At 34.1% G+C, this 72,089-nt stretch overlaps 3 protein-coding genes across 8 annotated transcripts; 2 read left to right on the forward strand and 1 right to left on the reverse strand.

Annotated features, from left to right (window-relative positions):
- The first annotated feature begins 24,797 nt into the window (after positions 1 to 24,797).
- Positions 24,798 to 27,800, forward strand: LOC109184171 (uncharacterized protein At1g04910-like). Its single transcript, XM_019334217.1, has 8 exons — positions 24,798 to 25,143; positions 25,528 to 25,595; positions 25,705 to 25,793; positions 25,925 to 26,090; positions 26,171 to 26,460; positions 26,552 to 26,756; positions 26,855 to 27,012; positions 27,215 to 27,800. The coding sequence occupies exons 1-8, from the start codon at positions 24,798 to 24,800 to the stop codon at positions 27,456 to 27,458; spliced, it is 1,566 nt and encodes a 521-aa protein (XP_019189762.1). The 3' UTR covers positions 27,459 to 27,800.
- Positions 27,801 to 34,396: 6,596 nt separating this feature from the next.
- On the forward strand, positions 34,397 to 34,892 carry LOC109184094 (nuclear transcription factor Y subunit B-3-like). Its single transcript, XM_019334135.1, has one exon. The coding sequence runs from the start codon at positions 34,470 to 34,472 to the stop codon at positions 34,890 to 34,892; it is 423 nt and encodes a 140-aa protein (XP_019189680.1). The 5' UTR covers positions 34,397 to 34,469.
- Positions 34,893 to 41,476: 6,584 nt separating this feature from the next.
- On the reverse strand, positions 41,477 to 52,384 carry LOC109184170 (transcription factor BIM1-like). 6 transcript variants are annotated; one of them, XR_002054723.1, is made up of 13 exons: positions 52,084 to 52,384; positions 51,722 to 51,988; positions 51,522 to 51,590; positions 45,624 to 45,935; positions 44,684 to 44,789; positions 44,466 to 44,599; positions 44,268 to 44,376; positions 43,818 to 43,887; positions 43,617 to 43,712; positions 43,057 to 43,508; positions 42,423 to 42,555; positions 41,981 to 42,331; positions 41,477 to 41,911 (listed from the first exon to the last, which is right to left on the reverse strand). XR_002054723.1 is itself a non-coding variant. In XM_019334214.1 (13 exons), the coding sequence occupies exons 2-13, from the start codon at positions 51,756 to 51,758 to the stop codon at positions 42,224 to 42,226; spliced, it is 1,446 nt and encodes a 481-aa protein (XP_019189759.1). In that variant the 5' UTR covers positions 51,759 to 51,988; positions 52,084 to 52,384; the 3' UTR covers positions 41,477 to 42,223. The 6 variants fall into 6 exon arrangements, 5 of the variants coding, with proteins under 5 accessions (XP_019189759.1, XP_019189758.1, XP_019189757.1 ...); XM_019334214.1 differs by having other exon boundaries at positions 41,477 to 42,331; positions 43,057 to 43,319; positions 43,500 to 43,508; XM_019334213.1 differs by having other exon boundaries at positions 41,477 to 42,331; positions 43,057 to 43,127; positions 43,164 to 43,508.
- Positions 52,385 to 72,089: the final 19,705 nt, after the last annotated feature.

The following is a 72,089-nucleotide window of genomic DNA, read 5'->3' on the forward strand; positions in this document are numbered from 1 at the left end:
AATTCTGCGTTAAAATTCTATTCTAATATTATAAAATAGTGTAATACAATTTCTATTCTAATCAATCAATCAATCAATCTATACAATAATAATAATAATAATAATAATAATAATAATAATAATATATAATAACAAAATTCTGGAATTTTAATTTCCCGCCCAATTCCTAAAAAATCTCTCTTCCTAATAAAATATGTTGATTTCTACTTCTCCATTCGTACAATAATTCTGCGTTAAAATTCTATTCTAATATTATAAAATAGTGTAATACAATTCCTATTCTAATCAATCAATCTATACTATAATAACAAAATCCTGAAATTTTAACTTCCCACCCAATTCCTAAAAAATCTCTCTTTCTAATAAAATATGATGATTTCTACTTTCTCATTCGTACAATAATTCTGCATTAAAATTCTATTCTAATATTATAAAATAGTGTAATACAATTCCTATTATAATCAATCAATCAACCTATATTATATCTATACTATCTATAATATCTATACTATCTATATAATAACAAAATCCTGAAATTTTAATTTCCCGCCCAATTCCTAAAAAATCTCTCTTCCTAATAAAATATCTTGATTTCTACTTCCTCATTCGTACAATAATTCTGCGTTAAAATTATATTCTAATATTATAAAATAGTGTAATACAATTCCTATTCTAATCAATCAATCTATATCTATATCTATACTATATATAATAACAAAATCCTAAAGTTTTAACTTCCCGCCCAATTCCTAAAAAATCTCTCTTCCTAATAAAATATGTTGATTTCTACTTTCCCATTCGTACAATAATTCTGCGTTAAAATTCTATTCTAATATTATAAAATAGTGTAATACAATTCATATTCTAATCAATCAATCTATACTATATATAATAACAAAATCCGGAAATTTTAACTTCCGGCCCAATTCTTAAAAAATTTCTCTTCCTAATAAAATATGTTGATTTCTACTTTCCCATTCGTACAATAATTCTGCGTTAAAATTCTATTCTAATATTATAAAATAGTGTAATACAATTCCCATTCTAATCTATATCTATACTATATGTCAGTGTTGCAAAAATCGCGGCGATGAAGATCGGAATCGGCTTCTTCCACGGCCACCTCGCCGGGTGAACCGGCGATTAATTTTATTTTTTTTTTAAGTTGTAATGTGTCAAAACTTCGGTACGACATAACTTTTGACTCGGTTGTCCGTTTTGGACAAATGTTTTTTGAAATCGCGTATTTTTTGAGATCTATCCACTGCAAACTGTCGTAGGCGGTTTGGCCCACCAATTTCTAAAAAAAAAAATGCTTTATTAAATAGTTTCTAAGAAAAAACTATGAGAACATTATATTTTATTAATGAATTTTTAAAATTTTTTATTAAAAAATTGTCCCATGCATTATTTAATAATCTTTCTTTATAATTGGTCAAATTATTTAATTATGGTAAATTAGGAAATAATTAATGATGGTAATAGAAATTCTAGAAGAATATAGAATTAAAGAATATGTAATTATTGTTATATTATTATTGTGACTCACGGAATACAATACAAGAATATTTAATTATGGTTATATTATTATTGTGCCTCACGGCCACACGGCTACAAGAATATTTAATTATGGTTATATTTTTTCACGAGATGGACTTTTGAACACACGACTTTTTTTGAAAAATGAGAGTGCACGACCACTCATGCCAACAAAGCTGGTTTGATTTGGCTCACACGGGCTTAACTCACTGGTTCAGTAGGCAATATTTGAGAGAAGAGACCAAGGTTCGAACCTCGGCAGCGGAGGTGTGGGGATTATGCCCAAAGTGGGCAGATCCCTTGTGCGTACCGGCATTTGGCCCTGTTTGCTGAGCCATTGAGTCACCGTGATTTACATCCTAAGTGGACATATCCTCTGTGCGTACCGGCATTTGGCCTTGTTTGCTAAGCCATTGAGTCACCGTGATTTACATCATCCCAAATGCGGCAAATTTTACTATGGATCATGGTCCACACGGCATTGTGGACCATGGTCCAAAACGCTGTCGTTTCTTTTAATGAAGAAAAACGGCACTCATTCCGCGTAATTAGCTCTGCTTGTATACCATATTCAATTTTATTTTATATACATTGTAGTTTCATTTTAGTACAACTACAATTTCATTTTGTTACAACTATAGTTTTATTTGACATTATACATAGAATAGTCTTATTACAGTGAGACATGCTATTGAATTTCATTTTATACACACTGTAGTCTTATTACAACACCACTAAATTATAATTCTAATTCAAGTATGGTTTTATTGGACAATATACACTCAAATATGTGAAACTGTTATTCAGTTTCATTTTATATACATTGTAGTTTCATTACAACATAACTACAGTATTATTTCAATATAACTACAGTTTCATTTGACAATATACACTCAATATGTGAAACACGTTATTCAGTTTCTTTTTATACATACTGTAGTTTTCATTTCAGCAAAATTAAAATATCATTTCTATTCAACTATAGTTCTATTTGACAATATACACTTAATATGTGAGACATGTTATTCAGTTACATTTTATGCATACTGTAGTTCATTTAAACACAATAAAGTATCATTTCAATTCGATTACAATTCCATTTGATATATAAACACAATATGCGAGACAGTTTCATTTTAGATACAATGTAGTTTCATTTTGTTATGACCACACAAAAAATACAGGATTTGTTTAAATGTAACGGTTGTCGTTTCTTTACTTAAAGAAACGGCGCCGTTTTCGGACCATGGTCCATATTATAACAACCGTCCAAATACTCCGTCGGGCCGGGATGTGGAGCCCTTGAGGTTGGGGATTTAACCTTTTGGGAGAAGAAAAGTTGGTTTAATTTGATTATTAATTAACCACGGAGTATAATGTACTAGTTTGAGCAAACTTTTTGTCATCCAAGAGTTAATTCCATTTTTTGTCCTAGATTATAGATGATAGTCCATTTTTAGTCATTTTTTATCAGAACGTCCCCTTTTAGTTTTAGTATTATTGTGACATGACCAATTTTGATCCTCTATCAAAAAAATTGTTGAAATTTTGTTAAATAAAATGACATTTCACTTTTCAATTATGAATTTTTTCAAAAAAAAAACATAAAAAATATAACGGGTTAATTCACTTTGTATTAAAAAGATTAAAATATCATTTAATTTAACAAAATTTCAATAATTTTGTTGATAGAAGACTAAAATTAATCATGTCTCAATAATACTAGAATAAAAAAAATGTTCTAAAAAAAAAGACTTAAAGTAAACTACCACTTATAAATTTAAGACAAAAAAATAAAATTAACTCCATTCCAATAATATATTTTCCAATGGCGTCCTACGGTTTCTAGTACTTCCGTTAACTCGCCGTTAGAGCAAAGTACCGACAAAATCCTGTGGTACGGTCATTGACGTTTCTGTTGACAACTTCTCGTTATTGACAGTTTTAACTTTTAATTCATCGCATCCTAAAATTCCGAGATTCACATATACTTTCGTTAAAATTGGATATTTGCTTTAAAGAATCATAGGAAATGTAGAATTCATAGTATAAAGTGGGAATACATATGAATAAAAATTGTCTCATTATTATATGTTCACTTCTTTTTATACTGATTTATTGACGCACTTTTGTATAACAAATGTATCAATGTGAAATGGTACTAATAATGAAATTGTGTTAATTGATAACAAAAAACTATTATTTATTGGGAAAAATAAATTCTTTCATTTTTTTTTTCATAATTTTCAAATTCATTTTTGTGTTGAATAAAATTTTTAATCTAGTTTTAAATATAAAAATTTATTCAACAGAAATAAATTAAATATTGAGTAATATTACACACCCTTCCTTTTTTTTTTTGAATGCTACTAGCTCTATTACATTGTAGCATCTAAAAACACAAAGAACCAATAACATCTCCAACGTCTTTAATGAGGCTCGAACTCACAACCTTTCAAATAAAAGTCCAACCCAAATATCATTAAACCACATAGTCTTGATATATTACACACCCTTCCTAATTTTGTTTTCCTTATTTTATTTTCAAACATGACACTATCTATTTGGTTACTTTAGTGTTTAATTAAAATTTAAAAATAGAATTAATTCAAGAATATTCCTTGACTATTGTTATTTATCAATTTTTTGTTTTTTTTTTGACTTTCAATTGAACCATAAATGGTGTCTTAACTATTGATTTTTACCAATTTTCGTACTCCACTTTCAATATGACAATAAATGGTTCCTTGACGACCCGCATGGGCAGCTCAACTGGTCACAGAGGTGAAACTTTGGAAGAATGATCAGGGATCGAGTTTCACCAGCGGTAGTGTGGGAGCAACCTTTCAAAGTGAGGGAGGTTCCTTGTGCGCAGTGAGCACTGGTTTAGCCTCTGTGGTTCATGTTCAGTTGAGTTACCATGATTTACATCCTCCCAAATGGGTTTAGCCTCTGTGGTTCATGTTCAGTTGAGTTACCATGATTTACATCCTCCTAAATGCTCTGTCGGGTCGGAGTGTGGGGGGCCCTGGCCCACTTTGGAAGAATGATTAGGGATCGAGTCTCACCAGCGGCAGTGTGGGAGCAACCTTTCAAAGTAAGGGGGGTTCTTTGTGCGCAGTGAGCACTGATTTAGCTTCTGTGGTTCATGTTCAGTTTTGCTCTGTCGGGTCGAAGTGTGGGGGGCCCTGGCCCACTTTGGAAGAATGATCAAGGATCGAGTCTCACCAGCGGCAGTGTGGGAGCAACCTTTCAAAGTGAGGGGGTTCCTTGTGCGCAGTGAGCACTGGTTTAGCTTCTGTGATTCATGTTCAATTGAGTTAGCGGCAGTGTGGGAGCAACCTTCCAAATTGAGGGGGGGGGGGGGGGGGTTCCTTGTGCGCAGTGAGCACTGGTTTAGCTTCTGTGGTTCATGTTCAGTTGAGTTACCATGATTTACATCCTCCTAAATGCTCTGTCGGGTCGGAGTGTGGGGGGGCCCTGGCCCTTAGGGTTGGGGTTCAGCCTTTTGGAAGAATAAATGGTTCCTTGACTATTAATTTTATTACAAATTTGGTCCTTAGTTAAATATTCATTAAATAAACATTAAATTTAAGAATAATAATGTAAAAATTAGCTTGTTTTGAGATGGACAAATTGAGTTCATCATTGTGAAGAATTAAAATTTTTACATTATTATCCTTAAATTTAATATTTATTAAAATGATATTTAACTAAAGGATCAAATTTGAGGAAAAAATCAATAATTAAGGGACCACTTATGATTAAATTAAAAGTCGAGGATGAAAGTTGGTAAAGATCAATAGTCAATGGATCATTTATAATCCAACTGAAAGTCTAAGAATAAAAATTGGTAAATAACAATAGTTAAGGGACCATTTCTAAAACTAACTCTTAAAATTATCTGGGGTCATTCAATATTTTAATTTATGACACACAATGATTATAATGCATATTATTGAGGAAAATATTAGAAAGAAAATAACATTCTCGTTAAATATTAAGAGTTGAATTATAATGTCAAGCATCTTGTACTCAGATGGCATGTAGTACAACACCCACGACCCAACTAAAATTGGGGGTGAAAGTTAACAAAATAGTCCTATGCAATAAATGTTTTGGGTAACAAGAAAGTGAAATAGTGTCAAATAATTAGATTGTAACTTTGTACTCAATCATGATCTATTTTTTCATTGGTTGTGACTAAAGAAAAAAAAAAAATACTTTGAACGATATAAATAAGGGGTCCAAACAACCAGACAGATATATCTAGTTTGGCTTTTAAACTAGAATTTCACTTTAGTTTTAATACATCCCATACTCGTGAAAACTTAAAACTGAATAGTTTGTGTAGATGCAAGTAATATATTAATACCACATGGAAGCCCTTAGCAAGCAAAGTTATTTTCATCTTATTCAAATTTTCATTTGACTAATCATCCCTTGAACATCAACTGCTAATATCTAGCATCATTCATGAGTTCAAAACCACCATAACTTATATCATGAATTAATCAATGAACAATATATGTGTATAGAAAACTAAGATGCAATAAAATCACAAAATTAATTAATTGAACAGAAATAATGTTAATGAATTTTATTTTTCATTTTTCGAAAACAAAAAATTATTAAACCTTTTACAATAACATCTCTCGAATTATTAATCAAATAAAAAATACGGAGTATCTATCTTTGACACTAAGAGCACCCCCAGGATATATGGATATTTCTTTTTTTTTTTTTTTTTTTTTTTTTTTGGATTTTTATAGTTTTTGAATGGGTGGATGGGAGAGTGGAGAGAGTGTATGTTGCATTTGTTAGTGTTACTATTATTGTTATTATATTATTTGTAACATAGTTTGTAATTGTGTGGTCATAGAATTAGCCTTAGATAGTTAGTCTAATAGTTAGGAGTGTTTAGTGGGATGTTATGATATACTCTCTTGTACACTCTTTGATTGTAACTGAATGAAATTATCTCTCTAATATGGTATCAACCTTACCAATAGATCCTTCTGATCGCTTCCTCTATCGCAAAACAACCCAAACACCACCGCCAAACTGCCATGTCTTCCAATTCATCTGAGCGTACGACCTCGGCTGCCGGTGGTTCCTCCCCGACCGGCACAAACCCGCTCACTGGCGCTCACCACTTCATCTCTATGAAGTTAACGAGTAGGAACTTCCTTTTCTGGTGCACCCAGCTTATTCCATTCTTGCGCGGGCAAGACCTCATCGGATTCGTAGATGGCAGTACACCGTGCTCCTCCGACCATCGCTGCAACTCCCGCCGGCGACTCAAGCTTCGGTGCGACCACCACTGATCAGACCCTTAATCCGGCATACAAGGTGTGGGTTCAACAGGATCAGTCGATCCTATCCCTTCTCATCTCCTCAACATAGTTTATAATTGTGTGGTCATAGAATTAGTCTTAGATAGTTAGTCTAATAGTCAGGAGTGTTTAGTGGGATGTTATGATTTACTCTCCTGTAAATTCTTTGATTGTAACTGAATGAAATTATCTCTCTAATCGCATTAATTTGAGTTTTTATGGATGTCGTTAAATTACAAAAAAAAAAAAAAAAAATAGGCAAGCTGGTGTGCGTCAGAGTGGACACCAGTTGAGCACAAAATTGGAAATGCAAGCTTTTCTTTTCTTTTTCTTTATTTTGTTATTTTGATATAATTTATTGACCCGGGTATGAATCAACTAACCCTGGATAGAAAATAAGGACAAGATAATAGAGACAATGGAGAAATAAGACAAGTATTTTGCTAGAAGTTTCGTGGATAAATGTTGTAGTATAAAGATGTGTAATGAAAGAACATGATGTTGTCTTTACCTAAACAATGCCTAATTATACAAACTAATATCCTTAACAAATTCCCTAAATTTAGGGCAACCCTTGAGACTAGGTCAAAGGCCTAATTGACATTGCCCGTGCCTGGAGACGAGCATCGAAGGTTGACCCCCGGGTTCCTTCGTACATTACCCAACCTTATTTTCCAGTCCTTCATGCCATGCCCATGATTTTGTTCTTCGATAATTCGCGTCCTTCTCGAGCAACACCCCACTCTTGGCCCTTGCTCTATGGGCTCTAGATACTTGATCTTCTCTTCTTGGGTTGGACTTGATATATCCATCATTAGGCCCCACTCTCTGAGTTGCGTGGAGTTGACAACGAGAAAGAGTAACTGTGCCCAGGCTTTGTAATCAGGAGCACGAATCTTCCTTAGACCAAATGTGACGTCCCGGACATTCCTCCTTACCCGGGGCTGTCTCATCGTTAGTAGCCACCAACCGCACTCTGGTGCCAATGTCGCTACTCCCCCCCCCCCCCCCCCCCCCCAAGGTCCGTTGGATTCCCAAGGTGCACTGAACTCCCAAAATGTCATACCTACACTCCTCTCCTGGCCTATTAGATTCCCACTTTCTTAGAACTCTACACAAGGCTCAATTATACAAACTACATCCGTTAACAACCCCCCACCCCAATAGAGCATCCCTTGAGACTAGGCCAAGGCCCAATCGACCCCACCCGGGCCTAGAGAATGACCCCGGAGGTCGATCTTTGATGGCCAACTCGAGCCCGACCTCAAGGGTTCTTCATGCCCTGCCCGTGCAATTGTAGCATCCAGGCCTTGTTCTCCGGTCCTTCGCGTATCTTCCGACCTGCTATCACTCGTGAATCTTAATTGCTCTATGAACCCCATCTACTTAGGCATCTTTTCTTGAACCGAACTTGATATATCTATAATCTTATTTTCCCTTCTATCTCCTCTATTTCTTTCTTACATGTTCTGAAACATTTGAGCAAAAAATTTCATTATTGCATATGTCTAATGAAAGAGATGTACCATTGAAAACAAAAATATGCATAATCATGCTTGTACATTTTTGTGGCCTAGCCATTATACTGTCATCTCATGTGGGCAATGTATGCTTTTATTTAGGAAAAACAAAAACTTAAAGCAGATTATTGCCGTCCAATTCTTAAAATTTAAAACTGTTGCTTTAAGCTGCAATCGCTTTCTAACTGGCCGGCGATATCTCGCGAGATAATGTCGGTTTGACGACAGATGTTAAAATCGGGTCGCGAAATCTAACACCGTATTGTTCGGCGATACGGAGGCTTGTACAGTCGTCCTGTCGGACTACGTGTCAGCCCAATATGGCTGGATCGTTGACACGTCTGACTGGATTTATGTCACCGGGGCCCACCGGGATCATTATTAGCTGGCTAGCATTTATTGGTAATTAAATTTCCTTAATTTCCCATTTGTTCAATAAGAGGTGATCTAGTGTTGCCAGTTCCAAGCTGAGGTGTATGTAATAATAAAATAATTTATTTAGTATATTTTATAATATAAACTATTATTAATGTCAATTAATTGCATTTCGCATATCATTAAGTATTACATAAGAAACAAAGAACACCTTATTTTACTTGACTTTTAACTAATTAACAGATAGATATTTTTATATTTAATTATTAAGTAAATTCCTTTTATAATTTGTAAATTGGACAATTAATTTATGAACTATCAATGAATAAAAATAATTTTATTACCATGAGATGAAAATAATAATATTCTAAATAAAATGAGATTAATTTCACACTTGGTATTTTATTTTATTTATTATTTTTTTTTTTTTTGGAAAGAAAGACTTCTCATTACGATAGTAAATGATGAATACAAGAAGGAGGATCATACTCCCAAAAGGACGGATCAGACTGAGAACCAAATGTTCTAGCAAGTATATGAGCCATTTGGTTCATTGACTCGTTAATAAAAAGACAACTACTTGTTTGAATTGAAGACAGTAATTGACGACATTCAACTATGTATATACCAGCATAGGAATAATTCATTGGATTCATATGAATAGACCGAACAATATTCGTGCAATCCAACGCCACGTGAGCCCCCTAATTAACATTGCGATGTTTCTACCAAGAAAGAGTTTCATGGCATGTCATGACTTCAGCGAGGTGAAGATCCACCAGACATCTAAGAGGTTCGCTAACAGCAGCTAAGAAAGCACCATTGCCGTTGAATAAAACTGTTCCAAATCCCACACAGTTCGATGCAGGGAAAACCGTTGCGTCAATCTGGCATTTACCGGCTTGGGGGATTATACGAGGGTGATTATCTTCAGCTCTGTCGATTAAAATATGAGAACGAGGGTGGCATGAAGACCAGTCATTTATACTCTGCCATGCCTCACGCCAAATATCACTATCAAATACCATGCACTTTTGGTATTTAAAATAAGAGAAACAATCAAATTAGTCACTAAAGATATGTTTGTTTGTTTGTTTGTTTTTTTTTTTTTTTTTTTTTGGATAGTGTTTTTCAGAAAATGATTCATTTTTTGAAAAATATTTTCATTTTATAGTGTTTAATTGAAAGTTAGAAAATAAATTTTATAATATAAACTGTTATTGATGTCACTTAAAGTTTGTTTGGAAACACACAAAATATTTTTTGAATAATATTTTTCAAAAAATGATTCATTTTTTGAAAAATATTTTTATTTTATAGTGTCTAACTGAAAATCAGAAAACAATCTTCTTTTTTATTTGGCTAAAGTTAGAAATGTATATTTTTATGTTTGGTTCATTTTAAAAATACATGAGGTTAAATCGATTATAATGTTATTTTTTAAAATATTATTATTTTAATGATAATAATAAAAAGTGTGTATATTAAAATAAAATTATAAATTAAAATTTATAATAGTTACAAATGTTAATAAGAGAAAATTATAATTTATGCCCCTCCATAATATATCAATTATCAATGTCACCCCTCAATTATTAGTGGTGTAAATGTTGTCCCTTAATTTTTAAAACGGTACATATATTGCTCCTCCCGTACCGTACGGGAGGGGCAATATATGTGCCGTTTTGAAAATTGAGGAACAACATTTACATTTGGGAGGGGCAATATATGTATCATTTTTAAAATTGAGGGGTAACATTTACACCACTAATAATTCAATGGTGACATTGATAATGGACATATTATGGAGGGGCATAAATTACAGTTTTCCCTATTAATAATAATTATAATAAAAAGATGTAAATGAATATTTTTTAATTTAAAAATTATTATAATTGAAATAAATGTTGGAAAAATAGCTTAAAATGGCATGTTAAGTGGCTATTTTGTGGTACAATTATCAGTGGGGTCCACTTCCAATTTGGGTCGGGTCAAAGTGGATTCGGGTTCTTCGTAGTGAGACGAAGAGATTGATATATTGTATGCTCAAAACGGATAATGAGTGAATGAGATATTGATTCTCAAAGTAGACCCATTGAGTTGGAAAAATGAAGGGAAAAAGTGAGCTTTTGTCCCACATTGATTTGGGAAGAGGATTTGCCCCACTATTTATACAAGAGCTCTTTTTAAACTCATTGAAGTGTATAATATGGTGGTTCTCTCTCGCGTGTGTGAGAGGGGGTTGGGGGCGTAAATCAAATCTAAAATGAGATCGAAAAGGAGCCAATCCTAATCTCGTGTGCGCGGGCATAGGCTAAGTTATGTTAAACTTCGGTATGCACAAACCTGTCCTGTTGTGACCGTTGGGATTCTGATAATACGGAATTAATTCTAATTTTAATTTTTTGAATTGAAACCCATGTTAATGGTTGCTGTTATAGGAAGGTGGAGGGGTGCCAAGTGCCTATTAAAAGCTATTTAATCCCTCACCCCTATATAAGAAGGAGTGGGGCAGTAGCAGATTTACACACAACAAGAAAGTACAATTTTCAGCCTCAAAACTCTCTGCTTCTACTCTTTCTTAGTCATACTGTGTTCATAACCTTGCTCTAGTTCGCCGGATTGTTTGTTTGGGTGCTCAAACACTGAATCGTAGCAAGTTTTATCTTGGGAAGCCTAGGCTACAACGCTCCTAGCACTTGTGGGAGGTAACAAATAAGGTTTTAAGTAAAGAGTGATCGCTTGACTCTTGCCAAAAAACCATACACCAAACACGAAGCCAATCTCTTCATCTTTCCTTCCATTTTTCTACAGAAAAATAATAATCCTTATATTTTAGAATTATTATTGGGTTTCACCAACGAGATATCCAACAATAAATACATAAATTGACAATGATGTGAGCTAGCTTGCCCAAGATTTAAAAACTTGAAATTTTTAAATTTTTTTGGCCAATATGAAACGTGTCGAATAAAGATTTTTATTGTTTGACCTAAGTTAATCATAACTATAATAAGATAGATGATCACCCAACTTGCCGTTTAACACCACTTAGAGAGAGAGAGAGAGCGCGCTAAGCAAGAGATAACAATTCAAAAAATTTCTTATGAGTAAAATTTTCAAAAATCATTTTTGAGTCATTTTCATTTGATTAGAATGATTATTTTCTGTTGATAAGAAATTATTTTTTAAATTTCTGAATGGACCCTTAAATATAATAATAAAATCTAATCTCACTCTTATTTATACACCATAACTTATTTTGGACCCTCATTGTCATGTCAATTTGTAATTCCATAAATAAAATTTTTATTAAAAAAAAAAAAAGAAGAAGAAGCGTATGCATGTTCTAATCACTAATTTCATAAATGAAAATAAAAGTGACATGAAAATTTAGAACATGCTAGATATGCATGTGACATAACCTATAACTTAAGGTTTTCAAATTGCCATATTGGTGTAAAATTAGAGAACACTCAATTAATTTTGGACTGATTTAAGTATTCTATCTATTGTAGAAACTAAAAATGCAATTAATCTAAAAGTGAAAATTTGAATTTAAAAGTCATAGGAATAAGGGTCAAATAGGCCATCGAACTGTACACAATAATGCAATTAGGCCATTGAACCTAAAAAAACAACAATTGGGCCCCTAAACTAACCATTTTCATGCAATTAAGCCAATTTATAAGTTTTGCAAGTTAGTAACAGGTCACCCAAATTTTAAAATATATTTTTTTAATTATTATTTTAAAATAATAATTTAAAATTAAAAATTAAAAAGAAAAAAAGTTTAACCGTCTCCGCCGAGGACAAAGAGTTTCTTCGTCTCCATGGCCGGAGACGAAGAGACTCTCCGTCTCCGACCATGGTTTCTTCGTCTCCGGCAAAGCGAAGAAATGTTTTTTTTTTTAATTTATTATTTTTAAATAATAATTTTTTAAAAAATATTTTAAATTTTTTGGGTGACTTGTTACTAACCTACAAAACCTGTAAATTAGACTAATTGAATGAAATTTATTAGTTTAGTGACCTAATTGTTATTTTTTAAGGTTCAGTGGCCTAATTACATTATTGTGTGCAGTTCAATGGCCTATTTGACCCTTATTCCAAAGTCATATTCATATACAACATAAAAATTGAAACGCAAATAAATAAATACGGAGTAAAAAAATATAATTTATTTACTTATACATGTGTTTGGAGCAAGCATAAGACTGCAGTTCAAAAGTTAGCGGTGAAGGGTATTATTTTTTGCACCAAATGATGTAAACGTCAATCATGCAAACACACACGGAATATTCGAAATTGAATTTCTTCTATTTTTAGGGATCTGCTCATAGATGATTGTATGACAGTTATGTTGCCAGCTTTAGAAAGGAAAATATGTACAATATTAATATTAATGTAATTTTTGTGATACTTTTAAGTTTTAAGAGTTAAATTTTTTTTATTTTTTTTTTAATTTATAGGTGACAATTCATTTTTAGTCTTTTTTTTTTAAAAATATCTTCATTTGGTTATAGTAGTATTGTGACATGATCACTTTTGGTCCTTCATCAATAAAAATGTTTGAATTTCGTAAAATCTAAAGACATTTATGTATTCAATTATGATATTCTTTAAATAAAAAAATAAAAATAAAAAATAGCGGGTCAACCCACTTTGTATAAAAAGATTGAAATATCCTTGTATTTAACGACATTTCAACGATTGTTGACAAAAGACCAAAAATGGTCATGCCACAGTAATTCTAGAACCAAAAGGGAATATTCTGAAAAAGAATGACTAAAAGTGTACTACCATCTATAAATGTAGGACCAAAGATGGAATTAACTCTAATTTTAACTTATGTAAAGTTTGTAGCCGTTATCTGAATGTACAGGTACTTTGGATTAAACACATCTTATGATCCTAATTGTTTTTTTTTTTTTTTTTTTTTTGAAAACAAAAGCAACACTATTCCATTAAGTCCGAACTAAGAACACTACAAAGGATATGGGGAAGGTTCGAAAACCACTTCGAGCAATCACACACAAACGCAGACTTCATAGTTAACAGATGAGCAGCTTGATTCGCTGAACGCTTACAGAAAATTAAAGACACATGAGAATAAGAACTCATAAGATTTTTAATATCCAGATAATAAGATGAAATGAAGAATCTACCCTACTGGACTTGAAGCTTTGGACCACTTGAATGGAATCAGTTTCGATTTGGATCCTATTAAGATTGATGTTCTTCAATCAACTGAGAGCTTCCCTTATCGCCATTGCCGCAGCCTCCTTGGAAGAGAAAATACCCCGCCGTTGTACCCCTCTTCAACAATTATGATCCTAATTGTTAAAGAACCACAATGAAGTAAACCAGTTTAGGCTACTCATAGTTGATCGATTCAAACAAAGGAGGCTAATAACTAATTTCACAAGGGTCGCTTTCAAACAAAAAAGATTTCACAAGGGTTGAACTTGAAATTTTATTATTAAATTGAAACCTGGTTAAATCTTTGTGATACTTTATAATGCAATATCTTAAGTTTCAAAAAATATAATTGTCTCTCAATTAATAAAGATATGATAAAAGTTTTGTCAAATGCAAATACCGTTATGACATTGCATTTAAAATGGTTATAAAATCCCTACTAAAAAATTTCATTAAATTTGTTGTTTGAATTTATTACTGTACTGGTATTTCATACGCGCGATGCGTAAAAATATATGCCCAATATTAATACTTAATATTAAAATCTTAGTTATATTAAAATATTTTTTAAACAATTGTGTGTGTCTATATATATATATATATATATATATATATATATATATATATATATATATATATATTTAAAATAAAATTGTTAATAATAATAATAATAATAATAATGGATAGAGAATTTGTCATTTCTTTAAAATGTTTAATAATAATAATAAAGAATTTGTCATGAAAGTTGCGATAAAAGAGGAGTGAAAAGTTTTAATTGGAAAGGATATATCATGTTATTATTTTTTAAATAATAAGGATAAAAATGAAAAAAAAAAGTTAGGAAGCTACTAGCTTATTTTAGGAACATTATCAAACAGAGCTTATAGCTTATTAGTAGCTTAAAATAAGCTCTGTCAAACAGAGCCTATATAATAAATGTTGTACTTTGTAGCAAAATTAATAGACAATTTGAAATAAATAAAGTAATAACATAACAGAATTGCATATGTAATCAATATTTTAAACCTTATATATAATATACTAGTTATTTTACGCGCTTTGCGCGAATGGAATAATGCCCAATAATTATTTTTAAATAAGTATTTCAAAGTATATCAATGCAATATTATATGTAATATTATATCGGAGATGTTCATGCATCGGTGAATAAATATTGAATTTGTTTATTTAAATCGGTAATTTAAAGTATATAAATGCAAGATAATATATGAGAGATTGATTATATTTTCACTGAAATAAATGCTTGCAACTTTGTAGTAACGCTAGTCTAAATACTTAGTCTAAAAACGATAGTATAAATAAATACTACTTTTGGTTTAAATTTCTCTAATTTTTCTTAATTCTCTTTAGCATTGTCATTGTCTTCATCTTCAGTACATGTCCTCCTTTTTTTTTTTTTTGGTAGTGTGTCATGTGCGATTGGGTTACTGGTGGTAGCATAGATGGATCCATCGTGCAATGAGATTATGGTGTAGCAAGCTTTAAATTTGTCTTGTTGTGTATATGATAAGATCTTAGTTGTACTATTAACTCTTTATCTTACAAGCACCTATTGATATTTGGTAGTGGTACTGTGGTAGTTTTTTTCATACATGTTTCATGCGTTGTGAGATGTATGTCGTAAGTTATCATGTGAAAGTATTGAACAAAATATTAATATTTATTATATTTGTATAATACTTGGTAAATAAATATATATAACATATTTCGTATTATAACTTTAATATCTACTATACTAATAAGAGCCCAAGAGAGTTAGGCCTATAATGGGTAGAAAAAATGACGGTCAAATTTTTTAATCAAATGAATGACTTAGATTGATCATATTTTAATTTTTCCTTAAGATTTCCTAATTTATCCTTAATGAATGATGGCATAATTAGTACTCTATTTTACTCTTATTAAATTAATTAAAATAATAATTTAGTAGCTACAACAAAAAATAATACATATCATTTTTTAATTTAGAATTATGTGTCTACAATGCCTTTATTCAAAAAAAATTATTCATTATCAATAAATTAAATAAGAGAAATAATTTCATTAGTTATATTGTATTTATTTTTCTCCAATATAAAAATTCTTTATATTCAAATTCATCAATTGATTATATTTGCTACATTGTCCCTACAATGTCTTTATTAAAAAATAATTCATTATTAATAAATTAATTAAGAGAAATAATTTTATTAGTTATATTGTCTTTATATTTCTCCAATGTAAAAATTCTTTACATTCAAATTCATCAATTGATTATATTCACACATTGTCTATTACCTTTTTTTGTGCACTATTTTTTTAATTAAATATCAAAGTTATAATACAAAATAATGCTATATATTTATTTACCAAGTATTTTATTAATACCATGAAAAAATTAAAAAAATATAATTAATAAAGCTAATCATATTAATTACTTGAAGGATGTTGGAGAAATATGAATTGTATATGTCTTTCTTGAATACAATTATAGTGGAAGAACTCCTATATATACAAAGTGTAGGATAAAGAAAAGGAAGGCAATAATAGTTAACCAAAAATACAAAGCTAAAGAAGGTAGGAAATATGCTAATATAGGTAGAATATATTCTAGAATATATATACGTTGGTAGAATATATTCTTGAATATATACGTTAACACCCTCCCTCAAACTCAAGGTGGGATAGTAGAAGCCAGCTTGAGTTTGCGTAGTAAAAACTGAAATCTTCCAGGGAGATGAGCTTTAGTAAAGATATCTGCTGATTGATCTTCAGAAAAAACATGAGTAAGTTGCACAGTGCCATGTTTAATATGTTGGCGAATAAAGTGACAATCCGTCTCAATATGTTTGGTTCGTTCATGAAACACATCATTATGAGCAATTTGAATAGCACTCTGATTATCACCGTGAAGAACAGTAGGCGAGGATTGTTTAATACCCATATCTTCAAGTAGCCATCTAAGCCAAATCAATTCAGATGTAGCATCGGCAAGTGCTTGATATTCAGATTCAGTGCTGGACCGAGAAGTGGTTGTTTGCTTTTTACTTCGCCATGAAATAAGTGAGTCACCCAAGAAGGAACAATAACCAGTCGTTGAACGACGATCAGTAGGGTCTCCAGCCCAATCAGCATCAGAGTAGGCAAATAAGATTAATGAGGAGTGCGCAGAGAAATGAAGACCATGCACAAGAGTACCTTTGACATATCGTAAGATGCGGAGCACAGCAGTAAAGTGAATTGTACGAGGAGCTGCCATAAACTGACTTACTACGTGAACAACATAAGAAATATCTGGGCGAGTTACCGTAAGATAAACAAGGCTACCAACCAGTTGCCTGTATAAAGTGGGATTAACAAGGGGTGTACCATCAAGAGGTGTTAATTTGACATTTGTGTCCAAAGGTGTAGATGCAGTACTAGAATCGGTTATACCAGCCCTTGAGAGTAAATCAGCAGCATATTTAGCTTGAGATAAATAGTAGCCATCAGAAGCAGAAGAAACTTCAAGACCTAGAAAATAGCTAAGAGGTCCCAAATCCTTCATTTCAAAGTGTTGATGAAGATAACATTGGACATCAGAAATAGCCATGGAATCATCACCTGTAATAATCATATCATCTACATAGAGTAACAAGAAAACAACACCCTTGTTAGTATGGCGAACAAACAAAGCAGAATCATGGGGACTTGAAGTGAAACCAAATCGTGCAATCGTGGAGCTGAATTTTGCAAACCATGCACGAGGTGCTTGTTTAAGTCCATATAACGCACGCCAAAGTAGACAAACTTGTTGAGGATTATGAGAGTATCCGGGTGGGGGATGCATATAAACTTCTTCATCAAGATCGCCATTGAGAAAAGCGTTCTTAACATCCATCTGGAGAAGATGCCAACGTTTAACTACAGCAATAACCAAAAGACTCCGAATAGAGGTCAAACGAGAAAACGGAGCAAATGTTTCCTCATAATCAATGCCATACTCTTGAGTATAGCCTTTAGCAACCAACCGAGCTTTATAGCGCTCAATAGAGCCATTTGAGTGAGTTTTGATCTTGTAGATCCATTTACATCCAATGGGAGTTTTACCTGAAGGGAGCTGCACGAGGTCCCAAGTACGAGTTTTCTCCAAAGCTTGAAGTTCATCTAACATTGCTTGCTGCCAAAGAGGGTTAGTACTAGCCTCCCGATAAGAATTAGGTTCTTGTAAGGAGAGAATAGTAGAAAAACAATTATAATCTTTAAGGTGTGAAGGAACTTCTCTTACTCGAGTTGAGCGGCGGAGAGTAGGAACAAAATCATCAGAAGAAGCCAAATCCGTAGATATAGGAGCAGATGGCAAGTCAGAAGTGGGCTCAGTAGGAGAGTTTGTAGGGAGAAACTCAACTGTAGGTACATGTGCAAAGTTAGATTCAGAAGGGTAACTAACTGAGGGGTTTGTAGAAACTAACTTGGTTGTAGGCAGATGTGAAGTGCCAGAATCTGTAGGGAACAATTCTTTGGAAGAATCAATAAAAAAAGGTTGGGAAGTAGACAACGAATCGTGAAATTTAGACAAAGTAGAGAACATTGTGTGTTCCCAAAAAGTAACATGACGAGAAATACGTAGCCGACCAGAAATAGGATCCCAACAACGATAGCCTTTGTGCTCTATCCCATACCCAAGGAAACAACAAAGACGAGCATGAGGTTCAAGTTTGGTATGCTCGTGAGGAGGAAGAAGAACAAAGCAAGCACAACCAAAATGTCTAAGAGTAGAATAATCTGGGATCTTACCATACAATTTTTCAAAAGGAGACAAATTCTTTAAAACTAGAGTAGGAAGACGATTAATGGTGTAAACCGATGTGAGAGCAGCTTCACCCCAAAATTTTTCCGGGCAAGATGCAGAAAGGAGTTGAGCTCGAACAGAATCTAAAACATGTAGATGTTTGCGCTCGGCTCGGCCATTTTGTTGAGAGGTTTGAGGACATGATCGTTGGACAAGGGTTCCTTGAGTTTTCAGAAATTGGAGAAGATTGGAATCTCGATACTCCATTGCATTATCCGTACGAAGAATCTTGATAGGATAAGAGAATTGAGATTTAATCATAGTTGCAAAGTCAATATAAATCTGAGGCAATTCTGACCTATGTTTTAAAAAACATATCCATGTAAATCTTGAATTATCATCAATAAATAAAACAAAATATTTGTATCCATTCATCGTAGGAGTGGGAGCTGGACCCCAAATATCAGAATGCACTAAGCCAAACGGAGTGTCACAAATAGAGATATTATTATGAAAAGATAAAGCAGGTTGTTTAGCTAACTGACAATGTAAACAATCAAAGGTGTCAACTTTGGAGAGTCATAATGACCCATTAGAAACTAAAGTTCGAAGTTTAGTAAGAGAAGCATGACCAAGACGAAGGTGCCATTGAAAAATGGAAGGGAATGTGGTAGAAGCAGAAATCTGTCTAGAAAGAGGGAGTTTAATGGATGTGAGCTCAAATAATCTGCCCATCTTGCGACCTGTCCCAAGGATCTGACCCGTCTGAGGGTCCTGCACCTAATAACCATGAGAAGAAAACAAAACAGTGAGACCAAGATCACACAATTGACCAGCAGAGACCAAGTTCATGGTCAAACTAGGAACAGAGAAAGTGTCAGGAAGATGAATATTAGGTGTAGCAATATTTCCAGTATGGGTAATGGACATACTACTACCATTCGCAGTTTGAATTGATTGGAGAGAGCTAGTAGAAGTAATCTTAGATAACAAAGACAAAGTGGGAGTCATATGGTTACAGCAAGCAGAGTCAAGAAGCCAAGATTCACCTGGAGTGGCAGAGAAAGCAGCGGAGGTGGAAGAACTAGGGGACATCACCTGTTTGAGAAGTGCCTCTAAATCACTAATGGTAATGGGGGAAGAAGAGTGAGCAGTTGCTGCTGCAACAGAAGTGGAACCTTGTTTGGAGAATGACTGAGTTTTCTTTGAATTCCCCTTTGGTCGCGGAGGGCGAGTTGGACAATTTTCAAGAATATGACCACGTCCATGACAATACCTGCACTCAACAGTAGGACAAGTAGAGAAAATATGTCCAGTAGAGCGACAATTCTTACAAAACCGAGAGCTAGGTGTGGAGTGTGCTGGAGTAATAGCAAGAGCAACATCTATCGAAGAAGGCTTGATTAAACCCAAGCGGGTCTCCTCAAATAGAAGTTCTTTAATTGCACTATCCAAAGTTGGTAATGGATGACGATGCAAGAGAGCGGCACGAACAGATTCGTATTCAGGACGAAGAGCCATAAGAACTTGAATGAGATGAAGGTGATCATCACTTATCGTATCCTGGGCCAACTGATCCCATATAGGCTGAATGGTTGCAAAAAAATCATTTACAGATTGTCCCGAGTCTTGTCTAAGATCGTTGAGAGTGGTGAGCAATTGATAATAGTGTGCAAGCCCTGTTGTTTTGTATCGATTAGACAAAAAATCCCATATTTGCTTTGCTGTATCAAATTTTGCAAACTGTATATGGATGGATGGAATAGAGGTATTAGAAAACCAAGTAATGATCTGCTGATTTTTACTATCCCACTCTTCAAGACGGTCAACATATTCGTCATCATTTTCAACACCAACATTTTGAGTTGGTTCAACAATATCACCAGTAACAATATGCCAAAGCTTGCGCCCAATTAAAAAACTCTTCATGCGTTGGGACCATAGAGTATAATTGGTACCATCCAAAATTGTTCCAATAGGACGGGAAACCTCAACTTTATCCATAGCAAAGAGAGAGGAGGCAAGACGAACAATGTTTTTTTTTTTTTTTTTTTTTTTTTTTTTTTTTTGAGAAAAATGAACCAGGAAAACTAAAAAGAAATATATATACGAGATTGTGGAGTACCGGCGCAGGGATGAGAACGAATATACTAGGTTGCCTCTGTCCTCTCTACAAACTCTGTCACCTATGGCCTCTCTCCGTCTCTTCTCGACGGTTCTCTACAAACGCCAGCTTTAATATTTTTTTTAATAAATATATATATAAAAAATATTTTTAATATTTAATTACAAGATAATGTAAAAAAGAGACAATGGACAATGTAGTGAAAATAATAAATTAATAAATTTGAAGGTAATGAATCTTTGAATTGTAGAAAATAAATATAATATAACTAATGGAATTATATATCTTTTAAATTGCTTTCAAAAAAAAAATCTCTTTTAAATTTTTTTATAATGAATAATTTTTTAAATAAGGGTATTATAGACATCTAATTCTAAATTAATTAAATGCATATGTATTATTTTTTGTTGTAGCTACTAATTTATTTAATTTAATAAGAGTAATAAAGTGGCGTACATACTTTTCATCAATAATAATGAAATCATTGATTTTTTTTTTTATAATTTACATTCGTTGTTGAGACAAATTGTTTTCAGAGTTTGTCAATGACAATTGTTACAATTCCTGTCAATAGGGGATGATAATAAATAATTCAAAATATATAGTTACAATAGATATTGTTATAATGATATAGAAAATATTAACTTACAGATTTCTTTAGAAGTTTTCATGTATTGATAAAATTCTGATGTGTAAACTTGTTTAATTGGAGGCTTGGAGCCAGTGGGATGTCAACATTGTCAATTATTTGAAAAATGGTCGTACGGTTTTAGAGTGCAGGTGTAATTGTATTTATGATCAACAACTTTGTAGTTAGGTCGTGCATGTCTGACTATAATGTAAGAACAATTTTGTTCGATAAAAAAAATAATAGTATATTATTTATAAAGTAATGTACAATTGTACCTTTATAAAAATACATACAAAAAAATATTAATACCATAATGACCTAAATCATACCAATAATGCAAAAGTATAATTGAAATATGAATTTTAGTTCTGATATAAATAATTAAAAGAAGATTAATTAATGGAAAAAAACTTAACCTAAATTTGTTTTTTTTTTAAATGCATAAAAATCAAATGATTTTTAAAGTTCTTGATTTATAATCTTTAATGCTTAACTTTGAATGTTATGTATTTAGTCGGACTAAGTATTTGACCAAAGTTTATGTTAAATTATATATATATATATATATATATATATATATATATATATATATATATATATATATATATATATATATATATATATATTAATACATTTTAACATATCCAGAGTATATGTTTAAGAAATTTCTTATAAAAATTAATGAGTAAGTTAAAAATAATAAATAGTTAACGGAATATTCCGTTACTAAAGTTTATACTAACGGAATTTAGGTTATTTAAGGAAGAAAATAATATAATAGAGGGTAAATATGGAAAATCATTAAAAAAATACTAAAATCAAAATAATATGAACCATTCATTTTAAGAAACAATAGTACTGACATTTTTTTTTTGTTCCAGTTAAGGGCCTAACATTATTGGCTTTTATTAGAATTGTAGATAGATGTGGATAGATAGATGTAGATGTAGATACTTTATAGCAAAACTAATAGATAGTTTGCACGAAATAATATTGTTAAACCCGCAAATTATGTTGTGCATCCGTGTGCGCCATGCATGGTGCACACGGATGCAAAAACGGCATCGTTTTACTGAAGTAAACAAAAAAAATCGATTGCCGTTAGTTACGTAAACATATGTTCATAATTTTATAATTTCACATTCTGAATTTATAATTACGAAATTATGGATATGTAGTTATGTAATTCTGGATTTATAGTTATGAAGTTATGGATGTGTAATTATGCATACAATTCTGAATGTATAGTTATGAAGTTATGGATGTGTAGTTATGCATGCAATTTTGAATGTATATTTATGAAGTTATGGATGTGTAGTTATGCAATTTTGGATGTATAGTTATGAAGTTATGGATGTGTAGTTGCATGCAATTCTGAACGTATAGTTATGAAGTTATAGATGTGTAGTTATGCAATTCTGAACGTATAGTTATGAAGTTATAGATGTGTAGTTATGCAATTCTAGATTTATAGTTATGAAGTTATTGATGTGTAGTTATGCAATTCTGGATGTATAGTTATGAAGTTATGGATGTGTAGTTTTTTTTTTTTTTTTTTTTTTTTTGTTGTTTTGTTTGTTTGTTTGTTTGTTTGTTTGTTTTTTTTTTTTTTTTTTTTTTTTTTTTTTAAGTCGGACGTCAAAACGACGTCGTTTTTGCAACCGTGTGCACAACATAACGCTCCCCGTAACACGGTCTCACAAGAGAATTTACACATTGATCCAAAAATAATTTGTCCGCACGTCCACACTTGTAGGATTCAATGAAATCTCACAATTTTGAGAATTTGTAATATTTATAAAATTAATTTTACCATTTTTGTCCATATTTTTCAACAACTATAACCATTGATATATTCAAATGGATGGATTAAATAAGTCATAACTTTTAAAATGGGAACATGGTCTTACATGAACTCTTCCCCCTCACATTAGTATTTGCACATGATAAGACATGACTAATCTAGCTAAAATTCATTGAAATCTCGCGACTCAAGTTCTTTTAAATATACCCCCACCGTCTTATTCTATATGTCTACTAGAATTAACAAGGCTTGACTGAAGTTATTTTGAATTAAATTAGTATTATTTTATAAAATTTATATATTTAGAAACTATATTAAACGTACTATAAAATATAAAAATTTAAATTTAAAAAAATAAAGAAATAAGCAAAAAGAAAAGATTAATTTGACAAATAAATACTCCATTTGTCCCATTTTATCTGTCCCACTTACTATTCATTGGTCAACCAACTCTTTCTTCTTTGTTTATTTTCTTTATTATTTTTTACTTATTTTTAAATTTGATTTTTTGTATTTAATAGTACTTTTAGTGTAGTTTCTAAATATATAAATTTTGTATATTAATACTAAATTTAATATTATAAAAAATTGAATTAAAAATAACTTCAGTCAAGTATTGTTAACTGAACCAGACATACAAAATGGGACAGAGGGGTAGTAAATAAGACGGGGTAAAATGAGATAGAGTGAGTATAATTTAAGGTATTGGCAAAAATAAATATGTTTTTAAAATAAAATGTAAAATAGTTTTATACAGAATACGGTAAAACAATGGAGCATCCCGCAGGGGATAATAACACCCAACTAACGGCATGGTTAAGAAGGCAAACACCGCACCACTCCAGTACTAACCCCCAACCCACGCTGTTCTTATCTTTTTATTTTTATTAATTTTTTTTTTCTCTCAATTTCCTTCTTCTTCTTCTTCTTCTTCTTCTTCTAATCTTCGCTGTCGCTTTCTACTCTCGTCGCCGACCGCCGACGTTTCAGATTCCGGTTATCCTCCCGTCTTTTCGCCGGAAAATCTGCCAGATCTCCGCGACATTCGTCGCCAATCTCTCCCGCTCTATTTCTGAGATAGCACAAAATTTCGGTTGGGGTTGATCGCTGAACGATGGAAGCTTTATGATGAATCTGTTGCAATGCTTGAATAAAGTTAGCGCCTTCACTCCACGTCTGGGAAGAATATTCGTTTTCTGGTGTTTTTCTTCAAGTTCTATCAACACGTTTGAAGAGAGGAGGAGGATTCTTTATTTCTTTTCAGAATTCGTTTTGGTCAGATTTACAATTTTCGAATCTGAACGAAATTTCGTACAATAAGCTGGGAGTACAAATTGTTTTTTTTTGCTGTTAATTTTCGAATCAATTTTGGAAATTCTTGGATCCCACATTATTCTAGAACACGCAGTTTCCTTGTGCGGTTTGAGGTGAGATTTTGACGAATAAAATATAGGGAACTAAAAGTGAGGAGGGAGGTTGAATGTATGGGGGGATATGTGCAGAGGAGAGGGAGAGGAGGAGAGTGAAGTAGGGAAGCAGCGAGAAAGGAGGAAGTGGGTGATAGGGGCAATGGGGATTAAGACGGCGACCAAGTTCGGGGATAGTCGGGTGGAGAAGCTAAAGAGTTCTGTGATTTCACGGTCGAGAATGAAGCTGTGGATGATAAGGGCGACCACTTCCGTGCTATTGTGGACTTGCTTTGTTCAATTGACGACATTGGGGGAGACTTGGGGGCCGAGGGTTTTGAAGGGCTGGCCTTCCTGTTTCTCGCAGGACTCCGCTTCGGCAATGCATCTCAGTGCGGTTCGAGATGTCCCCGCTAGAGTTCTTCCGCCCAAGAGTGAGTAGATTATCTGCTGCTTCTTTTATATTCCTGCTTTGGTAACTTGATTTTCGCTAATCTCTCTGCGATCTGATGGTTTACAGTTCCTGTTTCGATCCAAGAGGGCAAGGAAAATATGTATATTGTATACGCCTTATAGAAGGGATATTCTACTAGATGTCTAGATATAGGTGTTAGAGACTGTTGATTATAGATGAGAAACCTTGTAACACATGTAGTTGAGACAATTGAAGATCATTATCATTCTGCATGAGATAGTTGTTCTAATTCTATTCCAAAAACTGGGACTTACTTATCCCTTCAAACTGATTTGTATTTCCTTTTGAATTGATCAACTTGCAAGACTGATCTTTGATGTGATTATTTCTCATCTCAACCCAGGGCTTTATAAGAACAATGGCTACCTGATGGTTTCTTGTAATGGAGGCCTTAATCAAATGAGGGCAGCGGTATGTGGTTTATTTCACGTTGGTTTGTTATAGCCGTGTGTGGCCTCTGATTGGTGGTGAATTTGAAAGTTCAACCGTATTTTGTTCTCTTTTTCTTCTGAGGTTGCAGATATGTGATATGGTTGCTATTGCAAGATATTTGAATGTTACTCTCATAGTTCCCGAGCTTGATAAGACCTCTTTCTGGGCTGATCCAAGGTGTGTTAATTATCTAAAATTTCAAAGTTTCCGGGTCGAGAATTCTCTTAAGTCCTACCCCCTTCCAAGAAAAATCCCTTCTGCTCGCTTTTTTTATTTTGCTGAAATTTTACTAATTGCTAAACATGCAGTGAGTTTCAAGACATATTTGATGTTGATCATTTCATCACATCCTTGAGAGATGAGGTCCGGATATTGAAAGAGCTACCTCCAAGGCTCAAGAGGAGAGTGGAGCTAGGAATAATCTATACCATGCCACCTATTAGCTGGTCTGATATGTCTTATTATCAAAATCAGGTTGATCTTTTGATGGCTTCTTCCTCTTAATTATCGTGTCCTACCTTCTTTTCACCCTAACAATATATTTCTGATAGCAGATTCTTCCTTTGATACGGAAATACAAAGTGGTCCACTTGAATAGAACTGATTCCCGTCTTGCAAATAACGGTCAGCCCATGGAAATCCAGAAGCTGCGTTGCCGAGTAAATTTTAGTGCCCTGAAATTCACACCTCAGATTGAGGAGTTGGGCAGGAAGGTTATCAGTCTTCTAAGGAATAAGGGTCCTTTCATCGTACTCCATCTCAGATATGAAATGGACATGTTGGCTTTCTCTGGTTGCACACAGGGATGCAACAAGGAGGAGGCAGAAGAGTTGACAAGAATGAGGTAAACTCCTTTCCTTCCTCGTGTTTTCCATTATACTAGGCCTTGGTGTTGGTGCATTAAAATTTTTACCAACTCTCAATGGTCACGTTAGGTATGCTTATCCATGGTGGAAGGAGAAAATCATCAATTCGGATTTGAAAAGGAAAGATGGTTTATGCCCTTTGACTCCTGAGGAAACTGCTCTTGCTTTAAGGGCATTAGATGTTGATTCTAATGTCCAGGTTTACATTGCTGCTGGAGAAATATATGGTGGAGAAAGAAGAATGGCTAGTCTCATTGGATCTTATCCAAACGTGGTTAGTGGAGATGGTGGAATTCAACTATATACAGTAGCTTTTAATCAACTGGACTTCGGATTTGATTAACCTTATGCTTGGTGGTTGTTTTTACACAGGTTAGAAAGGAGACACTGTTGGAGCCTTCTGATCTTAGGTTCTTTCAAAATCACTCATCCCAGATGGCAGCACTAGATTATCTTGTTTCATTGGAGAGTGATATTTTCATTCCTACGTATGACGGAAACATGGCTAAAGTTGTTGAAGGACACCGCAGGTACTTTCGCCCAACAATTTGTTTTTCATTTTGTTTTTAAGGGTAATTTTTTAATCTCTAGACCGAACAAAAATGCTTAGTTTTGCTGCTAATGAAGAATGCTGAGTTTTGATCTCGTATTGAACTTGTTATAAGTTTTGTCTGAGATTTTAATCAAAATAGACACTCATCCTGCTAGTGCTACTACATTGTTTGTTGTCAGACATCTTGGGTACAGGAAGACGATCCTTCTGGACCGAAAGGTTCTGGTTGAGTTGATAGACCGGTACGATGAAGGGTCATTTACATGGCATGAGTTCTCTAATGCTGTAAAGGAATCTCATGCTGGTCGCATGGGAAACCCAACCCGGAGGTTGGTTATCCCAGACAGACCGAAAGAAGAGGACTATTTCTACGCCAACCCGTGGGAGTGTTTGGAGGATGTAGCAGCAAGAACTAGTTTTTAAGTCCCCGATGGCGCTGGTGGGTTGCGCAATGTATGTATACACACACTACCACTCACTGCTGTTGTGCAACAGGTTTAGACAAAAGATTAGGTCTCTGGGAAAGCAGCCACCACGGGTGTAGTCCAGTCGGGTGGGGGAGAGACGACGCACTTCAAATGGTCCTGAAGCGACCCTCCCCGGCAGGCAGGCAGGCAAGCGGAGTATATTTTATTTTAATAAATCCAAAAAAAATTCAATGTATAGATGCCGCCCTGCCATTGCAGGGGGGCTATATTGACCGAACTCAACGGCTGTGTACACAGAGGGATGAAAAATATAGATTTGTTTCATTGGAACCATTCATCCCCACCCCCTTAAAATTCTGTGTTTTTCGATTTCAAATCCTCCCATACAAATCTTATGTATATATTCCATGGAATTCCGTCTTGTTTGTTGTTGTTATTGTTCCTTTAAACTAAATTACAAGTTGAGGAAAAAAAAAGGGAAGATAGGGCCAAATTCCTTCATGATAAGAGAGACTATTGATTGGCAAATGGCAATTGTAAAATAAAATTTGCCAAGGTTACAAATTTTAAAATTGCTATTTTATGTTAAATATATGGATGAAAAACACTATTTTCTCTATATAATAATCTAGAAATACTATTTTCGTTGACTTATTTGTACCAAATATACAATAAATTAATCGATCTTGTCGCAAATCATAGATGACATTTACTCATGCAATTAAGATCATAGATGCCATTTACTCGTGCAATTAAAAATATAATGCAGAACTCGAGTGACATAGTGGAGGGAGCGTGATTTTTGTACCAGAGTCAGGAGTTCGATTTTTATTAATACCCTCTTAGTGTTTTTTTTTTTTTTTTTTTTTTTTTTTTTTTTTTTTTTGCATTTTTGGTTCCACGATTATGGTGTCACTAACAAGTTTGATCCACGATTTTTAAAATTTGTAAAATTGGTCCACGACTATGACTTTCTTAGCAAATTTGGTCATTTCGGTGCATTTTTCGTTCAATTTTTGTCAGAAAATTTTATTCTCCATTTTAACATGGGTAATATTATCTTTTCCATCTCACAAACTAATGACATAAATAAATAAATTAATTGAACACAGCCATTTGTACGGTGATTGAAATTAAAAGTCACCCATTTCCAATTCCAATTCCAATTCCACTTTCAGTTTCACCCTCCTCGTTAAACGCCAAAAATTTTTAGTTGTTTATTTATTTATTTATTTATTTATGTCATTAATTAGTTTGTGAAATAGAAAAGACAATATTATCCTTGTTAAAATGGGGAGTAAAATTGTTCGGCAAAAATTGAACGTAAAATGCACTAGAAGGACCAAATTTGCTAAGAAAGTCATAGTCGTGGACCAATTTTACAAGTTTTAAAAGTCGTAGATTGAAGTTGTTAGTGACACGATAGTCGTGGGATCAAAAGTGCAAAAAACTCCCCTCTTGATTTTTTATTTTTTATTTTTGGTGGGATCCCCTCTTGATTGAACATGTTCACAAGATTTTTTTAGTACAGTTTATTTCTACTATATAATTTACAAACTATTACACAAGAGTAAGATTTACTCAATGCATACTCTCAAGTAGTAATTGCGCGCCCTGGTCACCCCAAAAAATATATAATACAGAATGCTAATCAATTAATGTTAGATATTGGAATTTAGAAATGGTATAATTAAATACTTTTGTACACACAAATTGACTCGATCTAGAAAAAAAAAATTAATAATTAATAATGACTATAATTGAATAATATACCAAATTATTAAAAAGTAGGTAGGTGACCTGAGCTCATGTCATGGTCCATGGGTCAAATTTTGTTATATTTGCCAAATGACTTGACAAATTAGCATTCTGTATTGAAAGCCACTTGGGTGGTGGTGCATGTTTATCTTAATTATATTAATAATAAATTTATTGAACAAAAACCAATTTAAAGGAATCATATTCATTCCATAGTGTTAATGCTTTTTGTTAGGTGAGGTGGGATTGTCGTGGCACATTTATTTTATTTATTTATTTATTTATTTATTTTTGTTAACTATGAAAATGATATGCTAATGTATTCATTTAGGCAAATTTTATTGTCGACCATGCTTCATATGAGCAACTTAGACTATGAAGTAAAAAAATGTCGTATTTAAGCTCGGTCCTATTATTTTATAAGTCTGGGACATGACACGAAAAATAGGCCCTCCCTATGAAGTTAACATATATTTTCGTACTTAAAATTTAAGTTACATAAAAAAGTTTTTAACAATTAGGCCCCTAAACATTTTAAAGTTGCAATTAAATCTGCCCATCAACATTGTATTTTGGTACAATAAAGACTGAAAGCTGGTTAGTGACTTGCTATCACAGGTCACTAGGATTCTGCCAACCCTCTGGCAACACTCCGACGCAAATTCTGACAAAAAAAAAAAAAAAGAAAAAAAAAGAAATCGATGATCGGTGGTCAAGGAGAAGGAAGGTAAGGTCGCCTTCTCACTCTAGAAGGTGACCGGTCGCATTCTTTGACTGAGAAGGCGACTCTGGGTCACCTTCCAAAGTGAGAAGGCGATGTTAAGCTCGAACCTAAGACTTTCGATCTTTATGAAAATCAATGAGTAAGTTAAGAATAATAAACAGTTAACGGAATATTTCGTTACTAAGTTTACACTGACGGAATACCAGTGTATTTAGGAAAAGTAAGTGATATAATAGAGGGTAAAATAAGAAAAATAATAAAAAATACTAAAATCAAAATAATATGTACAAATAATTACACCAATATTTTTTAGTTCCCGTTAGGGGCCTAACTTTATTGGCTCTTATTAGGTTTGTAGATTGTAGATATTATTAGTATACCTCAAAGAATTAAAACCCCGTAACAACTCCAACCAAGTTGGTCTATTGGCTTGGCAACCACAAAGTTTTAAGTTTGACTCCTAGTAGGAGCGACTTATTAACTTTCTTGATTTGAGTGAGTTAGTTATGAGCAACTTAAGTTGGTTTATTTCTTTGTGGTCCTTTGCTGGGTAAGATCACATGGTGAGATTTTCCAAACAAAAAAAAAAAACAAAAACCTCTTTGTCTAAAAATTTTCACTTTTAATTTCGAATTGAAAAAATTACCATTTTGGTCCCTCAATTGTTTCTCAACTATAAATGTAGTTTCTAATTTTCAATTTCAACTAATTTGATCATCGAATTGTTTAAAATTTCACCAACCCTTTCGAGGGACAAAATAGTGATTTTCCTATTTTTAAAATTTCTTTAATTTGATCCTCGTAGGGTTTAATTGATAAAATTTTAAACAATTAAAAGATTAAATTATTTGAAATTAAAAACCAAAAACTACATTAGCAGTTGAAAAACAATTGAGGAACCAAAATAGTGATTTCCTCTTTCGAATTACAATAAATTGCCTAGGATCAGGGCTAGCTATCTAACTTGAATGGAATTTTACCAGGGTAGGTATGTTACTACACTTGATTTAGTTGCACCGGCACCTAGATAAGGTTTGTCAATCTGTCATGGGTTGGGTGGGGTTGGTAAAATTCTGTCCAAATTAGGAGTGCCACAAGTTTTTCTTGAGAGCCATTTAAAATATGCGATGGGTTAGAGTTAAAAGAAATAAATTTGTAATTTTGTGAGGTATCATCATTTATAAGTTGAATTTTTGCCACAGGCTAGGACTCAGAACCCTTGTTTTGCGATTTATAATGGTTGATTTTGGGACCATCAATAATGCAGTAATGATTATGGTTCTAAGTATAATGATTATACCAACTACCTTGTAGTGTGATGGGACTTAGAGGTTGGTTTATAGGTTCCAACTTCGGTAGTGAGGCTTAAATTCTTTGGACTGAAAATGTTTGAGAAAGTATAGAACATATATTACCTTGCAATAAATTATCAGTACATATTTTTTTAAAAAAAAAAAAAAAAAAAAACCTATAAGGAGATTTGAGTTTTTTTTTTTTTTTTTTTTTTTTTTTTTTTTTTTTTTTTGGAGTGCTAGTGACTCTATTACAATGTAGTATCCGTTCGCCCACTTCCACTAAGGTTCAAATCCACAATTTCTCATATGTAAATTCAATTTTGGTGTCACTAAACCAGAAGGTCTTGGCAAGAGATTTGAGTTATTGCCCTATCATGTATCATATCATACATCGGATTAAGCAGTAAAATAAAGTGAAGTGGGGGAGAAGAATGCCTTAAACTACGCCACTTTGCCCCCACTTCACCGATTATATTATTGTGGTGAAGCACTTCATTTCCAGTCACCATAAGTGCTAATTTAGTGCATTTCTTTTTCTTATTTCTTAATTGGCTGCAGTTTGAAAGAATTTATTGAAGCCATTGTTGGTGCCAATGTTCAACATTTCAACAACATTAATCACAGTTCTTGTGATATTGATAAGAGCAGCCATTGTTTTTGCACAACAAAAGTAATACTATTTTGTAACTTTAATAAAAAGAAATAAATATATTTAAATATAATTGTATGTCTTATTTTTGTCCAAAAAAAGAAAAAAGGAAAAAAAAAAAAAAAAAAAAAAAAAAAGAGAACCTCCTCTAGATATGGATTTTATTTATTTATATTTTTTAGATCGAGTATGGTATGGTACTATATAAATATATAGAATTCTAAAAATTTCCTACAATTTATAGTCTTGCACTTATTCACATGCCAGTCATTAATTATCTTTAGCTAAGCTTTTTGTACATTATTTGGCAAAATATCTTTTCCAAAATGTTGAATCCCCAACCTTCAAGGCTACCACGCCCATACTCGACGATGGAATACGTGGGAGGAGGTAAATCACGGTAACTCAGTGGCTCAGCAGACATAGCCAAATACCGGTGCGCACAAGGAATTTGTCAACTTTGAGCATAATTACCACACTGCCGTTGTCAAGTTTCAAACTTTGGTCTCTTCTCTTACATACTGCTTACTAAACCACTGAGTTAAGCTGTGCGGGCTTATTTGGCAAAATATCTTTTTTCCTGTTGGTTGATATTTGATAACTCCAGTCCAAGCTCATTTGATCCCATTTTTTTTTACCTTTTTTCCCCCCCCCCCCCCCCCCCCCCCCCCCTTTCCTTTAGCTCCATTTTATGCAATTCTAAGTGAGGGTAAATATATGACAACTATGCATAAATCTAAAGGAGAAAGGGAAAGAGAACATCAAATTTATAGTGGTTCAATAATGCCTACTCCACTATCTAAGGGCACATCCCTTAAGATTTCTAACTCTACTCTCCGAATCGCTTGTTCTTTGGTGGGCACTGCTACCATCCTGGATAAATACCCTTCACCGATGGGTTCACACTCTTCATCGCGTTGATAGCATTTCTACAAACACTAATTTTTCGTAACTTAAAGTAAGACAAGACACCGACTATCTGTCTTATGTGTCCCTTGTGTACCATCATCCCCGATAGCACTTCTATGTCGACCCTTACCCCTTCGTAGCAAATGATATAACAAAAATTCACCCTTTATTGCCAAGGTTGCCACAATAAACTATATCTATCCTTGGCGTTGGACAAACTGCCTCTCACACATCCAATGTTTACACCATAACAAATATGACAAATCATACACCTTACATTTTGTCTCTCAGCTCAGCTAGACTAATAGTGTATACATTGAAGCTCTATGACATTTGGTGCTCAAATAAGACTCAATCTAAACTTAGAAAGGTTAGAGGATGATAAATTTGTAGGGAAATCTTTCTAAGTTTTTATACATGAAGCTTAAAAGAACTAGAGATGGATATGATTAAAAGCAAAGTTTCAAGTATATTGGAAGAAAACCTTTGTAGGATGGATAAAATGAAGAATATGATTTTCTTGGATCAAACTTTCAATGAGATGAGTTAAAAATGATGATGGGAAGGTTTGTGTTGGTCATGAGGGGTTTGAGTTACAAGTCTACAGGGAGGGACAGGAAGGGGTGAATAGACTTGTATAATTTTTAAAATCTTTTACTTTTTGAAAACCCTTAATTCAAGTGAACTTGAACGATAAGTTAACATAAAGTAACTTTTATTAAAGTACTAATTTTTTACGCGCTTTGCGCGAATGAGATAATGCTCAATGATTATTTTTAAATAAGTATTTCAAAGTATATTAATGCAATGTTATATAAGAGATGTGCATAGGTAAATAAATGTTGAATTTGTTTATTTAAATCGGTAATTTAAAGTATATAAATTCGAGATAATATATGAGATATTGATTATAATTGTCATTAAAATAAATGTTTGCAACTTTGTAATAACGCTAGTCTAAATACTTAATTTAAAGCGATAGTCTAAATAAATACTACTTTTGGTTTAAATTTCTCTAATTCTTCTTAATTCTCTTTTGGGTAGCATTGTCATTGTTTTTATCTTCAATACATGTCCTCCCTTTTTTTTTTTTTTTTTTTTTTTTTTTTTTTTTTTTTTTTTAGTAGTGTGTCATGTGCAATTAGGTTAGTGGTGACAGTATAGAGGGATTCATCATGCAATGAGATTATGGTGTATGAAACTTTAGATTTGTCTTGTTGTATATATGACTGAGATTTTAGTTGTAATATGAACTCTTTATCTTACAAAATAGTATTGGTAGTTTTTCCCCTACATGTTTCATGTGTTGTGAGATGTGTGTTGTAGGTTATCATGTGAAAGTATTGAACAAAATATTAATATTTATTATATTTGTATAAAATACTTGGTAAACAAATATAGAGCAAATTACACTTTTGGTCCTATGACTATAGGGGGCGTGTTAATTTCGATCCGTGACTTTTAAACTAACAATTTAGTCCTTTAACTATGTTTTTTTTTAGCAGATTTGGTCCTCCCAGCCAAATTTCGCCGGAAAAAGATAACACATTTTAAATTATTTATAATTGGGGGCAAAATGGTCCTTCCACATCATTTCTTCATTAATCCTAGTGAAATAGTTTTCGTATTTTTTTAATATCGTTTTTTTTTATACTCCAAAACTTATTTTCAATGGCGGATTCCGACAACGAATCAGGAGGGCACAGGGACGGCCACGACGGCGACAGCTCACAACGGGAGCAAGACCGTTTCCTCCCAATTGCGAACGTGAGCCGTATTATGAAGAAGGTGCTGCCTGCGAACACGAAGGAGACAGTCCAGGAGTGTGTGTCAGAGTTCATAAGCTTCATCACCGGAGAGGCGTCGTACAAGTGCCAGAGGGAGAAGCGGAAGACGATCAACGGCGACGACCTGCTATGGGCAATGACGACGCTGGGGTTCGAAGAGTACGTGGAGCCATTGAAGGTATACCTGCAAAGGTCCAGGGACATGGAAGGGGAAAAGAGCGCCATGGCGGGGCGGCAGGAAAAGGACGGCGGCGGTAATGGAAGAAGAAGAACTGACGTGAAAGGACCATGTTGCCCCCAATTATAAATACTTTAAAATGTGTTATCTTTTTCTGGCGAAATTTGGCCGGGAGGACCAAATCTGCTAAAAAAAACATAGTTAAAGGACTAAATTGTTAGTTTTAAAAGTCACGGATTGAAATTAACACGCCCCCTATAGTCATAGGACTAAAAGTGTAATTTACTCATAAATATATATAACATGTTTTGCATTATAACTTTGATATGTAATTACAAGATAATGTAAAAAGAAGATGGACAATGTATGTAGTGAATATAATAAGTTAATAAATTTGAAGGTAATGAATCTTTGAATTGTAGAAAATAAAAATAATATAACTAATGAAATTATATTTCTTTTAATTTTTTTTATTATGAATAATTTTTTTTTAAATAAAGCATTATAGACATCTAATTCTAAATTAATTAAATGCATATGTATTATTTTTTGTTGTAGCTACTAATTGTTTTGAGCGTTTGTCAATGACAATTGCTACAATTGTTGTCAATAGAGGATGATAATAAATAATTCAAACTATACCTATATGGTTACAATAGATATTGTTAATTTGTTATAATGATATAGTAAAAATTAACTTACAAATTTCTTTAAAAGTTTTCATGCATTGATCAAATTCTGATGTGTAAACTTGTTCAATTGGAGCAGTAGGATGTTAACATTGTCAATTATTTGGAAAATGGTCATACCATTTTAGAGTCCATGTGTAATTGTATTTATGATCAACAACTTTGTAGTTAGACCGCGCAGGTCTGACAATGATGTAAGAACAATTTTGTTCAATAAAAAAATAATAGTATAATATTTGTAAAATAATGTACAATTGTACCATTATAAAAAAATACAAAAAATATTAATAGCATAATGACCTAAATCATTCCAATAATGCAAAAACATAATTGAAATATTAAGTTTTGTTCTAAATAATCAAAAGAAGATTAATTAAATTAAAAAAAAAATTAACCTACATTTTTAACAAATAAAAATAATGTAAGAAAATCAAATGATTTTTAAAGTTCATGATTTATAATCTTTGATGCTCAATTTTGAGTGCTATGTATTTAGTCGGGCTAATTATTTGACCAACATCTGAAAGTGATCTTAAATTAAGTCGAAAGCAAAAAGTGGTCGAAAAATAGCAATAAAGATTTTTCCGGATACCAAAAGTGATCGGAACAAGGCTTTCGACTTGATTTAAGATCACTTTCAGGTGGTCGGAAATTCCATAATTTTCAGCAATGATATATTTTAAAAATAAATAAAGATCGTATGTATATCATTTTGAACTTTTACTGTAAAAGATAATTTGTTTATTGCATTTAGTTAGTTAATTTTATTTTTTTTCTTCTTTTAGTTCTCTAATGCCATAACCTTTAACAATTATTTTTTTGGTCTAATATCATGAGTATCAACTAATTAAATTTGAATTAACTTTAAATTTGTAATACCACAACAATGATTTAAAATATGAATCATACTACCATTATATTTCAAAATAGTATTCTAGAAAAATAATAGTTTAATTTGTTTTTTCCATACCTATTACAAGTTCATATCTCAACACTATTATTAAACACATCACGTAAACTTCAAAGTAAACATATATTATCTCAGACATAGTCTAGATTCTACAGTCTACACTAATTTTTCCAATAAAATAAAATAAAATATGATAGGGGGAAGGGTCAAATCCTTGATTTGGGATCGGGTGCAAAATGAAGAATCCAATTAAGATTTAAAATCCCAATTAATATACTTCTATATATGTTTGAATGATCCAAGAATCCATTATTCTCCAGGAGTAATTAAGTGCCAATAATCCACGGCTCATTGCACTAATGGATAATTTAAATCCACCTATAATTATAACCATTTCTAGGTGGTCCAACGTACATTATATTGCAAACTATTTACATGTATGAGCTTTTCCGACAATATCATGTGAACAAAATATTGTTCATCAAAAATAAAAAGGGAGAGATAAAATGTCTAATTAATTGAAATACTTGTAATTAACCATTAATTGAATTAAATATTTTGTTGATAATCAAATTATATTGGTTCACATAATAGTTTTATTTGAAAAGCGTTAAATACCAATTTGGTCCCTCAATTGTTTCTCAACCATCAATGTACGTAGTCCATAGTTTTCAATTTCAACCAATTTGATCCTCAAATTGTTTATAACTTCGTCAATTAAACCCTTTCCGTGACCAAAATAGTGATTTTCACATTTTTAAAATTTCGTCAATTTGATCGTTGGAAGTGTTTAATTGACGAAATTTTAAACACTTCGGGGATCAATTGGTTGAAATTGAAAACTAAGAACTACATTAACAATTGAGAAACAATTAAGGGATCAAAATGTTAATTTATCCTTTTAAAAAAATTGGTTATTTACCTCCTAATTTGACTAATATTTTAAAATATATCAAATTAGCAAAATATACCGAACGAATCGATTTTAAAAAGAGCGTGTGCATTAGATGAATTGAATTTTTGTTGGTTATTGCGGAGTGAAATTTTTGAGAAATTATTTTATTTCAAATTTTTGAAATTTGCCTACAATGGGTTATTATTTTGAATTTTTTACTTTAAGCTTAAAAAATGCCGTAGTAGTGATAGTTTACTTTAAGCTAAAAAAAAATGTTGGTAGTGGTATAACTATAAATATTAATATAAATATATTTTAAACGTGGCGAATATTCAAATAATTTAATTTGTGTCATTTCGTGCTAATATCAAACGTTTCTTTCGGAGCACATCATGGTCGGAGTAAATTTTTGGTGACATTAACCGGAAGAATAAAACAACTAATGGAATGCATCAAAACGAAACAAGCACACAATATCACATGCTCTCAACAATTTCAAAGAATAAATATATTGCAATATAGTGTATTAAACGAAGTGTTGGTTGATGAATTAAGGAACAATATGGGGGAGATGGGGACATTTGATTTACGGAAAAACCCTCCAGCCGCTATTTGAAAGTGTGATTTGGATAAAATATACTTTATGGTTTTCGTTAGCAAAAGACTATAAGAAGATAAATCAATCTAAATTGTTAATAGTTTATCGAGTTTTCTTTGGGAGCAATTTAATTATCTGACCAATTTGATTGGGATTGTTTCGGAATGTGGATGAAGATAAGATATGATATGATATTTGTGTGTTTATTTAAAGGAATTAAGACAATGAAATGAGGTATACTTCATTTCTTGCCAAGAAAATTAATACGCTATTAAGCTACTTAGCTTATGTTATAAAGGAATAAGCAAAGCTAAGGTTTGGAGTGTATTTATAAATGAAATGAAATTTTAATGAATAGAAATTTCAACACAAAAAAATATTTATCAAGTACTCTGTTGTATATAATATAAATCAAGTGAACATAATGAACCAAAATGTTGATATTATCTGCCATGCTACATAGGTGTATTTTTTTTTTTTTTTTTTTTTTTTGAGTGCTATAGGATATAGTATTTGTTTATAACTACTTTCTCAACCTACTGAAGCATAAATAAAGAGTCAATATTACCCCACTAAGGATTGAACCAATGACTTTCTAATTGGAAGAGTCATTTTATACCATTAAACCACAAGATCATTGGCAAAATTATTATAGTATTTTTCGTTCTTGAGGTTTAATTCATTGGACCTGGCAAATTATTGTGTGGACTATAGTGCACATTGTGTGGACCATAACAAAAAGTACATTTTTAATATATACTAAAAGTATATTATTCGTGTACTGAATGTACATTATACAAAATAATGTATTTTCAGCATTCAAATAATATATTTTCCCTGAATACAATATACATTTTTAATAGGGAAAATTGCATCTTTGGCCCCTGAGTTATACCTAAGTTCTGACTCAGTCCCTGAGTTATGATCGTATACATTTTTAGTCCCTCAGTCATTAACGAAGTGGCGCATTTGGTCCCCGACCAACAAAACTAACGAAAAAATTAAAAAATATTTAAAATTTGAGGGGTAAAGTAAGAAATTCACATTTTATTCTCCTCATATCAAAACCACTTTCACAACATTATTTTTCACTTCTTAGCCTCTTATTTCATGATTGTTCAATTCTAAAAGCATTTCAATAACTTTAGTATGACTTGTTAGGAACCTGGCTCTCGTATAAGGAACCTGTGACTGATCAGTACAAACAAGAGAACACTTGATCATTGTCTTCAAGCATTTAAAATACATCATCCTAAAAGTTTCTGATTTCTCTTACTATTATGTTTAGTAAGAGAAATCAGAAACTTTTAGGATGATGTGTTTTAAATGCTTGAAGACAATGATCAAGTATTCTCTTGTTTGTATTGATCAGTCACAGGTTCCTTATACGAGACTCATGTTACTAACTCGTCATATGAAGATTATTGAATTGCTTTTGGAATTGAAGAACCCTGAAATAGAATACTGGGAAGTTGAAAATAATGTTGCAAAAGTGGTTTCAATATAAGAAAGTGAATAAAATGTGAATTTCCTACTTTACCCTTAAAATTTTAAATATTTTTTAATTTTTTCGTCAATTTTAACAGTCAGGGACCAAATGCGACACTTCGCTCATAACTGAGGGACTAAAATGGATACGGTCATGACTCAGGGACTGAATCGTCACTACCATTATAACTCAGGGACCAAACTCACCATTTTTTCTTTTTAATATATTAAAAATAAATTATATATGTACTAAACGTACATTATTTGATCATATTGTCCACACAGATGTGTGGACCATGATTGCCTTATATGGGGGTGTTCTCCTAATGGCTATTGCTCCGTTTACAAGATTCAAACTTGAAACTTTACATAAAAGATTGGAATTGGATAATAGGTGATGATTTTACCAACAATATCTTATATAAAGAAGGAATGTAGCTACTTATTAGTTTTTGAATATTGTCATGCCACATATTAGTTGGTTCAGCAGACTAATTTGCCACTTCTATTAAGCTTTATTGGGGCAAGTTAGTGGCAATCATTATTGTGTGGATCATGGTCTATACAAATTGTATAGATCATATTTTGTATACTGTAAAATAATATATATTCAATAGAAAAAAATGTACATTTAGTATAAAAATAATGTATATTGTATTCAGGAGATATACATTATTTTTGTACTAATATACATTACATTGTATAATGTACATACAATACAAAAATAATGTACATTTAATATATTAAAAATGTACATTTTATTATGGTTCACATAACATTGTGTGGACCATAATTTGCCAGTTAGTGGGTCAAGTGGCCGAGTTGGACCAAACATATTTAGTTTCAGGGTCAGTCCAAGCCCTATTGTAGTGGGCAGAGTTGGTTCAGCCTGACTCATTTGCCATTTCTATTTAATTTTAATCAGGCAAAAAATCAATCATAATATCATGAACCATGATTTAGCATGTGCATTGTGGATGTTTTTCAAATTATGTATTTAGAGTTAAAAATATTATATACCTCCAATTTATTTAGCTATAGTTCACATATTATGAACTTATAACAATGTTAAAACTAATACATAATATGTTAAATACATGTACATAATCTGGATTAGGATCCACAATGCAGTTTGTCGGATCTACACTTTTTTTTTTTCTTTTTAAAAAAAAGGATATAGTAAGCATCAATAATCAAATGTTGAATACATGAAGGATAAGTAGAAAACCAAATACGAGGACCAGATTGAAAAAACCACTGCTCTTGTCAAAGCATGAGCAAGCTTATTTGCTAATCTAGAAATAAAACAAGAGAAACTCGTAGTCAATATCCGAGGATGAAATCCACCTTGTGTCCTAACCAGTCAAAGAATTATAATGAGATAAACCAATTTAGGTTGTCCATAGCTAACATGCTAAAATAAAAAATGTCAATATGCCGCTCCCACTAAAAATCGAACTTAAAACTTTATACAGAGTAATTATCAAGCAAACAACTCGATGAACTTAATTGGTTGGGGTCCTAAGACCCTTGTTGACCTTTGGTATGACTGTGAGAAGTAATTGAAGGGAAAGAGTGAAAACATAAAGAAAATAAAAATTTATCATTTGGTATTACTATGAGAAAAGTGTTTCAAAATAGCCCTAATTATAGATAGTGTTTTTGAAGTTTATTATTTGTTTGACAAATTTAGCAATTGAGTTGAGAATTAAAGGCCAACAATGTAAAAAACAAAAGACTGGTCATAAATTGACTAATAGTCCATAATCGAGAAACTAAAAGTTAAATTTTCTTTTTAAAAATATTACATTTTTATGATAAATAAAATAGGTCATACTCAATAGTGGATATTGAATTTATCCTTCAAATGAGCCCTGAAAATTTTCAAAATAGTGAATTGAATTCTTTATTTTTTTAGTGTACCAAATTACTTTGAAGGCATATTTGATACTCATTTGCTTCATTTTTTATTTTCATTAGCAGCACATGTCTCTTCAGATGTGTGTAGTGGAATAAATTAATACTGATGTTGAAGATGAATTAGTGTAGAGATTTTATCCACTCCCCTGAGAAAAGAAAATTTTGGAAATGCTGCTTAATGAAAATCCTGTTACTAGTATTTAAGAACCCAACTTCAATTCTGAAATCATCATATGAACTAAAATCAATCTGCAAATAAGAGTATTGAGCTTCACATGGAATGAATGGAACCCTTAAACTAAAAAAGACAGCTTCTCAACATCACCATGCATGGAAGTCTCTCCTCCACAAAAATACATGAATTATACTACTACTACTACTACTTTTTTTTTTTTTTGGATGACAAGGGAAACCCAACAACCGTCAAGTGTGAGTAATCTCCGCCTTGTGACCCTAGCCGGCAAAGTACTACAAGGAAGTAAACCAGTCTAGCTAACCCATCCCGCTCAAATCAAGGGGACAAGGATATGAACTCGTGACCTTGTGGTTACAAGTGTGGATCTTTTGCCATCTTGGATGTAGTTATCCCTACAACCTTTTCGAGTGTGAGTAATCTCCGCCGACCTTGTGACCCTAGCCAGCAAAGGACTACAAGGAAGTAAATTAGTCTATGTTACCAATCAGGCTCAAACCAAGGGGACAAAGATCAGAACTCACCTTGTGGTTACAAGTGTGGATCTCTTGCCATCTTGGATGGGTTATCCCACTACTACAACTCTCAATTAATGAATAAGGGAGGCTGGTTAATTGGTTAAGGACACAACCTGTGCTCTGTGCAGACTAATCATGTACACTCATCACCCATCTCCTTTGGGTAGTTTTCTATATCTATACCACTAGTTATAAATAGCAAACCATGAACAAGTAAATTGTGGAAAATGCTTGGTTCTTTATGTCAGCTTAGCCTCTGCTTGTTTTTAGTCTTTTCTGGGCTTGGCCACACTCACCTTGGCTGGTGCTTGTAATGGAGTGTGGCATTGGTTGATTGCTTGTAGAAACATCATCACCCTGAGAGAATATAATCAAGCTTGAATGTAGAAATAATTACTGCAATAATTAAAATGTGTGGAATTTTATAGTCAGAGAACAGGATGGATACCTTGAGTGTGGATGCAGAAGAATTATTCAATCTGCCGTTTGATCTCTTCCCAAGATCAACGTGTACTGAGATGCTGGCTTGGGACAAATCTACTCCAGAATTCTCAAGTGCTTTGGTGAGAGTGTTTAACAACCTGAACAAAAGCCAATATATCTCTTAGTACCAATTACAAACTAGACATATAAAACAACCACATTTAATTCTATACTCAAATATACAATGTAAGGGTAACCCCAACCAAGATGGCAAGAGATACACACTTGTAACCACAAGGTCATGAGTAGAGCGAATCCAGAAATTTTTTCCAGTGAAGACGAAACATTAAAACAAATAAAACACATAATCGACCAACTTATCTAACTCAACTCTTATTTATATATGTTTTCTTATAGTTATACTCTAAAACATGTACTATATATATATATATATATAGCTAAGGACTATATAAGGGGTGGGGGTGGGGGTGGGGAAGGGGGGCAGTTACTCCCACTGTAGTTCCGTCCTTTGTCACGAGTTTGAATTTTTGATCCCTTGATTTGGGCCGGTCAGTAATGGGTAACCTAGGCTGGTTTACTTTCTTGTGGGCTAGGGTCACAAGGCGCCAAGATCAAATATTGAGAAAATGATTTCTTACCCTTGAGAATACATGCTTGAGATGCTGATCGTACCACTTTCTACAGTCAGGTCCTCATCTTTTGATTTATCACTTGCAACTGCTTGACTGGTTATGTGTGATCTGTCTGATGAACACTGAGACTGATGCCTTGATGTTGTTGATGCATCTCTACCAAGTGCCAGTTTAGGTGAATGCTGTGCCACTATGTTACTTGTGCCACAAAAGGGAAATGCATTTGGGAGCATTGGAAGAGAGACTGGTTTTTCATTATTTTCAATCTGATGATCATTTTCCTTTGGACAAGCTAGCTTCATGTTTGATTCTATATTCTGCTCACTGATGGGAATTGGCAGAGAGATCCAAGGTCTGGTCCCACCAAATTTTGCACCAAACATCAGTGCTGGACCTGATACATTATTTTTGCCTTGGGAATGATCAATATAACCTTGAGCATCACTATGGCATTTGCTCTGTTTAAATGAAAATCAAGACACCAATAAATGTGACATATGACACAGTTGTTGAGAATTCATAAAGTAGAGAAGATATGGAGAAAGACAAAATATGTGATTTCCCACCCATGGCAACTTTGAAGTTTCATTGTCCCTGCAGCCTTGATAGGATCCCTCATACTTGTGTACTTTCTCTTGTAGAAACTTAATATACTCAATCACCTGCATCAAGCTAAGACTTCCATTATTATTGTTTCATATTCAATGCATTTTCATTTGCATCATATATACATATATGCCAGGCATAACAATTCAATACACACAAACCTCTAACAAGAATGATGCTTTATCTCGCTTTTGATCACTATGAGGGATGATACCTCTCAACATCTGAAATCTGCATTATAAAGGCATACATGTAAATAATGAGAAATGTTGGACGGAGGCCCGTGAAGGGCCAAGTCAAGCAATTGGTGGCTAGGGGATTTTTGGGCAGAGGCCAGTAAATTAAAGGGTCAAGTCTAGCATCCAGCCTTTCAAAAATGTGGTGATATAAGAAAATAAAGTTGCGCTTTCGTTTGATCTAACTAGTATCAGAGCCAGGTTACATGTGTGCACTAAGATTGACAGGGGTTGAGAGGGGGAATTGTTAGCGGTAAGTGTTTGATCCTACCAACGAAGCAACGATATACCTAGCTAGCTTATTTTGAATAGAGACCTATTAAAATAACTAATATTCATATGCATTCTTTATTGTGTAGCTATGACAAAACTTGCCTGTCATTGATCTTGCTCCTCCTGCGCTGCTCTGTTGCTGAGTGCTTTGAGCGTGGAGTATTTGGCTTCTGATCACTGCTTTTTTCATCAACTTTAGCTGACAAATTACCTGTATAAAGAAACATTGTTTTTACTATAAAAGACAACAACTAGATGATAAAAGACTAAATAGTTACTCATACACAAGTGAAAAAGAACCTTTTGGGTGTAATGATTGTTCTTTCTTAATGACAAATTCTTCTTCTTCTTCTAAGTCGCCGTCATCTTCTCGCACACTTTTAGATGATGCGATCATGTCTAAGAAGCTCTGATTGTTTTGTTCTGAAAATTGCCTGCAAGAGAACCACAGGATTACAAATGAAATAAGAACATAACAGTACAGAAGGACAAAATGAATGGGGAAAATGGTAACTGACTGGGAGGCTAAGAAAGAACTGAATGTTGCAGTTTTATTCTTAAGATTTGAGGGTGTTTGTGATGGCTGTCCAAGCTGTGATCCTCCTCCTTTGTTCATACCTGTTTCTGCCATCCAAAGATCAAATTTCAGTGGGGAAAAAAAAATTAAAAATTTTCATTTACTGAACACTTCCATGATCAGTTTTAAGATGGACAACTCATCTGGTAACCCCAACCAAGTTGGTTAATGATACAAACTTATAACCACAAGGTCACAAGTTCGAATTCCAGCCTTCTTTCATTGATCTCAGCGCTCTGCACTATGCTTACCACAGAATTAGTAGACAAGTGAACATTAACCATTTAACCCCTTTGTGGTCTCGAATTGAGTAGGGGTTGTATACTCCGCCGACCAAATTAAGGGATATGGACAACCTAAGCTGGTTTACACCATCGGGTAGTGGCTGCTGATTTCTTTCGTCAACAAAATAATGAGTTATTTCTTCTTCTCTCGAAAGGTTGAATCCCTACACCCCGGCCAGACAAAACATTTGGGATGATGTAAATTAGGGTGACTCAATGACTCACTTCTTCCCCCCGAAAGGTTGAATCCCCACCTCCTAAAGCCCCCACACTCCGGCCAGACAAAACATTTGGAATGATGTAAATCAGGGTGACTCAACGGCTCATTAAATAGGACCAAATGCCAATGGCTCATTAAATAAGACCAAATGCCGGTGCCGGCTCATTAAATAGGACCAAATGCCAATGGCTCATTAAATAACACCAAATGTCGGTGCGCACAAGGAATCTATCCACATCATAATGAACTATTTCTTGTAGTGAGACTAAACTCTTAAAACATGCAAATAGAGAGAATATATTATAACTTTATCAGCTATCACACTTGAGGAAAATAGAAATGGGAAGCCGCAAAATGAAGTGAATGTTCATCATCACCTCTTAGAACAGCTCTGAAATCTCCAGCAAAATTATCCTTCTTTGCCATTCCCTTCTTCAAAGTGGATTCATTCCTTGTGCAAGAACTGTAGTCTGAGTTTTCATCATTTGGCTTTGGAGACCTTTGGTGCAGGTAAGAAATGCTATAGGTCCCAATGCCACCAGGAAGAACATGCTCCACTGCAGGATGAGCTGGTGGAAGAGGCTTCTCCACATCTCTCATTTCAACCTCATCATCAATTTCTTCCTTGCCCACACTCTTCCCTGCTCCTTCTAGTGGTTGCAAGAAGTCATGAGTTCTAAGGAAGCCACCTGTTATCGCATGTACAGTGGCTCAGTAGCTAATGAGAAATGGAACATTTTTATAAAGAGTTAATATCCAAAATCGTCCTCGACTATGGTGGTTTTTCTCAATTTCGTCCTAAACGACTTTGGTGACCTAATATCGTCCTAGACTTTTGTGTTTCGCTCAATTTCGTCCTCCATTTGTTATTCCGTCAAATTGGTGTTAAATAAAGGGACAATTCAGTAATGTCAATATTGATCTCTCTTTACTTTCAACTTGTGAAGTGCGGAATTTCTCTTTCTTGTACGAATTACACCCAGAATTACTCCCGGACCTGCAAATCAAATTTTATATTCGCAGTTTTAGGAGTAATTATGGGAGTAATTCGTAAAAAAAAAAAAGGATTTCGCAGTTCACATGTCTATGAGTAAAGAGATGCCAATATTAAAATTACTTAATTGTCTATTTATTTAACACCAAATGGACAGAATAACAAATGATGGACTAAATTGAGCAAAAGCACAAAAGTCTGGGACTAAATTGCGCGAAACACAAAAATCTGGGACGATATTAGGTCACCAAAGTCGTTTAGGACGAAATTGAGAAAAACTACTATAGTCAAGGACCATTTTTGGTATTAACTCTTTTTATAAATCATTTTCCTACTTTTTCTTTAAAACATAGCAAGTTTCTCGGATTCAAAAACTTTTTTTCATTGAAGATACTTTCCACTTCCAAGTTTTAACATGTCCGGAATAAGATGTTTGGTTAAATGCAATGGAGCAGAAAAGGAACAAATTGGCAGTTAGAATGAAATCAGTATTCAGTACATCTTCCTCTGAGATTCAGATTCACAAACTCTTCAAGGAGATTGTTTGAACTTATCATTTGATAATGAGTTCTATTATATCTACTCCCAAATTCTACTCTCTCACTTGTACTTCATGACATGACAAACAAAGATTGGTTATTTTCATCATGTGGGTCCCAGAAAATATGTCTACATCAAGAATTTGTTAGAGGGAGTAAGAAATGAGAGTATATGTAGTATTTTCCTTTGATAATAGCTAGCATGATGCAAGTGACAATAAGAAAGATATTTAACATAACATCGTTTTCATAAAAGAAAATGCTTCTTACCCCTCCTAATTTTTCCCTTTATAAATTCTCAATATGACACTGAAAATTTTATAAATATGATTATTTTTTAATATTTGCATATTTGAATATATTTTGATTAACAGTCAAACACCTTGGGCTCAGATGACACTTTTGTGGCTCCCCTTGAGGGTACATCCTGGAAAGCTTTCAAGTTTATTGAGCTCACAATATGATCTTAATGCATTTTGATCCATCCAAACTTCCATTCAAGATCAAGCCATTTGAGTCTAGAAACCTTTCAATTGAGTATTCAACACACCCAAGTGAAAAATTAGAGGACCATTTAGAGATCTTGTAATTAAAATTTTAAATATATACATATTGTGTGTCACGAATTGGTTGACTCCACCAACTTTTAATGAAAAAGTAAATTAGCCAATCAAACAGTGTCATGTTAAGAGGAAAATTATGAGGGATAATATTTTAGGGGTGAATAGAATTCATTTTGTGTTATAGTATTAAAGAGTAAATTATGTTATACTTTAATAAGAGTTCTAACCTAATAACTCTAGTTAGTCATGTTGCTCATGAAATTTTTATCTATTATGGGATGTTTGGTAGAGAAGAATTGTAATTTTTTCCACTTAATTTCAAGAAATGAACAATTTTAAAGTTTGGCTATGAGTAATTGCAATTCTATGAAAGTATAATTCTTCAAATTTGAGAAATTGTAAGTTTCACCTCCCCTAAGAATTGCAATTCCATATAATTCACGGGAAAACAATTTGGAATGTGAGGACCAAATTGCTCTCCCTAATAATCTATCTTTTCATATGAATTGCAATTATACCGACATTTTGGCCTTTATATGACTTATTATTCCCTTTCAATTTTCATATATACCAAACACTATAATTGAAATTATCCAAAATTATATTTTTACTTATCAAACAATGAAATTTGAATTCCTATTTTATTGAATTACAAATCTTTTCCCCCTAATTCCTTCCTTGCAACCAACAACATGTTATTAGTCAAGTCAAGAATCAAATTGTCCACAAGATTAATGCTCCAATGATCTATTTTCCTGATCTATGAAACTATGAAAGGATTGGAAAATCCTATTATCTTCTTTATTTTCTTCTCACCCATCCATTTTTTCTTCTAAGTAATTTGGGCATCCATAATGTATTAAAATAGTGTGGAGTCCACTTGTGACATATAATCACTTAATATATATATATATATATATATATATATATATATATATATATATATATATATATATATATATATATATATATAGAATTAGGTTCTGGTGCGGTTGTGCGGTTTAATCTAGGCCATTCATCTTGCTTAAATCAACGTCCAGGATTACCAAAATTAAAAAAAAAAAAAGCGGTGGCAATTTTGTAATTTTTGTATTTAGGTCAACATTAATGTGAGCGGATTTGTGATTAATGTGTGTGAGTTTTGTATATAAGATGCGTGAGGTTTGTGCGTAAGGTGCGTGAGTTTTGTGCTTAATGTGCGTGGGGTTGTGCTTAATGTGAGTAGTTAGTAAAACTTAAAGTGTGGGCTTTTGTGTTTAAGGTGCGTGAGATTTGTTCTTAATGTGAGTGGAGTTTGTGCTTAATTTGCGTAGGGTTTGTGCTTAATGTGCATGAGGGTAGTGATTAATATCAGTAATTGTAATTGTTGAAACTTAAAGTCTGTGAGTTAATACTTAAAGTGCATGGATTTTGTGCTTAATGTGTGTGAGATTGTGCTTAATGTGTGTTGGATGAAGAAGCATGAGCACGTCTAAATGACCAAAAGCGTCTACCAAAACCAAAAGTGTCTACCAAAAGCGTCTACCAAAACCAAAAGCGTCATCTACCAAAACCAAAGGCGTCTACCAAAAGCGCGTCTTCTTGTCCAACAATGTGCGTGAATTTTGTACTTAATGTGCGTGAATTTGTACTTAAGATCTAACACTTAACGTGCGTGGCTTTCTTCCAAACACGCGTTTTTTTTTTTTTTTTTTAATTTTCATTAATTTGAGCCGTTGATTTAGATTTGATCAACGGCTCAGATCTAACCGCACAGGAAGCTATATCCGCACATGAACCCTTCCCTATATATATATATATATATATATATATATATATATATATATATATACAAATACATCCTCTTCTCATCATTAGTATCCTTCACCCAAATATTTACAAATCCTATATCATTTAACCATAATAATTTAAATTATATATTATATAAATATAAAGAAATAAAAACAAACAAAAGAAAAGAAAGAGCAAATTGGTTTGCCACTATCAAGTTCCTAGCCAATCAGGAGCAGGACCACTCTTTTTTTTTTTTTTTTTTTTTTTTTTTTTTTTCTCTCTCTCTCACCAAATATTTAGATGCAAGTCAAAAATAAATATCCACCATCTATACTGTGTAGTTCAAGAATATTAGCTTATATACGAAAATCCCAATATTCCACATCCGGGTTTTCTTAGTATAACTACTAGCCTATGTATGCTTATATGCCTAGTGCACCTTGGTGTATACCAGTGCAGGAACTTCCTAATACCACTAACCAAATATATGTATGAATTTAATGACTGTGGAAACTCTGAGTACATTCAAAAAATATATATATGTATGAATTTGGAGAAAATCAAGTGCATGTGACATGGCATGCACACATATTCTCCCAATCAATGATATCAAATGGTGCTTTCAAATGGGCCTACCAAGATTACCCAGGCCGTAACACACGTGCCCAATTCCCAAGTACTCTCTCTGAATGGCATCAAGTCCAGTCCAGTTTCAGCCCCCATCCTTTTCTTGATTCAGCGGTGTCAGCCTCTCAAGGCAAGTGGCCCACCCAAAGCACATGGCCCTGACCCATCAACAATTTCAGCAATACAGGCTGGGGTCACACTATATTCCATCCTTATTTCATGGACAAGGTAAGCGCTCATGCATGTGTATATATTTTATGTTGTGAGTTTTTGTATCTTGTATTATAAAATTTTTGTATTTTAATAATATGAATTATGTACTCAAAATAAATTAGTAGTTGTGTCTTATGTTATGAATTTCTGTATCTTGTGTTGTGAAATTCTATGCCTATAAACACAAATTTTGTACCTAAATCATATTTGAAAAATAAGTAAATATATAACATGTGTATGTATCTTGTGTTTTAATTTTGTGTATTTTATGTTATGAAATTATGTACCTTACGAGTATGAATTCTGTACCTCATCGTTTTGCTCCAAGGTTCACAGTGCTATGTGGACCCTAGTCTATGATATAAATTGCCCACTACATTAAGGCAAATTTTTCTGTAGACCATTGCTCACACAGCTGTGTGAATCATGAATACAATATAAATTTTTAATATACTAAAAGTATATTATTTGCATACTGAATGTACATTATTTGACAGTATTCAAAATAATATAGTTTCAATGAATACAAGGTATGTTTTTAATATACTAAAAGTACTTATTTGTGTATACATTATTTAATAGTAAAAATAATATATTTTCAGTATTTAAATAATGTATTTTATATACACAAATAATGTATTTATTTTTGTGATTCACACAGCTATGTAGACCATAATCTTTAAAAAAATGGTCCCTACATTATATACACCGCTCGTGCCCGAGTAACCGGTGGTCTGGACAGTTCCATTTTCCATCAAAATTTGCATATCACAATTAAAAAATTTGCACTTAAATTTAAAAAAAAAAAAAATTGAAACCTTCGTCAATCAAAGTCTAAAAGTTTAGAAAAGAAAAGTATCAAAATTGAAAATTAAAAATATGTACACATACACTTATATGAGGTTGCTGTCAAGAATTTATATCAGCTTGGTTTCAACAAAAAAAAAATAATAATAAAATAAAATTATATCGGCTTTATATGATTCTACATGAGCCATGACTTTGCACTTATGGGGGAACACCCCCACCTCAAAATCAATTAAAAAAAAAAAAAAAAAAAAGTGACAAAAGAGAGGAGGACAAAAGGTGATGATCCCAAAATGACTAAAGCCCAAAATATTAAAGAAAAAGAAGAAAATGCTTTTACTTTTTATTTCTTTTATGTATTGAGGGATAATGTTAAAGAGAAAATTGCATATATTAATTTTACTTTCGTCAAGATTATACTAATGCTGGAATTTACTGCATTAATAGGACAACCTTTACCACTAGATTACAAATAAATAATCATTAATAGTATTAAAAAAAATCATTAATAAGTTAGGATGAACTTTAAAAAAATATCAAATTGGATAAACTTAATTACCATATCAAATCAAATGCTATTATAAAAATATACAAATGACTGAATTCAAAATTTCCCCATTAAAAAGAAAAAAAAAATAAAAGAAAAGAAACTTGACACAATTAAAGGAAAATAATATTTTGTATATATAAATTCAGAAAAGAATTTTAAATTTTTGAAAAAGTAAAAGCTAAACCTTTCTGCATGGACTAAAATTTTACCTTGGGGAGGTCTGGAATCTTGCTCGAGGGATGAATACAGTGAAAGAAAGTCATGTGTTGTCTTTCCGCCTGTGATAAAATCACAAATTTCAAATCAAATTCAAACTCGCTGTAATTCACTACTTTCCCTTCTTCTTCTTCATCATCATATAATTCAAGTTTTCAAAAAAAAAAAAAATCATATAATTCAAAAAGTTTACCTTCAGTTCCAAAAGCTCTAGGTTGAGGCAGCTCCATCTACAAATTGTTCTACAGGTTGCGATTTCTTAAAAAACAGTAGTGTATTATAATACAGCAAAATTCAACTGAATTCACGATCATATATCCACGTGAAATCTCAGAATTTCGAAATTCAATTTCTATAACCGTCGCTCAGATCCGCTGCGGAATCAGTTGGAGTCGCATTCAAATTCCAGACAGATTCACATCCTTCAATCCAATTACGCAGAATTCAACTCGAAATGCAACTGAAGAAGAAAGCAGAGGAAATGAGAAGGAGGAAGATCCAGAACATACAACATCAAGAGAATTGAAGTAACAATTTACTGAAATCAAAACCTACCAAACCGATCGAGCTCTCAGAATTCCACGTGCGTAACAAGGAAGTGATTTCAATCGTTGAAATTTCAGGATTTTTTCATTTGCTTTTTAGGCCTCGCTAATATATATACCTATCGGATTAAATTAAGCTTTCTTTTCCCAACCAAAGATATGTTTGCTCGACTTTGATTTCTGTATTTCTCTCTCTATATTCTCTCTCTCTATATATATTGTCTCTCTTTCTCTCTCTCTCTCTCTCTGATACTCTCGTTTCTTTCGGCTATGGTGAAAGAGATGTTTTTAAAGGCATGCGTTGTGTTGCGTTCTTTTCTCTGAATGCTGGAACCAACGCTTACTCCGTTTCGTGAAGGAAGTGAAAACGCCGTTTGAACGATGACGGCGAGTAGGGATTAACGGCGTTTGGGAATTCTGTTGACGGTGTTTATCGGGGAACGCCGTTTCGTTGACGTGTACGGAAATACAGATTATTCTTTCCTGTTTAGGCAATCCCTCTAAATCTATAGGTCCGTACCTGTTTCTTTGTAAATAGATTTGTTTTTAAAGAAATAGATTTAAAAAAAATATATATTTCTGTGGTTCTTTCCAAAAATAAAAAGATTGAATATTTTAGTCATATTGTGATTAAGAAAAGAAGTGGTATATGACAAAAAAGTATTTTTTTAGAAGTAATTATTCAATTAATTTCAAATCAAATTTTCATTTAACCAAAACTTGATTATATGATATATTTATTTATTATTAATTTGATTAATTTAGTAAATTTTAAAATTAGTTCATTTTAACGCTAAATATTCCTTTTAATTAATTAATTAACTTTTTTGGCATTGTGACCAAGGTTGCAAAAAACGTTAGGCGCCGGGGGCGCCTAGTGCATATTTTATTATTATTTTTTAAATTTTTTTAAAATTTTAAATTTTTTATTTTTTAAAAAATTTAAATTAAAAATTGTGAAATTCACTAATAAAACATAAGGTTCCTCTAGTTTTTTCTTACAAATTATTTACATAAGTGATTGTAAAATCGTTTTGAATATTGTTGAAAGCATCTAAATACATAAAAAATTAAAATTAATAGCAAAGGAAGCATGTTTTGGAGAAATTAGACGGCCAAATTGCCTTCGGCTGTTTGCCGTGGATAGATCTCGAAAAAATACGTGATTTGAAAAAAAAATTTGTCCAAAACAGACAACCGAGTCAAAAGTTATGCCTTCCCGAACTTTTAACACTTTACAACGCAAAAAAAAAAAAAATTAATTAAATCGCCGAACCGACCGGCTAGGCAGTCTAGGCGTCTGCCTAGACCGCATAGCTGGCCGCGGAGGAGGCCGATTCTGGCTTTCCTCGCGGTGGCCGCCTAGCGCCTAGATCGGCGCCTATGCGCGATTTTTGCAACCATGATTGTGACACAAAAGTCTTTCCATTAAAGAAATGGTGTATTTTTCTATTTTTATTAAAATTACTTTTTTAATATTCATTTTAGGAAAATTTTACAATAACTCTTTACAAATAAGAGGAAAGTTTCCCAAAAGAAGTCTTTAAATCAGTGGAGTATGATTTCCATATATAAAAGTCACGAGTTAGATTCTTGTCAACACTCTCTTGGTTGAGCATGTCGTATGAGATTTTTCTAGTGCAATTTACCTCTCATGTATAATTTGCAGACTATTACAAAGGTGTGAGAGGTTTACCCGGTATACACCATCGATTAGTGGTTGTGGGTTTCTTTCATCATAAATAATAATAATAATAATAATAATAATAATAATAATAATAATAATAATAATAATAATAATACCCTTCAATAATAATAATAATAATAATAATAATAATAGGAAAGTGAATGTATAAATTTAAACAAATTAAAATAATTAAATATATTAAACATTTTAAGTATAATAAAATGTAAATAAGTTATTATTTGTTATATAAGAGATGAAACTTTATTTTTGAACTTTTCATATAGAAATTTTTGCATTTATGCCAATAAATTTTACTATTCTTGATTTAGAATATTTGACAAAACAACAGAATCTCAGGAGTAAAACATTTTTCACAACACATACTTTTGTATTGCCCACTATGCATAAATGTGCCCCCATAAATCAATATCATGATTTGATTCCACGAATCTAATTTTTTGAACTTTCTTTTTTTCTTGGGAAATTCTTAGATGTCATTATCATGGACCATGTCAAACCAATAAGTAATAATATGGATTTGTATGACTCACATTTTAAAACTAATTTTTTTAAAATGTTTTTTTAGTAGTATTGACTAAGGTAGCATTTGTTTTATATTTCCTCTATCTGTTGTGGTCCAAAGAGTAATACCTTACCATCGAGGTTCGATTATGTGAAGTCCCCTCAAGGAGAGCCCCATAATGTTTTTTGAAATGTTTTTTTTTTCTTTGAAATGTTATATATCTTTTTTTTTTCTTTTACAAAATTGAGAGAAAATGACAATTTTTTCTCAATCATATATGAGGATATAGTGGCTTAATCCTTTTATTCTTAGCATCTCCATTTATAGTCCCTAGGGTGATATTGAGGTGGTAGTTTTAGCCTCCAAAATCCAAATGAGTAATTTGTAGCAAAATAAAAGTTTTTTAAAAATGTAACTCGCAAAAGAGTGATTGAATTCAAGAAGATTCCAAATTGTAGGTTCTTTTCAATATATTTCATATATCGATACTTAGGTAAACCACCAACCATTAAAAGGTGCAATATAGGTAAGAACCACATATGACACTAGTCCGTAAATGATTGAAAGAAGGTAAATCAACTTAGATTGTCCATAGTTGATCGACTCAAATCAAGAAGATCATCCTAGCGAAATTGCGTTATGATCCTAATCGGTAAAAGAGCACAATAAGCTAGGTAAACCAACTTAAATTACCCATAGTTGATCGGCTCAAATTAAGAAGATCAATAGACAATCCTCACACTTGAAACCTTGTGTTTACCAAGCAACTGTCGATCAATTTGTTAAAGTATAATTTAACGTGTTGACTAATTTTTTTAAAAAAAATTATACACTCCAGGTAGAACTAAAAAAAAATTATACACTCCAGGTAGAATTATCAGAATTAGGTGTAAATATGCAATCATATTTTAATGATGTGCTTATGGGTATCCCCTCTCCTTGACCCAACAACGATGTAACACAGGAAAGATGAATTCATTCATCAAAACCTTTGATGGAAAGAAAAAACAACACGTAATTAGCAAAATGATTTTCACGTGGTTGTTGACAATTTTAGCTACTTTCATCTTCAAAGTTCAACCCCATTATTTATAAAGGTTGCTTTTGGAATCCAAATTATTTGATGCTAAGAAACCATTGACCCTTCGATATAATATATAAGAAAAACAATAAAAATATCAATTATATACATATAGTCAACTACCATGTAGTGTGATGACATCCTGGTTAGGTTCAAACCTCGGTGATGGGGGCTTAGATTTGTTGGGCTGAAAATATGAAAGTATAGAACAGATATTACCTTGTAAAGAATTATAAGTATTTCAAAAACAATATATATATATATATATATATATATATATATATATATATATATATATATATATATATATATACACATATTAAGACTTTGTGAGCCAATGATATTAAGGTTGGACTTTCATATGGGAGGTCATTGGTTCAAGTCTCATTGGAAACCCAATTATTAGTTCTCCTTTTTACTTTGTTTTTTGGTTGTATGTGATTATGGCTATGAACAATCTTACAACAAATATGACTAGTGTGTTGCAAAAATTGCGCCTAGGCGAGCCCCGGCCGCCGCGAGGAAGGCTGGAATCGGCCAGTCGGTTTGCCCGATTATTTTATTTTATTTTATTTTTTAGGTTTAGGGTTTAAAACTTTGTCGAGACATAATTTTTGACTCGATTGTCCGTTTTGGACAATTATTTTTTTCAACTCGCGTATTTTTTCGAGATCTATACACCGCAAACAACCAAAAGGCAGTTTGGCCCTCTAATTTTTTTAAAAAATGCTTCTTTAACTCTTAATTTTTGTTTTTTTTTTTTATGTATTTAGACGGTTTAAACAATCTTTTGAACAATTTTACAACCACTTACGTAAATAGTTTGTAAGAAATAACTATGGGAACCTTATGTTTTATAAGTGAATTTTGATAATTTTTAATTTTTAAATTTTTTTATTAAAAAAAAAAAAAAAAAAAAAAATCGGCGCCTAGGCGCCCCCCTTGGAGCCTAATGTGTTTTGCAACATTGAATATGACTTTATATGCAGAATATTGTTTTTTTAAGAGTTTAATTTAAAATTTTTAGTTGTATAAAATAGAAATTTTTTTAATTTGATTTTTTAAATAATTTGTGTTCTAACTCAACAAATTTTGGTTATATTGGATTTTCTTAATTTGAATATGATAATTAGATATAGTTTTCACAAAATACAAATATTTAGTATTAAAATTTTAATATAATTATAACAATACATAAAATTTTAGAATTTAAAATTTTAATATAATGTAATTATTATAAGACAGAAAGGTCTAAGGGGGCGTTTGGTTCACGGAATCTTGGATTACCCCAGGTAATAGGATTACCTCCTGGAAGGTAATGTGAGATTTTGGAAATGTAAGATTACCTTGTGTGTTTGGTATGGATGGTGTAATATAATATTACCTTGTTTGGTTCAGGGTTATATTTTAAGTTATATGAATCAATTTACAATAATGCCCTCAATAATATATATATATATATATATATATATATATATATATATATATATATATATATATATATATATATATATATTATGTGTGTGTATTTATTTATTTATATGTATGAATGTATATCAAAATTTAAATATTAAAAAAAAACTAAATATATAAATATACACATATGTATATTTGATTATATAAACATATATTAATTTCATTATTATTATTATTATTATTATTATTATTATTATTATTATTATTAGTTAACAAGGGCAAAGTTGGAATGATTCAAGGTAATCTAAGATTACCTAAAAAAATGGGGGTAATCACATTACCTTGAAACATTACCGCCACATCAGCTTTCAGGTAATATAACATTACCTGGTAATCTCATAACTTGAACCAAACAAGGTAATATAACATTACCAGACTCAGATGACCTAGGTAATCCAAGATTCCGTGAACCAAACGCCCCCTAAAAGTTTTTAATTTTTACCAACAAGTCAAAGTAGGATTCTATTTCATTTATAATATATAATAATAATTAAAATTCTTACCACATGTAGAATTGTAAAAATAAAAGGAAAATTGAACTCCTTAAAAGGGATACTCGAATGAGTAAATAATGATTCTCGTACTTCGATCAAATTTATTATTTTATGATCTTTTACGATCAAATAATATATGTAAATTTCTTCGTAAAAAAAACAAATAAATAAAAACGAGAGAGAGGGGTGTGGCCTGTGGGACCGCTCAAATTGGACCCTGCAACTCACGTGCATTTGCCCAACGCAACAAAGAACTGTGACGAAAACACTATAATTGTACTTCCGATCGACTTTGGACTGACTATCTAACACGTTTTCAAACGGCTGGTTCATCAAGTATGGATTTACCTGGTAACTAGTAAGCCGTAACCGAAAGCCGGCAAATTATGCTGTTCATCCGTATGCACCATGCAAAAAAAAAAAAAAATCAGTTTCGATTCCCAATAATAACATTATGTTATTCATTTTTAGTTCATTCATTTTGGATTTTTTAGTTATGAAATTCTGGAAGTGTAGTTATGCAATTCTGGATGTGTACTTATGAAGTTATGGATGTGTAATTATGCAATTCTGGAATTATAGTTATGCAATTCTGGAAGTGTAGTTATGCAATTCTGGATGTGTAGTTATGCAATTCTGGAAGTGTAGTTATGCAATTCTGGAAGTATAGTTATGAAATTATGGATGTGTAGTGAAATTATAGATGTGTAGTTATGCAATTCTGAATTTTTTTTTTTTTTTTTTTTTTAAGTTAGACGCCATAACGACGTCGTTTTTGCATCTGTATGCACCATGCATGGTGCATACGGATGCACAGCATAACGCTCCCCGTAAGCCAGTACAAGTCATGGACATGAGAAATTGAGAATGCATGCATACGCGCCATTATATTTTAAATTAAATTTAAAGGTATCTTTGGTTCATTAATTCTAAACATCAGGAATGAGAATCAAAATTAGTATTTGGTTGATAATATTTTAAAATACAACTATAGATTTGATTATCACTTTAATTAAAAATTTCATTGCATAATTAAAAAACGAGTATCATTCCATCTTATTGATAATATAATTTTTAAATTTGAATTAGTGCTTTTAGATTTTTTGTTTAGATTTTTTTTTGTTGTTGTTCATATTAGTGCTTTGGATGTCATGATTAGAGAAATGATTTCATTCCGTTGCGATAGAACTGAAGATACAAAGTATATTACAAACCAAACTCTAACTACTCCTGACAATCAGGATATACTAAGTCAGCTAGTCTAAGTGTCACACAATTACAATAATAATAATAATAATAATAATAATAATAATAATAATAATAATAATAATAATAATAATAATACTAACACACCCCCTCAAGCAAAAGGGTGAGTAACAACATTGAGCTTGTCCCGTAGAGCAGTGAAGCGAGGTGATGACAGCGGTTTGGTGAAGATATCCGCAAGCTGATCGGCAGTAGAAACATAGTTGACCAGAAAATCCCCAGATTCAACTTTGTCACGGACAAAGTGATAGTCAATTTCCACATGTTTTGTGCGCGCATGAAAAACTAGATTGGCGCATAGGTAAGTTGCCCAGAGATTATCACACCATAACGTGGCTGGCTGCCCAGAGTGTAACCCGAACTCCCGAAGTAGAGACACAACCCAGGTAACTTCAGCGGATACATCGGCTAGGGCTTTATACTCCGCTTCGGTGGATGAACGTGCAATTGTGCGCTGTTTCTTGGAGAGCCAGGAGATAAGATTAGTCCCTAGGTAGACAGCGAAGCCACTCGTACTTTTTCGATCAATAGGGCACCCAGCCCAGTCCGAATCTGAATATGCATGAATGCTAGTAGAAGGTGATGGAGATAGACGTAACCCATAGTCAAGCGTACCCTTGATGTAGCGTAGAACCCGTTTAACAAGACCCCAGTGTTCTGTAGTCGGTGAGTGCATGAACTGGCACAGACGGTTGACTGCGTACGCTAGATCAGGCCGGGTAATAGTTAGATATTGTAAGGCGCCAACTATACGACGATACTAAGTCGGGTTGTCATGCAGCTCGTCCGTCTGTATAACTGATTTTGTGACAGCGGCCAGTGTGGTAAGTGGCTTACAGTCAGCCATTCCAGACCGCCCTAGGAGATCAGTCATATAGCGGCGTTGTGAGAGAAGAAGACCGTTATCAACTGGAACCGTCTCAATACCTAAGAAGAACCGTGGACTCCCAAGATCTGGTATTTTAAAGGCAGATGCCAACCGGCCCAATAAATTAGTAACCAGAGTTGCGTCATTCCCCATCATAATAATGTCGTCAACATACACAAGCAAAAACACCCAAGCGACCCCAGCAGTGTAGTAAAACAAATAGACATCTGTTTTCGAGGAGTTAAACCCTGCAAATAATAAGAAATCATGTAACCTCTTGAACCAGGCCCGTGGTGCCTGTTTCAAGCCATATAGGGAACGCTGTAGGTGACAGACATGTCCAGGATTAGCCGGATCCTCGTAGCCTGGTGGTTGTTTCATGTAAACAGTCTCGGCCAGATGTCCATTTAGGAAGGCATTATGGACGTCCAACTGGCGTAGGGTCCAGTCGTTGGACACAGCAAGAGAGAACAACATCCACACTGTGGTCGGTTTGACCACAGGACTGAAGATATCAAAAAAATCTTCACCTGCTACCTGGTTGAACCCTTTGGCCACGAAGCGCGCTTTATAGCGCTCTACAGTCCCATCAGCTTTACGCTTAGTACGGAACACCCATTTGCACCCAATAATGTTCATATGAGATTCCGGAGCCACCAACCACCAAGTGTTATTATGCAGTAATGCATTAAATTCCTGATCCATAGCCTCATGCCAATGTGGGTGTCCCACAGCTTGAGAATAACAAGACGGATCAGTAGTGGCGGTGAGTGCGTGAAATTGCTCAGCCGTGCCCTTAGTCATATGCCTAAGGCGCATGACATGATCCCGACTTTGGGGTTGAAGGCGCGGTTTCCTAGTCCTTTCCGGTGCTGTATGATTGATGGCCAACCGAGGTGGTTCACACGCCAGTGGCACGGGCTCAGGTTCAGAAGGACACGGAGCTGGTGTCGGATCTGAACAAACAGCTGTCGCAGGTGGTACGATAGGCCCAACTGCCCAAGGTGAAGTAGGCTGGGCAATGACCTGTTTAGCCGTCCCTGTTGAAAAAGGAAAAACAGCTTCGTCAAAACGGACATGACGACAGATGTAGGTTTTTTCACTCGTCAGATCAATGCATCTGTATCCCCTAAAGGAGGGTGGGTAACCTAGGAAGACACAGGGTGCCGAGCGATATTCAATCTTATGCCTGTTATATGGGCGTAGATATGGATAACACCAACACCCGAAGACACGTAGGAAAGTGTATGGTGGGGGTGTTTTAAAGAGATGGGTATATGGAGTATCAAAGTGTATAGTTGATGATGGTAGGATGAGAATTCAAAATCAACTCAGATTAACCAACGATAAAATTACAGGAGAGTATATCTCAGTCTACCTCTAACTACTCCTATCTAATAGGATACAGATAGTAGACTTATTTTAACCATAGAAAACTAATCATAGGTTATACAATAATAAACATATATAATAATATTAATACTCACACACCCCCTCAAGCACACGGTGTTAGAGACACAACGTTGAGCTTGTCTCGGAGAGCTATAAACCTGGGTCCTGGAAGAGGCTTGGTGAAGACATCGGCGAGCTGATCTTTAGTCGAAACAAAATTGACCACAAAGTCCCCGCTGGCAACCTTATCACGAACGAAGTGGTAGTCAATCTAAACATGCTTCGTCCTGGCGTGAAAAACTGGATTAGCACATAGATACATTGCACCTAAATTATCACACCACAGAGTAGAAGGCTGCCCAGTGTGTAGACCCAGCTCACGGAGTAGAGAGACAACCCAAGTGACTTCAGCGGCAACATCAGCTAGGGCTTTATATTCTGCTTCAGTCGAAGAGTGAGCCACAGTCCGTTACTTCCGCGATAGCCAAGAGATGAGATTAGTCCTGAGAAACACCGCATACCCACTAGTGCTCTTTCTGTCAATCGGACAGCCAGCCCAGTCAGAGTCGGAATAGGCATGAATGGAAGCAGTCGGAGAGTAGCTGAGACGAAGCCCGTAATCCAAGGTGCCTTTGATATACCGTAAGACCCACTTGACCATGGTCCAGTGTTCAACTGTCGGAGTATGCATAAACTGACACAAATGATTCACTACATATGACAGGTCCAGACGAGTAATAGTTAGGTACTGTAAAACCCCAACAATTCGATGATACTGTGTGGGATTATCAAATGGTTCATCAGATGAAGTTACTGCCTGTGTGGTGGACGTAGGTGTGGCTAGTTGCTTGCAGTCAACCATACCAGCTTGATTTAACAAATCAGACATATAACGACGCTGGGATAGGATCATGCCATCTCTAGTGTCCACAGTCTCAATGCCTAAGAAAAACCCCGGCTTGCCGAGATCCCTGATCTTAAAAGCAATAGCAAGTCGGCTCAATAAAGTGTTAACCAGTGTAGCACTGCTCCCCATCATGATGATTTCATCGACGTAAACAAGAAGAAAGACCTGACACCCATCTGTACTGTAGTAGAAGAGAGAGACATCCGTCTTTGACGCTTTAAACCCCGCGGTAAGAAGGAAGTCATGTAGCCTCTTGAACCATGCCCTCGGAGCCTGCTTCAGGCCATAAAGAGACCTCTGCAAGTGACAGACGTGATTAGGGTGAGTCGGGTCTTCATAACCAGGAGGTTACTTCATATAGACTGTTTAAGCTAGATGCCCATTTAGGAAGGCATTGTGCACATCTAGCTGGCGTAGAGTCCACTTGTTGGTAATGGCCAACGAAAAAAGGAGCCGAACCGTGGTCGGTTTGACCACTGGACTGAAGGTGTCGAAGAAATCCTCTCCAGCCACCTGGTTATAACCTTTCGCCACAAGGCGAGCCTTGTACCGTTCTACCGAGCCATCTGCAGTACGCTTGGTGCGAAACACCCACTTACATCCGATGATATTCATAGTGGGGTCAGGGGGAACCAGGCGCCATGTGTTGTTATGCAGCAGAGCATTGAACTCCTCATCCATGGCATCCGGCCACTGTGGGTGGCCAACAGCTTGAGAATAACACGTTGGATCAGCAGTGACTGCAGTTAGGGATTGAAAGTCTTCATCAGTGCCCTGTGTCATGCGGCGGAGACGCATAACATGACCCCGCTCTTGAGGTTGTGTCCGACCTCGACCCCGACCCCGCCCCCGAGAAGCCGGGACAGCGGGCTCAATGGCCAGTTGTGGCACTTCTTGAGCTATTGGCTGAGGATCAGAGTCGTGTGGAATATGAGAGATAGGACGAACTGCAGTTTCACTGTAAACTGGTACTATGGGACCAACTGCCCACGACACAGGCTGTGGCTCAACAGCTCGTAGTGATGTACCTGTGGCAAAGGGAAAAATAGACTCGTCAAACCGCACATGGCGACAGATATAAGTCTTCCCACTAGTTAAGTCCATGCATCTGTATCCTCGAAAGGACGGAGGATACCCCAGAAAGACACACGGTGTGGAACGAAACTCTATTTTATGCCGGTTATAAGGCCTTAGATAGGGGTAACATAAGCACTCGAAGACTCGTAGAAACTGATATGGGGGTAACTTTTTATGAAGGCGGTAATATGGACTTTCAAAATTTAGTGCTGAGGAAGGTAAGTAATTGATTAGACACGTAGCTGTTTCGAAAGCATGATCCCAATATTGTTGTGGGACAGTGATATGAACCTAGTCCAAGGTTCAAATAAAGATGGAGTATTGTCCCAAGATTACTCTCAATGCAAGGATAGAGATGGATCAAAATACCTTAGACCTCACGAGAAACCCTTCGTCTCGAATCCTCAAAGACTTAGAAGAATCCCATGTAGCTTCAAGTACCTCGATGTTGCAATCTTCAATCAACTAGAGTCGGATCTAGTTTCCTTCGATTCAAGAATGAGTCCACGAACCTAAATCTAAGGTTGAAGAAAGTAAGATTGATTCGAGTCCACGAATCAATTTGCTAGTCGAGTCCACAACTAGCCATTAATTGAGTCCACAATTAGCCATAAGGTTTCTTACACAAGTGTAAAGAAAAACTTAAGAATTTTATTGAATTAAAGCCTCCTTAAAACTGATATGGATGTGCCCTATTTATAGGTATAGGGAAGCATTGTAATCCTAAATGTAATGGGAAAAAGAGTCCTAAACCTAATCTAGAACGCAAGTAAATATAGTCGTATTTAGAAAGGGATTTAAGGAATCCTTTTCTAAATACAAAAAGAGTCCTAAACCTAATCTAGAAAGCAAGTAAATATAGTCCTATTTAGAAAGGGATTTAAGGAATCCTTTCTAAATACAAACTAGTGTTAAATAATAAAGCTGATTTGGGCCTTGGATCTTGTGATTGGCCCAATTTGTACTCTTAATAGATCTTCATTATGTTGGGCCGCATCATCCTCCCCTTCTTGAAAAATGATTCGACCTCGAATCTTCTAAACATTGTCTTTGATCTGTGACATCACTTGAAACGGGCCACTTATAATACTTTCCTCTATCGAATGGAATTTTTATTGGACTTTCTTGTTTCTTCCACCATTGACCCTTTAAGGATGTAGTTATGGGCCTTGTGATGAGCCCACTATTTACCCTTACTGGATTCCATGTGTACTGGTTCCTATTATTCTCCCATTCTTGAAAAGGATTCGTCCTCGAATCCAAATCTTCAATGAAAGACAAAGTAGCAAGCTCACTTTCTGTTTTATCACGCTCATGGAACTTTTTCTTGGGATGCTTGACACGAGTCGCTCCAATCATCATCCTACAATCAACAAGTAAGGCAATTAAGTCTAATGACACATCATGGAATTTAAACATTCTGGATAGTAATAGATCAGCAAAATGAGACATATTAAATTTAGACATCTTGTTTGAATTTTCAACAAGTACAACATCTTTCCTCCTAGAGCTTAAGGCTAAGCCAAACAAAAAATCCATGGAAATATCAAGTAATGATTTAGATGCATTGTGGTGGTAAGTAGCACAATTATGAACATAAGATTCTACATCTTTTTTCTTCTTTGGCCAATGAAAATATACATGCAAAACATCATCACTCTTTGGAAAACTAAATTGTCCTTTATATGAATCAACAATTAAACCATTGCCCAAAACAAAGTAAAAAGTGACAATCCCATTGACTTTGAACCAAAATCCCTTGAGCATGTAGTGTTTCACATAAGAAGTTTTCAAATGTGCCTTATAACTTTCCAGTGATTCCTTATCTCTATCAAACAAAGTTTTAGTAAAATCAAAATTAAGGAATCTTGGATGTATGGAGGCAAACAAATTTCTAACACATCTAGCAAGTACGTCATTAATAGAAACATGGCAAAGAAATCTAGAGAATATTAATGCATGCTTTTGGAATAAAAGTGAGTAGAAAGTGACTCCCCTTCCTTTCTCTTGCATACTATCCTTTTTAGTTACCAAGAGAGGTTGCACTTTGACACATTGGGCTGGTCTTTTCCACTGTATCACTGATTGTGGTCCCTTTGTTTGGCTACAAACTGAGTTAGAGGATTGGAGTGGTGATTGCAATTCCAAACATAGAGGTTCCACTTTTTTCTCTTTGATTTCTTCCTTCTTTGAGGCTGGTTTGAGAGCTTGCATCAATATCAATTGAATTTCTTCTACTTGTTTAGGATACAAACGAGGCAAGACATATGTAACTCCATTCATGTGAAACACATAAGTGTTCCTCATTCCATCAGAACTTATTTTTCTGTCAAATTGCAATGGTCTACCTAACAAGATATGAGCAGCCTGCATTGGGATATTATCACACAAGATTTCATCAGAGTAACTGTTAATAGATAAAGGAATAAGATCCTGTTTGGTTACTCTAGCTTCTCCTGCATCCGTTAACCATTGCAAACAATAAGGATTTGGATGATTAAGCAAAGGTAACTGGGGAAATTTAACCATAGCTGCACTAGCCACATTTGTGCAACTTCTAGAATCTATTACCATAGCACAAGCATTCTCTCTAATTGACCCTTTAGCACAAAATATATTTTCTCTTTGAGACTCATCTTCTTTTAAAGGGTGAACATTCAAAACCTCCTTAACAACAAGAGTATGACTAGACTCACTATCAGCATATTTAGAATCAAAATCTAAAGGTATGAAAAGTTCTCTCTCAACATGTTTATTGGGGGTTTCAAAATGGTCACATACCTCATCCTCAGATTCAATACAAGAAGTAAATTTTTCAGATTGTGTTGTTATCTTAACTACCCTTTTGTTAGGGCAATGACGAGCTATGTGGCCTCTCTCATTACATCTATAACAAATTAATTCTCTATCATGTTGAGGCCTCGCTGCCTCACTTACCTTTTCCTTACCTTTGTCTCGTGAATCATCTCTTGGAGGAGGATGTTCATCACGCCTTTGAGGGGTGGAACAAGTGTTGTTCCATCTTGATGCACCATTGTTGGAATTGTACATTTTCATCTCTTTGATTTTTGCCTCAGATTCACGTGTAGCATTCAAGGCATCATAAAGGGTGTCATATCTCTGAATACGCATTCCACATCGAATTTCTAAGTTCAATCCATGTACGAAACGAGCAACAGTTTTTGTCTCTTCTTCATGTATGTTTCCCTGTTCAAGCAAAATATTTATAGTTTGGTGGTACTCATCAACTGACATTGTTCCTTGCACGGTTCCCTGCAATTTTCTTTCAAGATCATAGAAAAAAGATTTAGGGCGAAAGTGTAGACGCATATCTTCCCTCACTTGAACCCAAGATTCATAAGGAATAAAATTAGCAACTCTCTCTCTATTTCTTTTTCGCCACCAAGACAAAGCATACTGTTAGGAATAAAGTGTAATGGTTTTGATATGCCAAATTTGTATTTGTAGATCCCCTAATTTTATTTGTAGGTCTAGTAGAGTCTTAGACCGTGATCGGGAAATTATTTAATTATGAAAATAGAAAAACAGAGGAAGATGGATGAAAATAGAAGAAGAAGATATAAAGCCGAAAATCAAGAATTTGTCTAGAGAAAATGACAAATTGAAGAAGAAGATGAATGATACAATATTCACGTCGCTACTACTCAAAGAAGATATCCCAGAAGAATTTTCGTGAAGAAAATTAATATTGGAAGAATGCATGAAATTGACTTGGAGATCAAGCATCTATGGAAAGAAAGAAGTATATCAAATGTGATTGGAGATTTAATTAAAAGCTGTACGGACGAAGTGGATGATGCTTGATATATTATCCGAAACGGCTCAAGTTCAAAACTCACCATCAATAATTTTACAAGGTAAAATTTGAGAAGTCAAATTAAATTAATCTGATGGAGTTGGGCGCTAGTTTAAGCTTTGGGTGCCAATTACAAGGTAAAATTTGAGAAGTCAAATTAAATTAATCTGGGAAGCAATTTCACTTGGGTGGCAATTGAGATGCAATTGCACGAAATTGGAATTGGGAGCTAGTTCGAAGCAATTGAAATTGGGAGCCAGTTTCAGAGAAATCAAAATCAATTGAAATTGGGAGCAAGTTTCACATGGAAATCAATTCGAAATTGGGAGCAAGTTTCACATGGAAATCAAAATCAATTGAAATTGGGAGCCAGTTTCAGAGAAATCAATTCAATATGGGAGCCAATGTAGAATTGGAATTGGGGAGCTAGTTCGAAGCAATTGAAATTGGGAGCCAGTTTCAGAGAAATCAAAATCAATTGAAATTGGGAGTAAGTTTCACATGGAAATCAATTCAATATGGGAGCCAATGTAGAATTGGAATTGGGAGCCAATTGAGGTTGTAGTATGGGATGCAATTTCAAAGTTGGGGACCGATTCAAAGAAGACATGGAGATCAAATTGAATTGAGATGAAATTCAATACCAGGAGAAGTCTGGGAGCCAATTTCAAAGTCAAAGTCAACAATTCAAATTGGGAAGCAATTGAAAGCACCAGGAGCAGTTGGGAGCCAATTGCAAGTCAAAGTCAATTGGGAGCCAATTACAATGGAGAAATTCAAATTGGGTGCCAATTACAAGCCAATTGAAATTGGGTGTCAATTACAATGGAGAAATTCAAATTAGGTGGAAGTTCAAAGCCAGTTTGAAGTCTGAGAACACCCAGACGTGAGAATGAAGAAGATGAAGATGAACTTACAGTGAAAATATTCTCACAAGGAAAAATACTAGTTTAACTAGTATGGGATTAAATTGATGAATATTTTTAAATCCCAAAGATACAAAGACCACTTCAGAGCTGATCAGAGAAGCCGTTCTACACCCAAATATTCTCACTCAATGTTAAACCAGAGGAATATCAGATGAAGTTTGGGAGCTCATTTACATGGAGATGAAACTCCATCAACGGCTAGCTTATCCTTTCTGACATCTTTGCAGAAGATGAGATAAGATCTCTGACAAAAGATACAAGATTTCAAAAATGAGAGCGTCTCTTTCCAACGGACAGATTCTCATTACCAGCTATAAAATGATGAAGATATGAAGACTTTAAGATAACGAACTCACGAACAAGAGAGCAGAAAATTCGAATCCATCAAAGGGATCGAATAGAGCAATTAAGCTTGAAAGAGCATAGAGCAAAAATCTCATTTGGTACATAGCATACCAAAAATCTTCAAGTGAGAAGTGAGAAAAGAAAAAGAACTCAGAGAGCTTCAAAAGAGAAATATTCTGAGAGTTCTTAAACAGAGCAAAACAGAGCATAAATATCAAGTGTTTTACTTGATATATTCAAAGAGAGAAAACACTCAGAGCTGTCAAGAGAAATCATTCCAGAGTGTTTATCTTCATCAAAGAGACCTGCGCATCATTGAAGATCATCTACAGAGTCTCAGAAGTTGGAAGCAAGACAACACTTGTTTTGGAGCAAAACAAGAGAAGGGAGGAAAGTAGCACGGAGCTGTGAAATCCTGGATTGTCACACGGAGCTGTGAGATCCGAAGCAGCAGTGTCGGAGGCACTGGGCGTGATTGGTGTGGGCTTGGTGATCAAAGCACCAGATCACGGATACGTTTCTACCGGAGTGTGGAAGACGGGGGGAAAGTAACGCGGAGTCGTGAAATCCTGGGATAGTAGCGCGGCGACGTGAAACCCGAAGCAGCAGTGTGGTGTCACTGGGCGTGATTAGTGCGGGCTTTGTGATCAAAGCACTAGATCACGGAAATTCATTGTATCTTGGAACCAAGGAGTGGTAGATATAGTGAATTGGCTCTTGGAGAAAAGAGCAAGTGGAGTAGGAGGATTACACCACCTTGCGAACCACTATAATTGTCTTGTGTTCTTTACTGCTTTCTTTACATACTGCTCTTTATATATTTGCTCTCACGAAGATATACTGCTCACACAATCTCACACACACTTTATGCCTAAGAAAAACCCCGGCTTGCCGAGATCCCTGATCTTAAAAGCAATAGCAAGTCGGCTCAATAAAGTGTTAACCAGTGTAGCACTGCTCCCCATCATGATGATTTCATCGACGTAAACAAGAAGAAAGACCTGACACCCATCTGTACTGTAGTAGAAGAGAGAGACATCCGTCTTTGACGCTTTAAACCCCGCGGTAAGAAGGAAGTCATGTAGCCTCTTGAACCATGCCCTCGGAGCCTGCTTCAGGCCATAAAGAGACCTCTGCAAGTGACAGACGTGATTAGGGTGAGTCGGGTCTTCATAACCAGGAGGTTACTTCATATAGACTGTTTAAGCTAGATGCCCATTTAGGAAGGCATTGTGCACATCTAGCTGGCGTAGAGTCCACTTGTTGGTAATGGCCAACGAAAAAAGGAGCCGAACCGTGGTCGGTTTGACCACTGGACTGAAGGTGTCGAAGAAATCCTCTCCAGCCACCTGGTTATAACCTTTCGCCACAAGGCGAGCCTTGTACCGTTCTACCGAGCCATCTGCAGTACGCTTGGTGCGAAACACCCACTTACATCCGATGATATTCATAGTGGGGTCAGGGGGAACCAGGCGCCATGTGTTGTTATGCAGCAGAGCATTGAACTCCTCATCCATGGCATCCGGCCACTGTGGGTGGCCAACAGCTTAAGAATAACACGTTGGATCAGCAGTGACTGCAGTTAGGGATTGAAAGTCTTCATCAGTGCCCTGTGTCATGCGGCGGAGACGCATAACATGACCCCGCTCTTGAGGTTGTGTCCGACCTCGACCCCGACCCCGCCCCCGAGAAGCCGGGACAGCGGGCTCAATGGCCAGTTGTGGCACTTCTTGAGCTATTGGCTGAGGATCAGAGTCGTGTGGAATATGAGAGATAGGACGAACTGCAGTTTCACTGTAAACTGGTACTATGGGACCAACTGCCCACGACACAGGCTGTGGCTCAACAGCTCGTAGTGATGTACCTGTGGCAAAGGGAAAAATAGACTCGTCAAACCGCACATGGCGACAGATATAAGTCTTCCCACTAGTTAAGTCCATGCATCTGTATCCTCGAAAGGACGGAGGATACCCCAGAAAGACACACGGTGTGGAACGAAACTCTATTTTATGCCGGTTATAAGGCCTTAGATAGGGGTAACATAAGCACTCGAAGACTCGTAGAAACTGATATGGGGGTAACTTTTTATGAAGGCGGTAATATGGACTTTCAAAATTTAGTGCTGAGGAAGGTAAGTAATTGATTAGACACGTAGCTGTTTCGAAAGCATGATCCCAATATTGTTGTGGGACAGTGATATGAACCTAGTCCAAGGTTCAAATAAAGATGGAGTATTGTCCCAAGATTACTCTCAATGCAAGGATAGAGATGGATCAAAATACCTTAGACCTCACGAGAAACCCTTCGTCTCGAATCCTCAAAGACTTAGAAGAATCCCATGTAGCTTCAAGTACCTCGATGTTGCAATCTTCAATCAACTAGAGTCGGATCTAGTTTCCTTCGATTCAAGAATGAGTCCACGAACCTAAATCTAAGGTTGAAGAAAGTAAGATTGATTCGAGTCCACGAATCAATTTGCTAGTCGAGTCCACAACTAGCCATTAATTGAGTCCACAATTAGCCATAAGGTTTCTTACACAAGTGTAAAGAAAAACTTAAGAATTTTATTGAATTAAAGCCTCCTTAAAACTGATATGGATGTGCCCTATTTATAGGTATAGGGAAGCATTGTAATCCTAAATGTAATGGGAAAAAGAGTCCTAAACCTAATCTAGAACGCAAGTAAATATAGTCGTATTTAGAAAGGGATTTAAGGAATCCTTTTCTAAATACAAAAAGAGTCCTAAACCTAATCTAGAAAGCAAGTAAATATAGTCCTATTTAGAAAGGGATTTAAGGAATCCTTTCTAAATACAAACTAGTGTTAAATAATAAAGCTGATTTGGGCCTTGGATCTTGTGATTGGCCCAATTTGTACTCTTAATAGATCTTCATTATGTTGGGCCGCATCATCCTCCCCTTCTTGAAAAATGATTCGACCTCGAATCTTCTAAACATTGTCTTTGATCTGTGACATCACTTGAAACGGGCCACTTATAATACTTTCCTCTATCGAATGGAATTTTTATTGGACTTTCTTGTTTCTTCCACCATTGACCCTTTAAGGATGTAGTTATGGGCCTTGAGTTGGGCGCTAGTTTAAGCTTTGGGTGCCAATTACAAGGTAAAATTTGAGAAGTCAAATTAAATTAATCTGGGAAGCAATTTCACTTGGGTGGCAATTGAGATGCAATTGCACGAAATTGGAATTGGGAGCTAGTTCGAAGCAATTGAAATTGGGAGCCAGTTTCAGAGAAATCAAAATCAATTGAAATTGGGAGCAAGTTTCACATGGAAATCAATTCGAAATTGGGAGCAAGTTTCACATGGAAATCAAAATCAATTGAAATTGGGAGCCAGTTTCAGAGAAATCAATTCAATATGGGAGCCAATGTAGAATTGGAATTGGGGAGCTAGTTCGAAGCAATTGAAATTGGGAGCCAGTTTCAGAGAAATCAAAATCAATTGAAATTGGGAGTAAGTTTCACATGGAAATCAATTCAATATGGGAGCCAATGTAGAATTGGAATTGGGAGCCAATTGAGGTTGTAGTATGGGATGCAATTTCAAAGTTGGGGACCGATTCAAAGAAGACATGGAGATCAAATTGAATTGAGATGAAATTCAATACCAGGAGAAGTCTGGGAGCCAATTTCAAAGTCAAAGTCAACAATTCAAATTGGGAAGCAATTGAAAGCACCAGGAGCAGTTGGGAGCCAATTGCAAGTCAAAGTCAATTGGGAGCCAATTACAATGGAGAAATTCAAATTGGGTGCCAATTACAAGCCAATTGAAATTGGGTGTCAATTACAATGGAGAAATTCAAATTAGGTGGAAGTTCAAAGCCAGTTTGAAGTCTGAGAACACCCAGACGTGAGAATGAAGAAGATGAAGATGAACTTACAGTGAAAATATTCTCACAAGGAAAAATACTAGTTTAACTAGTATGGGATTAAATTGATGAATATTTTTAAATCCCAAAGATACAAAGACCACTTCAGAGCTGATCAGAGAAGCCGTTCTACACCCAAATATTCTCACTCAATGTTAAACCAGAGGAATATCAGATGAAGTTTGGGAGCTCATTTACATGGAGATGAAACTCCATCAACGGCTAGCTTATCCTTTCTGACATCTTTGCAGAAGATGAGATA

Source organism: Ipomoea nil, unplaced genomic scaffold, assembly GCF_001879475.1.
Source record: "Ipomoea nil cultivar Tokyo-kokei standard unplaced genomic scaffold, Asagao_1.1 scaffold1250, whole genome shotgun sequence".
In the NCBI taxonomy this organism is placed as follows: Eukaryota; Viridiplantae; Streptophyta; class Magnoliopsida; order Solanales; family Convolvulaceae; genus Ipomoea; species Ipomoea nil.

What these genes read in the sequence shown, in the direction of transcription:
- LOC109184171 (XM_019334217.1), top strand. Translation starts at nt 24,798, where the DNA reads ATGTGCAGAGGAGAGGGAGAGGAGGAGAGTGAAGTAGGGAAGCAGCGA. An exon ending in TTAATCAAATGAGGGCAGCG is followed by an intron (nt 25,596 to 25,704) that starts GTATGTGGTTTA and finishes CTGAGGTTGCAG; the next exon opens with ATATGTGATATGGTTGCTAT. An exon ending in GTTGTTGAAGGACACCGCAG is followed by an intron (nt 27,013 to 27,214) that starts GTACTTTCGCCC and finishes GTTTGTTGTCAG; the next exon opens with ACATCTTGGGTACAGGAAGA.
- LOC109184094 (XM_019334135.1), top strand. Translation starts at nt 34,470, where the DNA reads ATGGCGGATTCCGACAACGAATCAGGAGGGCACAGGGACGGCCACGAC.
- LOC109184170 (XM_019334212.1), bottom strand. Translation starts at nt 51,758, where the DNA reads ATGGAGCTGCCTCAACCTAGAGCTTTTGGAACTGAAG. An exon ending in AGGAGCAAGATCAATGACAG is followed by an intron (nt 43,888 to 44,267) that starts GCAAGTTTTGTC and finishes TTTATAATGCAG; the next exon opens with ATTTCAGATGTTGAGAGGTA. An exon ending in CTTCTGCATCCACACTCAAG is followed by an intron (nt 42,332 to 42,422) that starts GTATCCATCCTG and finishes ATATTCTCTCAG; the next exon opens with GGTGATGATGTTTCTACAAG.